The sequence below is a fragment of the Gordionus sp. m RMFG-2023 genome, chromosome 2 (assembly GCF_954871325.1).
Source record: "Gordionus sp. m RMFG-2023 chromosome 2, tfGorSpeb1-WG-v2, whole genome shotgun sequence".
Lineage (NCBI taxonomy): Eukaryota > Metazoa > Nematomorpha > Gordioida > Chordodea > Parachordodidae > Gordionus > Gordionus sp. m RMFG-2023.
The window spans coordinates 9,209,679-9,281,767 of NC_088776.1; the positions used below are offsets into that span (position 1 = coordinate 9,209,679).

General features: G+C 28.0%; 4 protein-coding genes and 1 long non-coding RNA gene across 6 annotated transcripts; 1 reads left to right on the forward strand and 4 right to left on the reverse strand.

Annotated features, from left to right (window-relative positions):
* Window positions 1-12,157: 12,157 nt before the first annotated feature.
* On the reverse strand, window positions 12,158-14,891 carry LOC135924961 (putative uncharacterized protein DDB_G0271606). The gene is made up of 2 exons (XM_065460098.1): window positions 14,751-14,891; window positions 12,158-14,682 (listed from the first exon to the last, which is right to left on the reverse strand). Exons 1-2 carry the CDS (start codon window positions 14,794-14,796, stop codon window positions 12,290-12,292), a joined length of 2,439 nt encoding a protein of 812 aa, XP_065316170.1. The 5' UTR covers window positions 14,797-14,891; the 3' UTR covers window positions 12,158-12,289.
* A 10,909-nt stretch (window positions 14,892-25,800) lies between these two features.
* On the reverse strand, window positions 25,801-27,531 carry LOC135924056 (chymotrypsin B-like; the record flags this gene model as incomplete). The annotated part of the gene is made up of 6 exons (XM_065459104.1): window positions 25,801-25,947; window positions 26,107-26,264; window positions 26,485-26,759; window positions 26,838-26,929; window positions 26,989-27,137; window positions 27,459-27,531. Coding segments are annotated over 6 exons (894 nt in total), but the record flags the coding sequence as incomplete, so codon positions are not given.
* A 3,151-nt stretch (window positions 27,532-30,682) lies between these two features.
* LOC135923413 (beta-1-syntrophin-like) lies at window positions 30,683-46,980 on the reverse strand. Its single transcript, XM_065458141.1, has 7 exons — window positions 46,476-46,980; window positions 45,961-46,421; window positions 40,291-40,433; window positions 35,390-35,530; window positions 34,762-35,051; window positions 32,458-32,864; window positions 30,683-31,829 (listed from the first exon to the last, which is right to left on the reverse strand). Exons 1-7 carry the CDS (start codon window positions 46,975-46,977, stop codon window positions 31,731-31,733), a joined length of 2,043 nt encoding a protein of 680 aa, XP_065314213.1. The 5' UTR covers window positions 46,978-46,980; the 3' UTR covers window positions 30,683-31,730.
* Window positions 46,981-52,022: 5,042 nt separating this feature from the next.
* Window positions 52,023-56,027, reverse strand: LOC135925258 (aspartate aminotransferase, mitochondrial-like). Its single transcript, XM_065460489.1, has 10 exons — window positions 55,873-56,027; window positions 55,674-55,830; window positions 55,506-55,634; window positions 55,411-55,470; window positions 55,197-55,361; window positions 55,078-55,146; window positions 54,850-55,039; window positions 54,625-54,790; window positions 53,177-53,327; window positions 52,023-52,420 (listed from the first exon to the last, which is right to left on the reverse strand). Exons 1-10 carry the CDS (start codon window positions 55,905-55,907, stop codon window positions 52,295-52,297), a joined length of 1,248 nt encoding a protein of 415 aa, XP_065316561.1. The 5' UTR covers window positions 55,908-56,027; the 3' UTR covers window positions 52,023-52,294.
* Window positions 55,202-57,363, forward strand: LOC135925259 (uncharacterized). Of its 2 annotated transcripts, XR_010571594.1 has the most exons (7): window positions 55,202-56,500; window positions 56,546-56,632; window positions 56,683-56,707; window positions 56,749-56,924; window positions 56,967-57,071; window positions 57,116-57,225; window positions 57,273-57,363. It is a non-coding gene; the product is annotated as an uncharacterized LOC135925259 (long non-coding RNA). The 2 variants fall into 2 exon arrangements; XR_010571593.1 differs by having other exon boundaries at window positions 56,546-56,707.
* Window positions 57,364-72,089: the final 14,726 nt, after the last annotated feature.

Here is a 72,089-nt window from a genome sequence, read left to right on the forward strand (position 1 = left end):
GGATGTTTCCAAATCAAAAGCAATAGGTTTGTTAGTAAGTTATATTGAAAATGGTAACATGACTGGTCTTGATATTAAATATGCAAATAGTTCCGTGAATCTACCTCTCGAATTCTTAATTGGGCAAAGTTCTGATGGTGCTTTAGACATGAGTGGAAAAAGATCATAGGAGTAGAGACTTTAATCAGATCTGAGATCTCAAAGGCAGCTTTTATTTGGTGCTATCCTCATCGATTAAATCTAATAATTGATTATGCCAATTGATAAAGGAACTAGGAAATGTTTTAGGGACCTTAGACCTGATTCATGTGTATTTCAATGGTGTTAATATATATGCAGGGCTCATAGCATGTCATAGGGATGTACTGACAAAATCGGAACGATTTTTACATATCAAGAATATCACTCGGTAATATTTTCTTTTTTGTTTAGATTTAAAATGTTTATTTTATATTTATAGAAGCTGGCTATCATCATATAAATGTAATACTTTGTAATACCTGAGGGCTGCTTTAAAAAAATTAAAGGATACTGTAGATTCTGCCATTTCTACCATGTTTTAGAATAGAAAAATTTTATTTTATTTTGTCACTTTGTGTTTTGGATAATATTGTTGATAACAAGATTGGTTTGTACAAAATCGCAAACCATTTCGAAGGGGGTTTGCAGTAAATCAAATTCAATTGGCAAAAGATTGCCTGATTAATTTGAGAAGTATCATTTAAATTATTGTCTTGTATTATTCATTAATTCTAATAGATAATAACAGAGAATTTATGAAAGTTTTTTCAAAGCACACGATTTTATGAAGGGGAGAAATTTGGGAAAATAGAACCTTCATAATAAAAAGGCAAATGGGCCATACCATGTCAAATCGATCAAAAAAGGCACTTTTTCGGCGACCCCTTTTAAAATTGTTAAAAATTTCTGGAATTATTTAGATAGGTAAAAAAATGAGAAAGCCATTTATTTGAGCTCGCTAGCACACCTGGTTCTCGAGATATATGGGCTCAAAGGTACAAAAAAGAGCCACTTTGGAATCTGTAAAATTTTTAAAATGCTTATATCTCAAAAACTATTTATAGTTAAAAATATTATAATATATCAATTTGTAGGTAAATAAATTATCTAATGGGCTAACAAAGAATAATAAATATTGGCGCCATTATAGACTTTTAACATCCGGTTTACCTAAATTGCTTTACCTGTATTTTTAAGCAAAATAGTGAGTTTGTTTTCGAATTTTTTTTATTGCTTTTTATTTAGACACCGTTTATAAATATATATACGATGTCAAAACCTTGACGACGCTATCGACTTTTCCATAATATACATTTTTACCAAAAATTGAAGAAAAAAGTAGTTGGCGCTAGTTGAAAAATATTATTCTTAAGGAAAATGAAAATATTAATACGTTTATAAGAATTGTGATAAAATTTTCCATTTCTTCCCCCCCCCTCCCACTATCATTAAAATGTTTTACATTTTTTAGATCTCTACTTTGCTTCTATAGCGAGCGAATGACTTATTAGCTCGATAATATATAACAGCTGCAGTAAAAATATTAGGCATATATTCGATTATATTTTACAAAATTAATTGTTTAAAACGATCTCTCTTTCTGAGAAATAATTTTAACCTGTCCGTTCAGATTAATTTTATCGTCTGTCTACCAATAACAATCTGGATTTGGAGAGTGCAAAAACATGTATTCTAGGTGTAGATCAAATTTTATTCTATATCACAGATGGACGTACCAAATATTAAAATGTTGCAACCCATTTAATCTACAGAGACATGCTTATTATCGCGAGAATCTAAGAAAGATTCTACCCTGGATGACCCAAAAAAATTTATCATTCAATTTAGATAAGTTAATATGCTCTTCATGGCGACAAAAATTATCAAACATTTCTTATACTTCAAATGACAATGTAGATATTGATTCTCCCCTTCATATAATTAATCAAGAGGCTATTGTTAACATTAATATATCCCTACAATCAAATTGGGAATCTCTCATTAAAAGAAAACGCTTATGTGAAAAGAAATCTCCGAAGAAAAAAATACCTAGAGTAAAAAAAAGTTTTAACGACTGAAATTATACTATTATCTTTCTTCATCAAATGATGAAAAATTTGATGAAATTGTAGATACCTTAAAAATTAAAAAAATTATATGAAAGATAATTATTATTGGAAATTTGTTACATTATTAAGTGTCTAATGGGCATATTCCCACTCTGCTCCTCAGTTAATTAGTATATTTAATAGAAAATAAAAAATTTTTAATATAAAAAGTGAAAATATCTGGTTATTGATAAGTTAGCAGCAAAATTTTAACCATAATCCCTAATTTCATAAAGCGCCATCTATATTTTTTGTCAATTTTTGGAGTCAATAGCGTCGCCAAGGTTTTGATATAGTATATATATTTAGCAAAGGTGTCTAAATAAAAAACAATAAAAAAAAATCGAAAACAAACTCACTATTTTGCTTAAAAATACAGGTAAAGCAATTTAGGTAAACCGGATGTTAAAAGTCTATAATGGCGCCAATATTTATTATTCTTTGTTAGCCCATTAGATAATTTATTTACCTACAAATTGATATATTATAATATTTTTAACTATAAATAGTTTTTGAGATATAAGCATTTTAAAAATTTTACAGATTCCAAAGTGGTTCTTTTTTGTACCTTTGAGCCCATATATCTCGAGAACCAGGTGTGCTAGCGAGCTCAAATAAATGGCTTATCTAAATAATTCCAGAAATTTTTAACAATTTTAAAAGGGGTCGCCGAAAAAGTGCCTTTTTTGATCGATTTGACATGGTATGGCCCATTTGCCTTTTTATTATGAAGGTTCTATTTTCCCAAATTTCTCCCCTTCATAAAATCGTGTGCTTTGAAAAAACTTTCATAAATTCTCTGTTATTATCTATTAGAATTAATGAATAATACAAGACAATAATTTAAATGATACTTCTCAAATTAATCAGGCAATCTTTTGCCAATTGAATTTGATTTACTGCAAACCCCATTCGATACCCATCGGTTTGCGATTTTGTACAAACCAATCTTGTTATCAACAATATTATCCAAAACACAAAGTGACAAAATAAAATAAAATTTTTCTATTCTAAAACATGGTAGAAATGGCAGAATCTACAGTATCCTTTAATTTTTTTAAAGCAGCCCTCAGGTATTACAAAGTATTACATTTATATGATGATAGCCAGCTTCTATAAATATAAAATAAACATTTTAAATCTAAACAAAAAAGAAAATATTACCGAGTGATATTCTTGATATGTAAAAATCGTTCCGATTTTGTCAGTACATCCCTATGACATGCTATGAGCCCTGCATATATATTAACACCATTGAAATACACATGAATCAGGTCTAAGGTCCCTAAAACATTTCCTAGTTCCTTTATCAATTGGCATAATCAATTATTAGATTTAATCGATGAGGATAGCACCAAATAAAAGCTGCCTTTGAGATCTCAGATCTGATTAAAGTCTCTACTCCTATGATCTTTTTCCACTCATGTCTAAAGCACCATCAGAACTTTGCCCAATTAAGAATTCGAGAGGTAGATTCACGGAACTATTTGCATATTTAATATCAAGACCAGTCATGTTACCATTTTCAATATAACTTACTAACAAACCTATTGCTTTTGATTTGGAAACATCCATCAATTATAATTGAAAAACATTTATTAAATTTGTTGAATATGTTGATCGATGTTATTTTATTATTTATTTTGGCAATTGATTTATTTTTTTTATATATCAATTTGTATTTAAATTTAATAGGTGAAAATTTAATATTAACATTTTTTTATACATCAATTTGTATTAGTTATTTTTTTTATTGTTTAAAAAAAAAGATATATAAAGAGAAATTGTTTTTGTTAAAAAAGAGATAAAAAAAAATGTAATTTATCTTTGGAAAAATAAATTGTAAATTATTATAATAAAAAAAAATAAAATGATAATCAATGAAAAATGTGATGAATTAATTATCTATGATAAAACGTGGAAATAACACAATTCCAACATGGAGGCCAATCTACGTCTGAACTCTGCGTAAGTATTATCTCAAAATTTGAACTTGATTTTGCAATGTACATTTATTCTATTTTACACCTTTATCGATTATTATTCTCTTACGATGGATGCTTTGAAGAATTCCACATATATGACTGAATTTGTCAAGCTGGATTTCCTTAAATTTAGTAGCGGTGACAGCGCCTACATAGGGAAATTGCAGAATTTCTTCAACACCAGCAAGATCTTCAACGGAGAAAAGGCCGCTTTATTTCTCCGAAGTCTTCCTGATGACGAATTTAATAATATTGGGGCAATTTGCAGTGAGGCAGACTTCCAGGACCCAATCGCTCTGCTTAGCAAATTCAAGTTACAACATCCATTGAAGACTGAGAACGTTAAACTATCATTATTTTATGCTGCAACTCAAGGCAAGGATGAGACGTTCTCGGCTTGGGTCACGCGCATATAACGACTCAATAAAGAATGTAAATTCAATGGCATTCAGAGAATTATTAAGAAAGTTAGAGTATCTTCGAATTCCAAAGATGTCAGGAAAGCGGTCAAGGCTCTATGACTATAGAAGACCAAGGATCCAAACCGAAACGAATATCGGTTCAGGTTCGGATAAAAATAATGGTTTAAGGTTCAGGTTCGGTTCGCAAAAAATAAAAATATCGGTTCGGTTCGAACCTCTAAAAACCGGTTTGAACACATTTGTATTCAAACCTTCATTAAGATTATGTATCAGGAAAATTTTTTTTTATTTCATAATTAAAATAAAAACCATCATTTTTATTAATTGCACATTATAAAATAATATTTAATTTATAAATATAACAAATAAATATATCAATGATTAATTTAAATATGAACAATTACTTAAATTTTTTTTATTAAGCTGCACAATTAATATATTTTCAAAATTCGTCTCACTCATATTACATCTATAAGGAGATAATATAAATTTAACACACTAACTTGGGTAGCTGGCATTGCCAGTATGATATCAGATTTGATGTGTCATTTATAATACTATATGTAAATAATTTATATATTAGATTTAATTTTTTCATTATAATTTATAAGCTTAAAATATTTAAAAAATATTGCAAAATGGCAATACACTAAAGTTTATAAAAATTATGACTGACGTTTATCAATCAAATGTGATTGATAATAATTTTTAAAACAATTTGAATATAATTAAAATATTTGCGATATATACTACTAGTAATAACTTACACATTATTTTATAAGCATAAAATTATGAGACTCGAACCGTTTCAGAGGCATTTTAGCGGTTCGGTTCAGGTTCGGTTAGTAATTTTTTAGAGGTTTAGGTTCGATAAAAAATACAGGTTTTTAGCGGTTTAACGGTTCGGTTCAGGTTCGGTTTGGATCCCTGTAAAAGACATTTACAATCTAGGTCTAGAGGAAGACACCGCGGAGCCAAGTGGCATCAAGGGCGAGATGAAATTGTTTCATTTGAATGAATCACCTGGTGTTCAAGAGGTTAATCACATGGGCAGAGTCAAAAATAGTTACGTAACAACAAAACCCATTCAGGACTCTCACGCACATGGTAAATCTCTTATCAAGCAACCCCAGTTCATCAATGACAATCGCTCCGCACAGCATTTCGATGAACGTTACGATTTAAGCTCACGACCGCGACAAACGATTCAACGGACGCTACAACAACGACAGGGACAAACGATTCAACGGACGGCACAGAAACTTCCACGACAATCGTTTTGATCAAAGTTACGATAATTGTCACTATAACCGCAACCGTTTCGATAATCGCAACGTTAACTACTACGACGATCGATACAACAATAGCGGGTACAACGTCCATAGCAATCGTCACGTCTATCATTGTGACCATTATCAAAGCCATGATCGACGGGATGACTGCTATAGAGGTGATAACCTAACCAACTCTTCCCGTCGTGGTCAGCACAGACACAACCCTCAAAATATTAATGGTTTTCCGAAATATTCGTTGAGGCCCAACCAGTACAAAAAAGACAATAATACTTACAATTGATCTTCTGATTACAAAGATCGTGATTGTCAATTGAATACGAACCATGCTACGAATATTGAAGTAATAGATGATGCCGACGACTCAAACACAGACCTTAAAGAATATAATCTGCAGAATTTGGAAGTGTACAATATGGGGGTCAAGGATACCACATATGACGCGTACAACGTGACAGTGAGCATCAACAACATACCCACGTTGATGCAAGTTGACACTAGTGTTGTTAAACAGCTCGTTTTGAGCCGTTTTTAAAAACGGCTAACTCAATATTTCACCCAGAAAAATGTTACATAAGCCTGAAGATTTTGCTCAGAGAAGGAACAAAGGTCCAGACATATATTATCGAAATCTCGAGGTTTAGGAAATATAATTCTGGCTAAAATATTGAGTTAGCCTTTTTTAAAATCGGCTCGAAACGAGCCGTTTAACAACACTAGTTGACACCGGTACTGGTACAGTATACTTCCGAAGCTGACAGCTAAGACTGTAGGCATAACCGCGATACGTAAGACGGACATGAGACTCACTGGTTATGACGGCAGCGCTATCAAAAATATTAGGTCTTGCCAATGTGAACGTTAAGTATTAAGGAAACTCACATACACTGGAGGCCATTGTAGTGGATTGTGATAAGATCCCCTGCTAGGACGTATGTGGCTCCACACCTTCAACAACATTTTAAAAACGTTCTTAGTGGGTAATGTATAGAATGATCTCGAGAAGATAATCTCGACAACAAAAAAAAGACCTCGAATCAACTTACTCCTACAAACTTAAAATGGTCAGACAAGAGAAAGTTCACTTGAAGCCCGATGCTGTGCCTAAGATCATACCTTCAAGGAGAATTCTGTGCGCTAAGATCGATGCAACGACTCAGAAATTGGATTGCTGGCTGAAACACGACAAAATAAACCCTGCTCGAAAGGAATCTAGATGTCCGATGCCATGCACAAGCGATCCGGTTAGGAAATTAGCTAGAGGTTGTCTTTACTTTACCAAGCCATCGTTCGTTTGAAAAGAAGACTGCACCATGAACATGGGTGGCGTATTGCGTGGTGATCATGAATGTTAATGACGTTACCACTCAACATATCCAAGGAAATCATAAGCCGAATTTCTTTGGAGGGTGGAATGTTGAATATGTTGATCGATGTTATTTTATTATTTATTTTGGCAATTGATTTATTTTTTTTATATATCAATTTGTAAAATTTGATCGGTGAAAATTTTATATTAACATTTTTTTATACATCAATTTGTATTAGTTATTTTTTTTATTGTTTAAAAAAAAGATATATAAAGAGAATGGTTTTTGTTAAAAAAGAGATAAAAAAAAATGTAATTTATCTTTGAAAATAAAAATGTAATATATCATATAATAAAATTTAAATTCTGATTAAAAATAAAATGATAATCAATGAAAAATGTGAATTAATTATCTATGATAAAACGTGGAAATAACACAATTCCAACAAAATTCAATCTCTTTTCTAATTTTTTTTATAACCATATTTATGATGGTTTCAATGAGAATATTTATATTATTAAACGACACTAGATAGATATAATTTGTTATAAAAACCCTTTTGTTTTTTCTCATTTCTTTTTTCTTCATTTTTTTGAATATACAATTTGAGGACAGGTTCCGAATCTGCAATTAGTTTAATAATTGTCTTTAAAGGCTATTATTTCAAAGATTTTCTTTATATCGTTTAAAGCCATGTCTCTTCTATTATTTTTAAGATATTCGGACTGATTTTATTATTTCTTTTATTTTACATTATACTAACTTTATATTTATCTTACGGACTGATTTTATTATTTCTTTCACTTTATATAATATTAATTTTAATAGTTTCTTTAATACCTTGTTTGTTTAAATGATTGTTATTTTATATTAACCGATTAAGTAAATTGTTAAATTGAATATTGTAAAGTATATATATAGATATAAAATTTATTAGATTTTTAGTTAGTTATATTTTTGAATTAATAAAATCAAAATAAATATCATTTTGCTTTGCTTTCCTATTTTTATTTAACTCTCTACCTCATCATCAATTATGGTCTGCCATTTATCATCTCTTATATTATGCCATGTGCAATTATTATTAAAGCATTTGTATTTTTTGATTAGTATTTTTGGGCATATTATTGTAAAAATAATTTTATAAGACAAGAAATCTTTTGGTTTTGGATGGGTGAGGTAAAAAAAATGGAAATTATTTTTTCTATTAAAGTCCCCCCCCCCTTCCCCCATTTAAATTTTAAGAAGCAGTTGCTTCGAACACCCCCTCTCCGATGTAGTGACCACTGTATGATTATAAAATTTTAGTTGTATTCTAGTTGCAATTGCCATAAATAAAAATCTGTGTGAACAGAGGGGAGAGATCAGGGTGGAAAATTCTACGAAATAATTAGGCAAAATTGCGTTTTTATAATAGTTCTATACAATATCTAATTAGATTTATCCCTTCCTTAAATCATTTCAAAAATTTCTTCCATTTAAAATAGTGCGTAAAAAAAATTTTCAAATATGCAATAACAAAATGAACATTTCATTTTATAATCAAATTTTCCCATAAAAAAACATTTGTTATAAATTACAGAAAATAATTAAAAAATGGGAAGCATTTCAAAGAAGCTATAGTAGTTCTTATGGAATCACTTTGACCGACCTTCTCTATTTCTATTCACAATCTATCTTAGCCCTTGAGGTTAAATTATTCTATTGTAGACTTTTTCAATTTCAACCGTAATAAATATTTCTTATTTTGGTCTACTTTTTTTTTATACTATCTCTAAAAGTTTCAAGGCTACAGTTAGAGATATTTAATACATATTTTTAAAATACGATAAAACAGCTTATTTTTTTATAATAATGAGAATGACAGTAATTTTTTAAGATTTAAAAATTTTTTTCTTATAATTGTTTTAGTGCTTCCATTTCTCTTTTATTCTAAATTTCGATATCATTTTATTAATAATCTCTACATTTATTCGAGGAATTTTACTCACCAAGTTAAATCGCTAAAATATATTAAAATTGAATAACACCTATTGAATCAATTCCGTTATGCCACAGTACAGTTATAATATAATGTAAAATTATTGAATTATAAAATAATATTTGGAAAAATCAACAACATATATATAATCTTTTTTTTAAATTTTGCATCGGGCATAAAATGTCTTCCTGAGTTTGCAAACTAAGTAATCTAGAATATAGAAAATATGTCTCATTGAAAAAAAACATTTATTATCTATAAAATCGTGGTCCCTGTTTAAAAAAAAAAATTTGCTCTTGGATTTCGATCCATATTTTTGATGAAAGTTCTTGATTCGACCCTTTTAAAGGATCTACTAACAAATCGAAATTTTTCATATTATTTTCCTAAATAAGAAAATTATTTTCAATTACCTAATATATTCCTAAATAATTTAATTTTTTTAAAATATCATTCAATATCCTGATAGTCTAGTCTTGAGACAATAGTTAATTTTTTTTTTCTATCCTTTAAGTTAAAATCTCGATAGAGATTAAGATGACAGTTTCGCAAAAATTTGGTTTAGCATTTTTTAGAGTCAGCTCAAAACCTGCAAAATGGAAATTATTTTAAGTTTATTTTCTGCGCAAATTGAGAAGAATCTACTAAATCAAAGATGGTGGTATCACATTTTAATTGACTGATATATATTAATACCCCAGTATTCCCGGATGTAGTGTTGTTTAAAAGGCATGATTCAGGTCGATTTTTATAAACGGCTCTCATTATGATCATAAAAATATATATTATGCTTTAAGCCTAGAAATTGTTGTTCACTAGACTGGCAGAAAGGTTTAGAAATCTATCTGCCAAATCTCGAAGGCGTTACGATAATATTATTTTGGCTAAAACCTTAATCGGGACGTTATGTAAAAATTGACCGGACTTTGTTTTACCATACTAGCCGGTTAGGTCTAATGATCAATTTCTTGTCATCTATGAAGCATAATTATATATATTTAAAAAATGAAAACAGTCACCATATTATTTAATTATAATCATATGTCTTATTAGGATTTGGAATATCTCAATTTGAAGTCATTCTCAGGGTGATTTTTTACACTTTAAAAATCTGATTTGATTGGAAATATAATTAAGCATGTATAGAATTACCACAATGTGAATTTCGGACATTTTTATTTTCCGGGAACCTAATTATATACTCAAAAGTTGATAACGAAATTGTGAGAAATTAACAGGGTCTCTACTCGTGTTGTTAAAAAAGCCCTATTCAGTTCGATTTTTTTAAAAACGATCAGATTAAGATTATAACCAAATATCATTGTAAGCCTAGAAATTTAGTTCATAGTTGGCAGAAAGGTTTGGGCATCTATTTGCCAAAATCTCGAGGCTTATATATAATATTATTTTGGCTAAAATCAATCGGGTCGCTTTTAAAAATCCAATCCAAATCGGGCTTTTTAATAACACTAATCTCTATACCATAAAATAAAGATGTAATATATTATATAATTAGAAATAATATGATGCGTTAAAATTATGAATGAAAGATGAAGTAATATATTTTTTTATTTGCTGAAATACATTTTCTCGGTAATTAGATATTTACAATTAAAATAAATGCTCTTCAATGAATGATTTTTGAAATGTTAGAACAAAAAATTAAATCAGAATTGTTCTTTTACTATCTTTTCTTATAAAAATAGGGATTCCAAAGTGTTTCTCTATTTATTTTTTTTAAAGGGTCTCTTCTTAAGTTCTAGTAGGTTCCAAGATTTAAGTTTATGTTAGAAGAAGGTATATTTTTTTTAGAATCTATTTCAAATTAGAAATAAAGAAAGAAAGAAAGAAAGAAAGAAAAAAGAAAATGATGAATCACTATATATGAATATTTTATATTTTAAAATTTTATCATAAAATTTTGAAACATAAACAACAAATTATAAATTATTTTAACAGTAGTCAAATCCCTCAAAAAAAATAAATAGGTGTAGCCTTTTGCCTATAATACTTTAGGAGCTATGATAAATTATGTAAAGTGTGCCATTTTACCTTACCCAGGGTAAAGTGGCTAAATCACGTTAAAGTGGTTAAAATAGATTTGAAAATAACGAATAGTTGCAATTTTGACATCTATTCATCACTTTTAATATAAACTAATCAATACAATACAAGAATGTGAAAAAATATATCAAAAATAGCACATTTGAATATGCCCATTTTAGGTATAGCGAACATTTCAATTATTCATTCCCTTAGCGAACTATACTTAAAGTTTTATTTCAAATTACACAAGCTATAAATTAATTTTCCTTTTTGCTCAAAATTAACTTTTTATACGGTGTAGACGTTTAAATTTGAAAATGACCTTTTTGCTTAAATCAAACTGAACCGCCTTCTTACCCATAACTACCCCAAGGGGATATATATTGTAAAAATAGTTATTGCGTGATTTCTAGTTGAGCCATAAACTTCCGATAAATTATTTCATAGCTATGGCTTTAAGGAACTCTACAAAATTTTAAATTTTGAGGCATAATATATTATGCCCAAAATAAAATAATTAGGAAAGCAAATTTTTAGATATAAAAATAGGTCTTTTGGCAAAATATGTCAAATCAGGATAGTATTTCAAATGAACATAGGTAAGAAATTAGATATAAAAATATTCACACCAAATTGGTATTTATACTTAAGGGTTAGAAAGTTATTCGCGTAAACATTGTTACCCCGTCAATCATTTTACCCCGGTCTCCCCTTTATGAAATCGAATTCAAAAATCTTTATATGAATAATATAAGAATGGATATGACAGGAATAAGAACATGATTTATTAAATATACGATTATTTTATTATCTAAAAAAACTAAATCGGATCAGTTTTCAAATGATATCGGGCCGATCAAATTTTAATATTAGTATGTACTCGTCATTATCATATCTCTGCTATATCTTGTTTAATTTCATTTATTAAAAGAAAACTTGATGTTTAATTGTGGTTGAGAAGGTTAAGTATGACAATTGACAATTTTTTTAAAATCATTTATATGGTCACTTATAATAAGCAAATCATTATAAAAAGAAATCATTAGAAAGACATAGTAAGTGTAATATAATTTTTTTGTTTTTTAATTATGTCATGTTTACTTAGAATGATATGAAATATTGACCTAATAGATCGTAGGCCGTTTACACAATGGACACATAGTCGGCCCCCCTGAATCTAAAGGCCTCATACAGCCTGGACATAAGGCAGGCCCTGTGCTAAACAAATTTTGCTGCGACATAGAAGGAATCAAAGGTAGGTTACTTACATAGTTTACTGGTTTATTTGACCACAAAGTATTTCTTCTACACTCTGGGCATTGTGTAAATGTTCCCCCAGTATCTCCTCCAGAATACATGTTACTATCCAGCGGTTGCATACATGTCTCACAATATGTCTTTTTGATAGGTTGAATTTGTTGTTGCATTAGCATTTGTTGCTGCCTTTGTTGTTCCATTTGTTGTTGCAATTGTTGTTGTCTTTGTTGTTCCATTTGCTGTTGCAATTGTTGTTGTCTTTGTTGTTCCATTTGCTGTTGCAATTGTTGTTGTCTCTGTTGTTCCATTTGCTGTTGCAATTGTTGTTGTCTTTGTAGTTCCATTTGTTGTTGTCTTTGTTGTTCCATTTGTTGTTGCAATTGTTGTTGTCTTTGTTGTTCCATTTGTTGTTGCAATTGTTGTTGTCTTTGTTGTTCCATTTGCTGTTGCAATTGTTGTTGCCTTTGTTGTTCCATCAATTGCTGCTGCCTTTGTTGTTCCATCATTTGTTGTTGCCTTTGTTGTTCCATTTGTTGTTGCCTTTGTTGTTCCATCATTTGTTGTTGCCTTTGTTGTTCCAGTTGTTGTTGTCTTTGTTGTTCCATCATTTGTTGTTGTCTTTGTTGTTCCATCATTTGTTGTTCCAGTTGTTGTTGTCTTTGTTGTTCCATTATTTGTTGTTGTCTTTGTTGTTCCATTATTTGTTGTTGTCTTTGTTGTTCCATTATTTGTTGTTGTCTTTGTTGCTCCATTTGTTGTTGCCTCTGTTGTTCCATTATTTGTTGTTGCCTTTGTTGTTCCATTAATTGTTGTTGCCTTTGTTGTTCCATTATTTGTTGTTGCCTTTGTTGTTCCACTTGTTGTTGCCTTTGTTGCTCCATTTGTTGTCTTTGGTGTTCCATTTGTACTTGTCTTTGTTGTTCCATTTGCTGTTGTCTTATTTGTTCTTGTTGTTGCCTTAGTTGTTCCATTTGTTGTTGTTTTAATTGTTCCATGTGTTGCCTTTCTTGTTCCATTTGTTGTTGCCTTAGTTGTTCCAATTGTTGCCTCTGCTGTTCCAATTGTTGCTGCCTTTGTTGTTCCATTTGTTGTCCTAACTGTTGTTGCATTTGCTGTTCCATTTGTTGCTGCATCATTATTTGGGGCATTGTATTCTGGGGTGTTGCATTCATCTCTTTATTAACCAAAAGTGTCATTCTTCTACAAGTAGGGCATTCTACTAGTTGTTGATACATATTTCCCGCCATAGTGGGCATTTGTGAAGATTGAAAAGAATCTTGATCAAGCATTCCTTGATTTTGATAGGTCATAAGAGTGTTCCTTTTACATTGTGGGCATTGGGTCAACGTGGGAATGGAAGCCATGGTAGACTGAGTAGTTAGTTGACTCTGAATAGGCATATTGACCCCGGGAACGACCATATCATTAACCAATAATGTGTTTCTTCGACATTCAGGACATTGAGTTAACTTTTGTTGAGTCATCATTGATGGTACTGATTGTATTTGAGGCTGAGTTGATAAATTAATATTTTCATATGACATCAAAGTTTGTCCACATGTGCCACAATTTGTAATTTTGGGAACTAGCATAGAATCATTAATAAAACTCTCTGATTTTAAAGGAATTTGTTGAGAATAAGGTTGTATATTATTCATCGTAATAGGTTGCTTGCAGGTATTACATATTGACATGGTTGGCTGAGATTGGGGCATGTTCATGACTTCTTGAGACATTAAAGTATTCCTACCACAGCTAGGGCATTGTTTCAATTTGGGAACGACCATAGAGTTGCCCATTCCTAAATTTGAATTTGTCATCATTTCCGCTTGACATGTTGGACATCTTGTAATCGTTGAAGCCATGGCATCTGGGTCTGGAACTTCTATATTTTCACTAGTCATCAAAGTATTTCTTCTACATGTTGGACACATAGTTAATTTTTGAACTGTTACACTTTTAGTTTTTCTCCCGCCTTGGTTAAATGGCTGATATGAGATAGGAACCGAATAAGAATCTACCATGTTGTACCAAATCATTACATTCGATATAGGCTTCACATGATTCCTTGCGTTTGATTTACTTGTTAATAGATTTGCAAAATCCTTCACAGACAAGTTATCAATCGTTTTTGAGAATTCTAAATCATCATTAGATTTATCATATTTTTTTGTCGTGTGCTTTTTTCCGTTCGAATCAAAGAGTTCTTGATATAAACTGAAATCGGCCTCAATAAAATTAGCATGTTTGTCATTGCATTCTTCATGAATTTGATGATTTATAATAATTGTAATTGTAATTAATATACATATATAAATAAAAATTTACCGTTTGATGCTCCAACGTGGGTTTGCTTCAATGTATATGGTGCCATTTTATGATTTTACCTTTAAAAAGTTTTTACCGGTAAAGGTTAGAGTGGGTAAAGTTTTATGAAAATTTTCAAATGACCTGACAATAACAGGAAAATAAATAAGATAAAAGCTTTAAGCTTTAAATTAACATTAAAATTTTTATTTGTAATACTCTTCGCATGAAGTAATGTTTATGTAATAAAAAATATTACATATTGCTCAACGTCATTTTAAATTTGAGCTTTATATTTGTTTTTGATAGTCTTATTATTTATCTAAACTAGATGTTTTGCCACTTAGGGTTTAGTGTATAAAAAAATAATTGTTTAACACATTTTGATGATCTTGTTATTACAATTTTGTTCTACCAACATAGTATCTTTAAATCTCTATAATTCTAAAAATACGTTTTTTTAAAAAAATCACATTTCGTATTTTATTAATAAATATTATGCAACTCAATATCTTCAAATTTATTTAAAAATTTGAATTTAAAATTAGGATAAGAAAAAACTAAAATTTGACAAAAAATAACTAAAGATCCTCAATTATTTTATTTTTTTCAAAAATTAGCTAGAAGGGTTTTCCTTATAATTTGATTATGCCGGAATTCTCCCATAGGTTATAATACAAAAACACAAGCATTCTTTTAGATCTTTATTACTTTTCTTGTAATATACAGCTAACAACTCTTCTTTCACTGATCGAATGCGAATATTATTTTTCTCTCACAAAATTTAGAGCCACACTTAAGGATTTTTAAAAAAATTTTTCTTAAAGATCCAAAGGGTTGAAAATTATTTTTAAAAATGAAAGTATTTGATTGTTTACACACCTGATAATACAGTGGATTTAGATCAAGGGCCTTGTTTTTGGGATATAATTCAGTAATTTTGAAGTCACTTTAAAACTCATTCATCTACACGAATATTTCTAAGGGAATTTAGGGATCAAACTTGGTGCCTTTCCAATTTTTCTCCTCGCGGCATATTTTATCAGTCACATTATAAATTGGAAAAAAATATCGTTTGATTTTTCCTTTTAGGCGTAGCCCTTGCAAGGATTAATCTAACTCACAATCCATTTCGAATCGTCACTATAAAATTTGGGATCAGGGAGGCCTGATCCTTGGGAAAAAAGAATATAGGGTTGTGTCAGTATTGAATAGGACAGAGATAAAAAAAGAGGTTTGATGCGGGGATCTATTGAATGTTAGGCGTTTATAAAATTTAAATATTTTATGCTAAAATTTGATTAGGAAAAATTTTATGAAAAAAAAGAAGTGTCCTACCATTGTCCATTCAATAATTCAGGGCCTTGAGTAGTGTTGTAACTCAATATTTTAGCCAGAAATTTATTGTCTAAGCCTCGAGATTTCGTTAATAGATGTTCAAACCTTTGTGCATCCTACGAGCAAAATATTAAGGCTTGCATAGTAATTTTCCTAATATTGGATGTTTTAAAAATCGTTCAAAATGATCCGTTTAACAACACTAGTCTTGAGTTATTTATTTTGTCAAATTGCTTCTTAAAATTATTTTCTAAAAAATGACTCGATCGAATTCTAAGAAAATTTAGGGGATATTAAGTTTCATATATTTTTTAATAAATGAAAAAGATGATTTTTTTTAGAGTTATGAATATTTAAAAACGCGATATTTTATTTTTGAGCCATGGGGTATTTTCTTGCAAAGTAAACTCGGATCTACCATATAATAATAAATAGGTTTCACCCTGAAAAGCTGTTGCAATATCCGAAATATTGATCGATTTAATAGTAAAACATATGGATTTAGTTTAATTTAGGAAACACATATATATATATATAGTCTTTAACATATATAAATTAATATATTCGTTTATTTATATCTTTATAAGATTCTTTAATATTCAAATATCGTATGTTGTTTTATAAAGCTTTATTTTTGACATTTTCTTTAATTTCGTTTAAGATATATAAACCTTAAATTTAAGTTGTAACTCCTTTTTTCAGCTCGAATTCCCGGAGGATTTTACAAAATACATTATATTTTTATATTCCCCACCGCGAAAGGGTATAAGCTATATAATATAACCAATGGCATATAATAACACCTATACTGACGATGTATTCATTAAATTGGTACATCAATGAAAAACAGCCGAGGACGCCATTATGATACCATTTTGATTACGCATAAGCATATATAAAAAATTTAAAATTTTAATGTAAACAAAGTAAAATGGTATCCTACTTCACAATTATTCCAAAGCCATTCTCACAAGAAAATATGTATTTAGTAGACCAAATTCAAATAATTGAAACATATTCTGGATCCTATATAGGTTACCAAAATGGCGTGTCACATGGTCTCCAGCTGATTTGCATTCAACAACGCTTTAGAAGAATGAATTCTTAGTCTAGCGATTATTATAATGTCATTGATTGAATATTATATGTTAAATATTTTGATCAATCTTAAATCCCTGCTCATCAAGCTTTTCCAACAAAAGCATTGCAAATTCAAGGTGAACCCTTTTTTAAAAAATATTCTTGGTTTCTTTAAATTTTGAAAGAAATATGTTAGCTTCCCAGCATATTCGATTCGTAGTTCGATTCTCAAAAAAATATAAATCGTAGCAGCTGATAATTTAATTTTTATTATGTAAAAAGGCTATATTGGTGAAATCGCATTTTTTAGTTTATATCGGGTCTTAATATCGAATTTTGAATCGCGATTAGAAATAAGTTGCATCTAATTACACTTTAAAGCGTCTTTTTACGCGATTCCAAATATTTTTGCATCTTACCCTTTTAAAATGTGTAAACTACCTTTTGAATTGCGATTTAAAATCCGATACAAATCTAACTGGCGTGTTGGTGGCTAGCCTAAAATTAGAAAGTTAGGATATTTAAAAAAAAATAGCGGAATTATCTCAATTTAATAAAAATTTAGTTAATGAAGGTATCGCAATTAAATCTGTTATAAATTTCACAGTTAGTAAATTTTTATCCTTTGTTTGTTCATTTATTGAACTGAAACCTCCTTCCATTTTTAATTCAAATTATTGAAATTTTCTTTGCCTTTTCAATGGCGAAGAAGAGGGGCTACATGGGTCTATAAAATTCTTCATGAAATCTCGGAAATGGAATTAGCAAATTTTTTAGGGAAATCAGGGATGGTTGGGACACATTTCGTTTACTGATTAAATGCAATAATACTCGACTAATCTGAATAAATAAAACATTTTCTGAATCCTAAGATCGTTGCTCCACATATAACACAGAAATCAATATAAAATTAATTTTTTTTGATAATTATGTTACAAGAGACTTTAAAGTGTGTTAATTTATGGATTATATCAAAATAAGCAATAATTAAGCAATTTAAATTGAATTTAGAGATTATAAGAAATTTTTATAACAAAAAATTAAAAAAAAAATATTATTAAAAATTAAAATTTTACAACGATAAATATTAATATTTATAATTATTTGCATTTGTTTTAATCGAAATAAAAAATAATTATGAAATAATTAAGAGGACCAACTGTCATATGACCAACCATGGCCTATCTCAATATATATAAATATCATTCTAATCATATTAATTCATGTTTCATGATATTCTGAAAAATTGTCAGTTACTTTTTGTATTTATTAAAATATATATAATTGGGATTGCAATATTTCATAAGTTCTTAAGAAAAGAAGAAATTTTAGGCATAAATTTTAAAGTAGCTACTTAAGTAACTGTCGTATTTGTAAATACGTGAACGTTTTATATTTTTTTTTTACGCGAAATGCCAATCAACCAATTAAAATAAGGTTGATTGGATAGAAAGATTAGATGTAATATATTATATGTGGATTATTATTATATTTTGAATTAATTAATTTTTATAAAAATTACGGATATTTTTTTTATAAAGAAATGAATTTTCTTTTGAATAAAATTGTTGGATTTATATTGTAGTTTTATTTGTCTTTTGATTTGATAATTTCCTATAATTCTTGACGATTCGTTTTTTAGAAAGTTTGGTTAAGTTTCTAGGATTTGTTTGGGTAGATTTTAGATTTGTTTTAGTTTGTGTTTGTAGGTTTTTTTTAGTGGTGTCTTGTGACGCTGATAGTTTCCTAGGAGTTATTCGGTTTAGAAGGTAAAACAAAAAAGTTTTTAATTATATAATTTTTTTAAAAATTTTTGACTGCGCATTTGTACTAACCATTATACGATTCTGATAGAGAAGTTTTTATTTAAGGTGCTGTATTAATATTTTCTACAAATATTTAAATTTTTGTAATTGATTATTAGTATTAATTAAGAAATTTATGAGCAAATGGTTTATTTTTTTAGGCCTAGTGGGGAGCATAGTTTTGGGGATAAGGTTCTCTTTTATAAGGATTTGGGTTATAAAGTTATGTATAAGAACTTTAATGAATTGGATTTAGGTAAACAATTGATTACTGTGGGAATATTATTAATGATGTATTTATTGATTATTATATTGAAATTGTTGGTAAAAAGGGGTACTGCGGTACTGGCAGGCATGTATTGCAATTGGAAGAAGGACACTGGGGTGTCAGATGTTTATAAGAAGAAAATGGAGGAAACCTATTTTAATTTAATATCGGATATTTATGGGAAGAAAATAGCAGACTTGGAAAGTAATCTAAAAGATGTTTTAGAGGAAATCAAGGCTGGAAATGTTGGGGAGAGGTCAGATAGGATCCTCCTGGAAATAAAAGAAATGAAAGAAGCCATCAATGCGTTGATGAAGGAGAGCAAAGGTCCGGTTAAGAGCCAGGTGGGTGATATAAATATGAATAAGAAATTTAATGATTACGAGGAGAATAAAGGAGTGTCAGGAAATAAAAGATTTGTTGAAATGATCATTTGCCATCGTTGCGGATGGCGAGGACATAAAAGGGATACCTGCGTGGTCCCAGAGCAAAGGTTTAAAGATGGATTTCCGTTAAAGAGATCGGAAATAGGAAATGCTAGTGTAAAGGTGGTTCGGGTGAATGAATCTCGAATATGTTTTAAATGTAAAAGACTGGGACATGTAGCTGTGGACTGCATGGAAGTATCACGAAATTCGTGTTGACTATATGATTGCAAGGTGAATCATATAGGAGTCGGGGCTCCGAGAGTTCGGAAAAATGTGTATAATAAAACATTTAATATTATTAGTCGAAATGAGGGAAATGATAGAATTAAAATAAGAAATCATTCTCGTAATTTCCGTCGATTTAGGTGGGAACAATATCCGAGGAATATTGTTCGTTATTCTTTTAGAAGGGATGTTAAGAATTTTATTTGGGAAAGATGTCCCACAAATCTTGTTAAAAGAAATGTAATTGTCAGTAATAAAAATTTAAATTCCGAGTTGAATTTAAGGGGCAATGAGAATGCCAATGAAATTATTATTTTAGATAAAATAAACGCTGATTCTCCGATTAAAACATATGATATTTTAATGACGGAAAAATTAGATGGACCATGTTTGTGTCCGAGGGTTAGTTTGAAGGTTGATCATAGGAATATAGTAATGCTATTTGACACCGGGGCTAGTATTTCTCTAATGTCGCAGGAGAATTTTTATAAGTATTGGCCTGGGGGTAAACTGGAAAAAGAGGCTATGTGTGTCAGGCAGTTTGATGGGTCGGAAGTCGCTGTGTTGGGAAAGGCTAAATTGGGGGTTAATCTTAATGATACTATATTTTTCCTTGATTTATGGGTAGTAAAGGAAAATGTTGAGACTATTATGGGTTGGGATTGGATTACCAAGCTTGGTCCTCCCAATAATTATTGGAATATTTTTAATACTAGTGATAATGTAATAGTGGATGTTGGAGAGAGTGAAAATTTGGATAATACCGATAATAAAATTTGTGAAATTTCGGAGGAGATGATGGAGAAATCGAGCAAGTTGGATTTTAATGATGAGGGGAATGAGAAGCAAATTGTGGCCGGGGGAAAAGAGGATTGGAATAAGGTTAATCAAGCTATTCCTATTCTAGTAAGGCAGTATGGCATTATTTTTGATGAAAAATTAGGTTGTTTAAATGATTATCAAGTTGATGTTCAACTGAGGGAGGGGTTTTCACCGATCTTTTTGGCTTGTCGGCGAGTTCCTTTCGAATGGAGGAAGGAGATCGGTGAGGAATTAGATAGATGGGTGAAGGACGGCATTATTATTCCTGTGGGATATAGCGATTGGCCAACTCCGTTAGTGCCTGTTAAAAAGGCAAATGGTAAATTGAGACTTTGTGCCGATTTCAGGGTCACGGTAAATCGATGGGTGGTGGAGGTTAAATATCCATTGCCTAGGATTGAGGAGATTTTGGCTCAGTTGAAGGGTGCGAAATATTTTTCCAAGGTGGATTTTTCGTCGGCGTATTTGCAGTTACCTTTGAGAAAGGAAATCCGTAAATTATTGACGATAACGACTCCAAAGGGGTTGTTTGCGTTTTGTAGATTACCATTTGGATTGAGCGTATCTGCTCCCATTTTTCAACGGACCATGGCGTCAGTTTTTCAAGGATTGGAAGGAGTATTTTATTATATGGATGATGTGTTAATTACTGGCGTGACGCCGGAGCAGCATAATCAACGTTTGGAGGAAGTGTTTAGGAGAATTCGTGATAAAGGCTTGAGAGCTAGTAAGGAGAAAAGTGTTCTGGGGGTAATGGAGGTTGAATATTTGGGTCATCGGATTAATGGAATTGAAGTGAAACCTTTGGATAAAAATTTGAAGAATATATCGAACATGAAACGGCCTGACACTAAGGCTGAGTTGCAGTCTTTTTTGGGTATGGTCAATTATTACCATAGGTTCGTGGAAGATTTTGCAAAGGTGGCGGCGCCGTTGTATGATTTATTGAAAAAAGGAATTCATTATGAGTGGAAGGATGTACAGCAGATTGCTTTTGAAATTTTAAAGGAAAAAATTGGAAAAGAGCCAGTTCTGGTGTGTTTTGATAATGACTTGGAAATTGTTTTGGCGGTAGATGCCTCAAATAAAGGAGTTGGTGATGCGTTATTACAGGTAATAGAAGGCTTGGAGAGACCCGTATTGTTTTTCTCGCGTGTTTTTCGTGAGGTGGAAACCAGGTATTCTGTGATTGAACAGGAGGCCCTGGCTGTGATTTTCGGGTTGACAAAATGTCGTGAATATTTGATTGGTAAAAAATTTGTAATTTTTACTGATCACAAACCGTTAATTCACTTATTTCGGAAAAACAATCGGGAGTTAATGATGTCTCCCCGGTTACAACGTTGGTTGTTGTTGGTGGGCAGCTTTAATGTGGAGATCCGATATCGTTGCGGTAAAGAGAATTGTTTGCCTGATAGTTTGTCCCGATTAGGATTAAATGAAGGAAATGATGAAGGGAACAAGGATAAGGTTCGAAACAGTGAAAAAGCCCTGGTTTGTTCGCTTTCGCATATGCTCAAAGGGGGTCCTACCAATTGGGAGGATCTTAAGTTGAGTACATTGAGAGATAGAGAAATGACTAGGATAAAGTTATGTGTAATGGGGAAAGAGACTTGGGAGGAGGATTGTAAAGTTTTTAAAAAGGTGAAGGAGGAGTTGTCTGTGGTAGATGATTGTTTAATGAGGGGTAATCGTGCCGTAATTCCGTTCAAATTAAGGGGTAAAATTTTAAATTTGTTACATGCTGGACATCAGGGTCAGGGGAAGATGAAATCGTGGGCCCGTGAATATGTTTGGTGGCCGGGTATGGGAAAAGATATTGAAAATATAACAAGGAAATGTGAGCCGTGTAATTCGTGCGCGACGATGCCCCGGAAGGAGGTGGGTCAGATATGGCCCAGGTCGAGAAAACCGTGGGAACGCTTACATGTTGATTTTTTCGATTTAGATAAAAGGTCGTATTTTTTAGTAGTAGATTCGTATTCGAAATGGATAGAGTACGAGGAGGTACATGGATATACCACGAAAATTGTTGTAAGGAAATTGAGGGCATTAATGGCCAGGTTCGGATTGCCGGATACCATTGTATCTGATGGAGGACCTGCCTTTGTTAGCGAAAATTTCAAGCAGTTTTGTAAAGAGTCTAGGATTCGACACATTTTGACCCCGCCCTATCATCCCAGCTCAAATGGTCAAGCTGAGAGGATGGTAGCAATTGTTAAGAATTGGATAAGAAAGGCCGGCAATCAGGGGAATGGGGTGTATTTGGCCCAGTTGTATTACCTCAATTCTAGGAATAAGGAGGGAGTGACACCTGCTGAATTGTTTTTGGGTCGGAGGACTAGGGTTCCCCTAGATTTTCTAAGGGCCGAGAGTCACGAGAAGGGAGTTTTGGAGGACCGAAAGATTAGGTTTGAAGTTGGAGAAAAAGTATGGACTCGTTTGTTTGACGGGAGGGGCAAGAAATGGGCCAAGGGCATTGTTGGGGTAAACAGAGGTTCAAAGTTGAATTTGATTCAATTAGAAATGGGCGGCACAGTTATGCGCCACAATGATCATATACGACCGCGGGAGTAAATCTGAGGTACCTCATATGATAATATAAATATGAAAATATATATATAAATAAAATGAAGGTGCATCCCGAAGGATTAGACTCGTTTCCGAGCAAATATATAATGTGTAAATGAAGGTTTAGGTAACATATTGTATGTGAGAATGGGAAGTTAAAGGATCAAATAGGAGATGGGCTCATCTTAAAGTGGTAAATATATATATTTATGCCAAGTTAAAGCATGAAGGAGTAAAATGTACGTGAACGGTCGGTAACCTTTTTGTTTGAGTTTATGTATTATTATATGATGGTATTAGAATTTATTGATAGATGTTTATGTAAAAAAGTGAAATTGAATAAGGAGGTTATCTCGGTAATATTACGAGAAATTGAAGTATATGTATGTATATGTAATGTTAAGTTAAACTGGTTTAATGTTCCGGCTGTCGGTAATAAACAAGGAAAAAAGATTGAAATTGTGGTAATATATGTATTGTAAATGAATAAAAGTGTAAAAAAATAAAAGGAATAGAAAAGTTGTAATTCATTTTGTGAATACATTTTTGTTCATAGCCTTATAGGATTTTTGTTCATAGCCTTATAGGATAAATCACGGTTGTTGAACATTGGTATTGGTACTGGGAAAATATTTTTTTTTTAAACAAAAAAAGATATAATTAATTAAAAAGTTTTTTTTTAAAAAAATTTGTTTTTTTGGTTAGCACGTGCGGCGTGTTTGAGTTATTTGGTATTAGGAATACATTTGTAAAAGAGGAATTAAAATTAAAAAGTTTTGTTTTATTTTTTTTCTCCCCCCTTTTTTCTCTTGTTTATAATTTAATGGTCCGTGTATGTGTGGAATGCCGTAAAAGGAAGTATGAAAAGTTTAAAATGTGTTTATGTTTCGGAATGCAATCATGAATTGGTTTTGTTTTTGTGTATGAAGTGTTAATTTTTTTTATGAAAATTAAATTATAAAAGTGTTTATTTAATTTAATTTTTTTTGTAAAAGATTTTTTTTTTTAAATTATAAAATTGTTTATTTTTTTTAAATTCCCCAAAAAACTCGTATTAACCGATTACAGTCTTAACAAACTCGTGTCAAGTTAATTATCAAGCCAATGCTCATGAATTATCGTTTAATCAACTAATCGGAGCAATGACAACCACCCGGCTATATTTCTCTGCGTCGTTGATTTGAGCAGTACACGAAGGAATATCACAGTTCCATCAATGATTAGTCAATGAACATTCTTTATTATGAATGGATATCGCAAAAGAAAAAAAGGAAGCAGGAAACGTAGCAGATGATTTGACAAGGATTTTATTATCACCGGCAAAACAACTTAATGTTAATGTGTAAAATAATATTAATGACGATTCTGAAATTGAATACTTTAGGAAATATCCATTGTTCCTTTCGGATTGGTGTTTCTCATAGCTATATCCACTATCACAATGGATCATTCACATTGAAATTAGCTATTTTTTTGAAATATTCAAGGTAATCATGATATTATTGAATTAATTATATAAAATTGAAGGACTTTATAAAATTTTATAAATTTGTTATAGCAATTTGATTGATCATGCAACACCGTTATATATCGATTATTTTTTTAATAAAAATATATATATGCCGACATGCCATGAGCCCATAAAGGGGTGGCATGTCGTATTGGTAAATACGTGAACGTTTTATATTTTTTTTTACGCGAAATGCCAATCAACCAATTAAAATAAGGTTGATTTGGATAGAAAGATTAGATGTAATATATTATATGTGGATTATTATTATATTTTGAATTAATTAATTTTTATAAAAATTACGGATATTTTTTTTATAAAGAAATGAATTTTCTTTTGAATAAAATTGTTGGATTTATATTGTAGTTTTATTTGTCTTTTGATTTGATAATTTCCTATAATTCTTGACGATTCGTTTTTTAGAAAGTTTGGTTAAGTTTCTAGGATTTGTTTGGGTAGATTTTAGATTTGTTTTAGTTTGTGTTTGTAGGTTTTTTTTAGTAACGACGCTACATTTAAAAACGAGTTATTTTTTCGAGAAATTAGCTATAATGTAGCGAAGTCACTTTTTGGGGAAAGTAGTTATAGTTATAGCGCGTTACTAAAAGTCTAACATGACACTTAATAAACTCATCTACATTTTTATTTTATTAAATTTATTTAAGGCATTTCTATTGTTTGTCTACACTTCGAATGCGTGTTTTTCTCAAATAAATTTTGAATGTTTTTTAACCGCCTAGCAATGTACAGGATAGTTGAATATTAAAACGAATGATTAAAGACAATAAAATATAACAGTACAAGGTTAAAAATTAAAATTGATGAGATAGAAAATGAAAGTAAAAGACAATTTATATATAATAAAATAATATATACTACATTAATATAAACCTGTAATTTTACAATCTGAAAAAGTAAGTAATATAAAAAGATCATGGATAAGGATAATCAATACAAAGGGTTTTATGTATAATTATATTATATGGTACAAAATGGGCTAATTATGCTAGACTAATCTCTAATATTATATAATGTTTCTTTGAATCCAGTCATGATGTTCAACGATGCTGGATAAAAAAATTTGTCCTCTGCTGAGAGAATTGGCACATAGAACACCAAATAATTTCCAAACTCCATTTTTTCGACATACATATGGACCTCCCGAATCACCCTTCAAAATAAATATCAGATTATTATTAAAATCTTTTAAAAAAAATTAAAATGGCGTATTTTTATTAGAATCAGAGCAACCAGGCCTGGCCCAAAATCTCAAATATTGCCAGGGCTGGAAAAAATGTTTAGGGGATAAATTATATTTTGATAACCTTACCTTACCAACTCTGTATCTTCCGTTAGTAGTATCGGCACAAATAAGACCATTATTAAAAAAATCATCACCAAGGATTCTATTTTTGTTAATACAATCGAGCTGCTGTAAATAAGGTAGGCAGATTTCTTGCAATATTTGAGCAGCATTTTTTGCACCATCTTGCCAAAAAAAATTTTTTTTTATAAAAGAACATCTACCGATATGTATATAAAAGTAATAAAAAGTGTGTAACTAAAGCTTATCATATTTTATTTTATTAAGAATGGAAAGCAGTTAAAAACAGAGACTGCTATAGCCCATGCCAAATCTTATTGAAAAAAAGGAAAATTAAATTAAAATAGTTAAAAAAAATTCAAGTTATAAAATATGGTGTGATACTCTCGGTATCTCCCCATCCAGTGACATAACAAGAGTCTTCAACCCTCAGGGTGTCTCCATTTTCAGGCAAGCAAACTAGGTTTAATCTCTCGTTAAGAGGTAGACGTGTTTCCAGCTCCATTAAACTTATGTCATGAGCGCATTTACCGCGAATATAATTTGGATGATTTGTTATCCTTTTAACAGGTGATTCCCACCATGTTTTGCCTTTATTTGTTGTATTATGTCTTTCGCTTAAAGCTAATAAACCTCCGTAAACGTGGTGCTGCACTGTCCTATTTTAGTTTTTTAAAATATAAACTATTAATATTCAATTTTGGAAGTATTTATTTAAATATAAAAATATATTTTACCCTTCTTCTATGCAATGAGCAGCCGTTATAGCATATTTCGGGTGAATAAGTATGCCTCCACAGGTATCGGTATTATTGGTGGTGATATGTAGCTATATATATATATTAATATTATGAGTTATTAATAATACTTTATATAGTTATTCTAAACCTGCCATGGCCAAGCTTTAGGATTAGCATCTTGACCATTTATTATAGCTTGTGAGGCCAAACGACAATCAGGAGTATTTGTTCTTGCAAATGCCTTACCGCAAACATGGACTTCTGGGGTTGGTGTTGCTGATAATATTCCAATTCCATCTTATACATATTAATATATTTATGTAGAATGGAGGTGTATAATAATTATTGTAGCAATATATACTACTAATATGATGCATTTAATTTAAGTTTAATACTTACGCATAAGTTCCACTAGCTTTATACTCAAATAACAGAAGAAATTTGCTAACATTTAATAAAAAATATATATCTAAAAAAAATTTTTCCCAAAAAATAAATAATTTAAAATGTTTTAATAGACACTTCTAAAGTATTAAAAAGAAAAACTTAAACAAAGGCCAAACTAGGTCGTGAAAAGTAAATGTTTGCAAATGATAAATATATAAAGGTGGTTTTTACCAGATTTAAAATTGAATACAAGGGTAGGATATTTTTTATTATTTTGTATATTATATTTTTTGTTCAGGTAAATAATATTTTATATCACGATGATATTTTAATAAATTATTTCTTTTAAAAAACATATAAACTCTGTGCTGCCAAATTTCTTAACCGTTTACAAAAAAACTAAAAATAAATCGTAAATCATAATTAGATTAATGTAAAATATTAACATACAAATAATATATTACTATAATACGATTATGGTCCAACTCTAGTAAACTGTAGTTACAACAGCTGATTTATTTCAATTTCTATTGGCCAAAAATAATCACATTACCTGTCAGATTTGACATATTAATAAAAATGATAGATTTTATTAAAATAAACTTTAATCTATCTTAATCCTTATCCATATTTCAAACTTTAACCTTACTCTTCACTTCAGATACTTGTTTAACTTCAAATACATTACATCCAATTGATAAATCGCCTTCAGTTGATGAGTTGCACTATTATCCTATACTAAATAGTATTTTCTATAATAAAATATTCAATTTTTTTTTATATATAAAATTTCATCTAACAAAATCCCAAATTATATAGTTGAATATTAGATTCATATTTTTTTATCCGTTTTCCTAAGGCTGTGCCTTAAGATCGGATTTTGGATCGCAAAATGAATTATATCTAAATACATTAAGGTGCACAATATTTTTGCATATTAAGAATCGTGATTCTAAATCCGCTATTAAGAATCAGCATAACCCTACGTTCACAGGTAAAATATACAAAATATGATATAAATATAATTTTATTTTACATATATTTTTGTATCTTCTACGCGAATTCGTGGAAACTGTGAATGCTGGGTAACTCTCGTATTTGGCGGTGAGCCTAAAATCATTTAGTCAGGGTATTAAAGAGCCATCCAAATTTTTATAAATATTTAGTTCAAAAAAGGTATCGTCATTAAATCGGCAATATGTTTTCAATTAGTGAATTTTTATCTTTTGCTTGTTTCATCTGAATTGGAATTTTCTTCTGCATTTATAATTCAAATTATATTTGTGAATTTCTTTGCTTTTTCAATGGCGTTAGGAATAATAGGTCGCAGTCTCTATAATTATCCACGAATACTCGGAGATCATATTAGTCTATTTTTAAATAAATGTGCAAATTTTTGTTTCCCTTAATAAAATGGATTATAATAAACTAAAATGACTATTTAAATTCTCAAAACTCATATTCACTCGTATTGTTAACAAATTAAAAATATTTTGTTGCCAAGAGTCTAGTAAAGGGTATGGGCTGGTGGATTACAAAATTTTATCCATTGGGGCGATAAATATTTTTTGAAACTACAAGCGAAGGGCTAAACTTGAAATATTTTCGGAAAAAAAATTTCATAAGCTAAGCTCATACCAAATATCAAAAGAAAGCAAGCCAGAAATCGAGCGTTGTGAAATATTATTTTCAATAATTTGGACACTCTGTTATAAATAGAATATAGTTTTTATTTTGTTCCCAACCTCTCAATTTCTCAACAGCTTTGGTATGGCCTTGGCCATAATTTTTATTAAATGGCGTGTGAGGGTAGGGGTAAATAAGTTTTTATAAATAAATGAACGCTGGGCGGGTTAATTTTTTTTAAAGACGATTGGCGAACAGGTTCAATATTTCTTAAACCTCTATAGCATTCTATTAAATTAATTTGGCAAGTTATATGAGTAATTATTTTATTAGATCAAATTGAAATGGGACCCATTGATATGCTTCCCTTTCGATTCAAAGCAGCATCTCAAAAAAGCCCCAAATTATATTTTTGAATTTCCGATTTACATTTACGATCAATTTTCAATAAGTAAATTATGTTAGAAACCACAATGCCTTTGACAAAAGGGAAATATCTTCAATATATGATGCATTTCAGACATGTAATACCGGGCAAGTCTGGGCCGTGAAATAATATAATCTTAAAAATACCTAACTTACCTTGTACAATACCAGACCCGGACCCGCTTTTAGAAATTAATAGATAAAAATAATCAGTTGGAAAATCATTACTGATTTATTGCTTTTATTTAAACCGGCTAGTAAATTAAAATATTTTAACAACTGTTTTTAATTGAGTCGGCTTCAGTTCTGCCTAACACCCTACATAATCATGCATTGTTGAGTGTCTGAGGTTATTTATAATTTTACCTTTTTAAATACCTAATATGACATAACACGATTCTACAAAAACATTATAAACTCTGGCCAGTTTATAACAACTTTTTATGTATTCCTTTGTCTCAAAATTTTCAGTGTATTTTTTTAAATCTCTGCTAGTTTAGACATTCATCGACAGGGTCGAGACCAATCTATCTACGAATTAAAAATGCGGCTTAAGATCATATCGTTATTGTAAATAATTTTTTTTTCAATAACTTGAAAAAAGGGCCTATTTTTCTTCTTCCTTCATATAAAACAAGGCTTTGTTAATAATGCTCATACAATTTCATGTAATATATATATTCAAACCATATCGAATCTTCGACAAACCTTTACATAAAGATGTATTTTTAAAATAAAAAATAAAATAATTTTTGACTTGTTCTCAATAATTTAAGAACTTTTTTATCTTCCAGAACTTCTCAATAAAAGGTTAACAACTAAAGCCTACTACGTGAAAAAAAATGTCGATGTTCGTAACAAAACATTCAATCTTACCAACATAACGAGTTTACATTTAGTGAAATAATTTTGAATTAGGCCATCCATAATATATGATAACTTGATAATGAAATTTTATTTTAATATAAAATAAATATTTATTTGCATGATATTTTATAATTACATTAACTATAATTATGGAGTATGTTAGTAAAATTGCTTCTTTTTAAATAAAGAGAGCGATGTGGGGGGGGGGGCAAATGTTACAACATTGAAAGGTTTTCCAGGGGATTCAACATTCCCATTCCCATTCCATCCTTGCACTAGAGATACTCAGTTAAATGTATTTTACCGCATAATATAAACAAACCATATATATTTTTCGACCAACAAATCTGGAGATAGATTATCAACTAATTCCAGTATATATATAAATTTTTTATTATTATTTAAATAGGATTTCAAGTCATAATATGGAAAATATTTTATAATACAAATATGAATGTAGATTTTTTTAAAAAAATATATAAACAATTCACTAGATTTAATCTTGACTATTAAAAAAAAACATCTTTGATTGGTACAATGAATGACTTTTTGAAAAGATTTATAAAAAAAATATATATGACGACGTCTAAATTTTTAAATATATTACAATGATATAAACGAAATATTATTTAAGATTAGTCATGGCATTAAATAAACTTTCTCCAATAAGGTGCTAATGCCTTCAAACGTATAAATATCATTTTTTTTATTGCAAAATTGTTAAGTATTGACTTAGGCCTTGTGTATAGTCAGCAAGATATCGCGTCAAGAGATTCTTAATTCTCTCTAAAGGATACCATAGCTATAGTATTTAAAATTATGCACCTTGTAAATTAGGCTAAATTCATGGTGGGATCCGACATGATTTAACAGCTGATCGGCTTTCAAAATCAATTTAAGAGATCAATTCTTCTTTAATAATATTTACAATTCTTAAATTATTATTATCATGAATAAAAATAAAAACAAAATTAATATTAAAGAAAATTAATCTAGAAAGCAGATTTAAAAATCGACTAGCTGTTAAATCGTGTCGGATCATACTAATATGAATTCAACCTTACGCATCGTTTGAGTGACATCACTACATTTCATTACTATAAACGGGCCTTAGTTAAAAATTGCTCTTACAAAATAAATAATTATAATATTGATTTAAAACTTTACAATTATATAATATAAAAAGTGATTAAAAAAAATTTATTAATAATATTTAGATATGTAGAATTATTTAGATAGATTCTCTTATCGAAAGTACCTTAAAATTTGTGAATTTTGATATTAAATTTTAAAATATACTATATAATTACTATATTTCTTCAATAATAATAAATAGTATATTAAATATAATAAATCTTTGGTGTTAAAGGGTCGGGTCAATAAAAAAAGAGGAGATAATACAATGTTATAACAACTACAAGATACATTGCTAAATCTGTCAATGAGTATTTATAATTTTTTTTATCTAATAGATAGAACTTAGAAGCAGGAGAGGAATGATGATATAAAATCAAGCTCTTGTTTTTTACAAAAAAAAACATAAATTATAATTCAGGAAATTTTAAGTGGATATTTTTTTATTTTTTATTCAATGTCATTTTCATTCATACTCAACAGCTTGGCGTACAAGAAATTATGTAGAATAAATACTATTGGCTTTGGATTGGACTTGAGATTGATGTCCTATATATAGTATTGAGAGTAATAATTTTATTTTATAGTAAATAATTATCCAATTTTTTTTTTAAATAACAAAGATATACTTCCTACTAGTCCGATTAGGGTGGATTTAAAAAAATGGCCCGTTTAAGATTATAACCAAAATCATTATGTAAGCCTAAAGATTTTGCTCATAGCTAGTAGAAATGCTTCGACATCTATTCGCAAAATCTTGATGCTTACTCATTATTTTAGCTAAAATCTTAATCGGGCCATTTTAAGAATAGACCCAAATCGGGCCTTTTAACAACACTTCTTCCTACTAAGGCCGTGTTAAGTGTTTAGCAGCCATTCTGCGTCAACCCAAAATTTAACTAAACTCTAAGAAAAGGAGATCCAAATCAAAATTAACAACAAAAAAAGGGAAGTGAAAAAAAAAGAGAATCAATAGTCCCATTTGCTTTATAAATGCAAATTTTTCTTTCTTTCTTTTTAATAAGAATATTTTTGGTTTAACGATCTTATCCCCATATATACCCCCCCCCCCGTAATGTTATCGAATCGTTAATATTGGATAGGCTTTAAAAACCGGTATCTCTTACGAATTAAGCTTTAAATTTAAAAAAAAACTAATGAAAAAGAAAAAACTCACGCAAAGAGTAACATTCTCGGCTTTACTGGAACAATCGATAAGGAGGCCATTTGCCTTATTAGTACTATTATTACAGTCTTTTTGAAGTTCGTCGAAACGCAAGCTTAAGGTGTCCACCCCGTTATCGCTAGACGCTATCAGGGCCTGGAACGGGTAATGCCAAATTAACTTTCCGTTTCCTAAGATATCAGAAGTACTATTTCGCGCTTCGTCTTTGGTGTGATTGACTTTTCCGTGGATATTCTTATCGTCATAAGGATGATTGGCTTCGATAATTTTGGAAAGATCACTGTTAAAATTGGAAACTGGTGTGGAAGGTGGGGACAATGGAAGTTTGAGTTGGTAAAGAGAAAATCCGGTAGCGCAATTTATGACTAGCTTGCAATCGACGTTTCGCCAGGTGCAAACTTAACATAGGAAAAAAAATTATATAATTTTTTTTTTAAAAAAAGAAATGGAAATTGGAATTTTATAAAATCTAAGGTTTCGATTTTTTACTATCGAATCGGCCTGACAATTCCTATTTATAAGAACTGGCCGATCCGAAATATTAAAATGGCGGATAAAAAATTATTCATGATACAATGCTAATAATTTGTATCATATATTTGTTTTTAGGGGGAAAAAATGTGGTATAATATAGTTATTAATATTAAATCAAAATAGCCCATTTTTTTTCTAGTATATTAAAAATTTTTATTGATATATTTTTGGTGTATTTTCCCTTATGGAGATTTTTTTACCATATAATGTTATTATCAAAAATCATATGGGTTGGTTCTTTTTTCTATAACCTCGTCCTAACTCGACTAAAAATTTTTTTTAGTGTTATTAAACGTATGCGTTCAAGTAAATAAAATTGGCTAAGAATTTTCGCGACCTAAATTTCGCAATCATGTTTTTCGTAAACTAGTTAGAAATGAATGTTTGAGTTTAATGATGTCGCTCAATATTTACTATGGGGCCCAAAAAAAATGCAGACCATAAAGAATATAAGATAGATGAGGCATGGAATGTGATAAGCACATAACGTAATTTAACAGGTTCAAATGATTGTTTTCGTAAGTATTATTATTTTAAAGGAGATATAGCCAACGGCAAATTTTTTCACATAAAACAAGAAAGAAAAAAAGAATGTATTACTGAGTAGAAAATTAAAAAATTTGAGAGTGCAGCACTCAAGCCTTATATATAGTGAGTTACTAACCTTCTTAGATCCGTTAATAGTATGTGGTATAGCATATTTCAATGTTAGGAAAAGATAAAATAAGATATCCTTACTTATAATTGCAAGGCAGTGGTGTAGATAGGAATTTTCATTAGGGGGAGTCCATGTTATTAATATATCAAATGAGCTGTGTGCTTGTCGTTTCAGTATAGCTAATATTTAAATTTTGCCAGAATTCGCTTTTCGAAAAAAATGTTAAAGAAATTAACATAACAGTTATATTGTAATAATCTTTCACATGATTGAGCAAGATAAAAGTACTGACAAAAATCACATTGTCTATATATAGAGGTTTTGCATGACATTGACTAATTAATTTTTGAGTCCATTCACTAATAAAATTAAAATATTTAAATCCCTGAATATGGTACAATTTCGGTAGAGTGGTTGTATCATCCAGTAAATAGGTAATTTTATCGGATTCAAGGGTCAAAATAAATATCATTATTGTTATATCAAATGAGCTTATTTTTACATTTTGTATTCAAATTAATGAAGTAAAATATACTATACATATAATAATAAAAAAGATATTATTATATTTAAAAATTTGTCAAATAAAAATAGATTACTGAAATAGAAATAATGAAATATGATTCAGTGCAAAATAAAAGATAATATAATTGCACAGGCCAAGCTTACCAATATCTCTAAAAAAATTTCAAAAGCTTTAGCAATAAATTATAACTGCACATTTTATATTTATTTTTAAGTAATAATTTTATCAATAAAATCAGAGACCTGCAGCCAGGGCCGGGCCTAAAATTTTTAAAAAAATTATACAAAACCAAATATTTTAGTCGCCATAATTAGCTATAAAAATTAAAAATAAATTAAATATATTTTTATAAAGTCCGGGCCGGGCCTGAAAATATAAAACCCAGGGGCCCATACAAATAATAATGAATAAATGAGACAACTTGAAAAATATAGAGATGTTTCCATAAACATATCAATTTTAGCAAATTAAAATGCGAATTTCGTTTAAAATTCCTGTAAAATTATGTGAATTTAAGGGGGAGAAATTAAAATAAAAAATCGGATCATTTTCATGAGTATTAAATTATTTTTTTTACCGCAAACGATCTCCCTCACTTCTTTTATAGCGTGAAGCGTTGCCGCTTTAACCGTGCGACACCACTCAAGGCTATCTTCGCCACCAAGGGGAGCGGATTCGTAACGGATGGCGTGAGTGCCCCTCTGGGTACCAACACGACAAGTGAAGCGAATATTTTCGTGACGCGCATAAAACTCCCGTTTTTTCCCGTCGAGAACAGACGCCATGCCGGACGCCATAGGAGGAATCTTTTCGGCTATATGGGATTCAGAACTTTTATTTTCGGGGGGCGGCCGATGGTCCTCATCCCTTTTTGATTTAATGTTTAGTAAATATAAATATTATAATGAAGAAAAATAAATAGTGGGCTGTTAATAAATCTGACATTCTGATCAGAAGACATGAATATTGTCGTATTGGAATTAAAAGGGATTGATAAGTGCGAGACCAATTAACTCTCAATTAAAGATTATTTAAACTGCGTTTAAGAAAGTGATTATAAAATAATTGGGAAATGGAATTATGTATTATCTTAAAATTTGCTTATGGTTTGATTTCTCAAATTAAAATTCATTTTCACTATGAGCGTTTGTGTTTTGTTTAGAGTAAAACAATTGCATTATAAATTTATTAAGGGGGGGGAGTACCTAATATCGGAAGGAGCATTTTCAAGGATGGGTGAATCATCATTGATAACGACGTTGGGCACGGACGAATTTCGATGATTGGGAGTAGTTCTTATAGTTTGCGATTCGGGGAATGACTTAGAGTAATTTTCCATATAGGTTCTAATCATGGTGATAAAAAAATTTAAATAGGGTTTTATTAATTAATCGTCATTATCCGTATATTGGGCAATTTATATTTATTTTAAATTCCAATTATTATGAGGCTAAAGAGCCAGTATTGTTCATATTTTTATCTAGGAGAGACCGAAGGTAGTGTTATCCCTGGGCAGGTAACTTCATCTCATAATTTTAAAACTAAAACTTTGAGATTTGAAATTTTAACCAAATAAAGAGGCTTGAATGGTTCTAAAAATGTTTCACGCAAAATTGCTCATGAAAATTTTTAAATACAAATTTAAATTTTAACCTACCAAAAGAAACTTTACAAAATTTTCCATTTTCCTAATAATTTATTTTTATATAAAAGTTGCACAACTAAATATCAAAAGTAAATGATAAAATTTTCCATTATATAACAATAATGTCTAATTATCAATCCCGACCACAACTCAAAAGAAGCGAAATATAAAAATTTCATTTGCCAATTCAAGACTAAATATTATTGCAAATAATTGAGATTCTTATCATTTATTCGTGATCTCAATCTGGCATTTATATCGCACCATCTCAGTAGATTTATTAACATCCTTGTCTCTATTCATACCTTCATCCCTCCCCCTCCCCGTTATTATAAAACTCTTTAAAATTAAAGAGAATAAATAATTTACCAAACTCCATTTTCTATCTTAAAAATAATGAATTCAAGTGGTAAAGCGTAAATGATTTTTTTTTTGCGTGAAAAAAACGCAAAAAAAGATTATGTTTAAAAATATCCCTTCAATTTGAACATCGTAGATGTTCGTTAGAAAAAATAAAAAGCTACTGCTAAATTTCTACGCAAGAACGCATTTATAAGAGCTCTAGCCAAACCGCCAAGGAATTATGATGAATTTATTTTCATTTTTTCTCATACCCGACGGCTCAACCATTCAAAAATACTTGAAACTCGATTTAGATCAATGTTAACTTAACTACAAAATCTGTTGTCTAACAAAATGACTAGAATATATTTCGTTTTTAAATTTCGATCTAAATGCAGCTAATTACTTAATTTTTTTTTTTAGAATTATGGAAAGATCTGAGCAGGTCTGGTTGACCTTCACAACTTTTAAGGAAATAATTTTTTAAAAAATATTATATTAACAAGCCATAACGCCAAGAGAAAATACTTAAATCGATATGAAAACTTTAATTCATTCATTCATCAGTCCTTGAAAAAAAAGAAGAAATTCACATATTTTGTTATAATGATTATTATATATAAAATCTTTTTAACAAAATAAAAGGAAAAATAAGCATAATATCGAAAAAAAAAATAGCCTGGTCCGTTATACATTTCGCAATCACACATATTTAACATTGTCTAAGAGAATTTTTAAAATTTAATTGATTGACTTTAATAATTAGTTGTTTTTTTTAAAAAAAAAGGATTCATTCATTCATTTAGCACGTTTTCTTTAAAGAGTGAATTTTGATCTTTCAAAAAAAAGGTAAGTGATTAAATTATTGATTTTGTGTTCCCTCTTCTTATTTTGCAAATCAGTATCTTCAATATATGATTTAATTATAATCATTTTTGTTCTTTGATTTTTATATTTCTCTTTTCCTTTTTTTCTTCTTCTACCTAATTTACGCGAATATTGGATTTATTTTCAATTAAGGAAATTCTTAAAAATTTATTTCCGATAAATATTTATGAATCCACGGTAAAATGAGAAAATTAGCGAAAAATAATTCTGCTTGCTTGAACATCATCGGACGGGGAATATCGTAGTTACATTATTTTGGACACCGGCTAGCTCAGATGTTTCATGAGTCGACCAGAGATATGCGGATATATAAGGTGCCCGAAATAATACATTGGTACACTAATTAATAATTTCTAGATTATAATAGTCTTTGGAATAATATAGATTACGTATAAATAAAATTTAAGTTTTAGAAAATAATTTAAAAAAAAGCAAAATACAGAGCCAACTGAATCGGAATGACTTACCTGAGTTGTTAAACCCAATTATTATAAACCACACACGAAACCGAGACGGATTTATGGGCTCACAGAACACGGGTTCGGGCTTCTTTCTGAAAATTGGTTTCGATTAAGTTCTTGTTATCAAAATTCACATAATAGAGTTTTATGTTATTGAACCATAATTCGGGTTTCATATCCCTGCGACTTACTAGGGTCTAATTGGCGGGAGGCTTAAAAATTTTGGTAAAAATATTGTAGTTTCCCCAAAACGACAAAAGTTTAACTTGTATTATAAAAAAAACTTATTTACTATTCCTTTTAAATCTCTCCCAATCCAAATAAATAACGAATGATTTATCGATTTTGTATATTTTATAATAAGAAGGAATAATAAAAAAAAGGAAAATTCGTAATTTCAATTTATAGGCGTTTTAAAAGCTTTTCCATAAACGGATTCATAAATCATACCTAGAAAGAATAATTGGTCATTTATCATTTTCGCCATTTGGGAGTTATTTTTCATTAGGACGGTAACCTAGGGAAAAAAAGACGATTTGTTAAAAGAATTTTGTTCCACTTCCCCATCAAGTTATAACAGATATTGTAATAACTTAAAAAGGTTAATATGGACATGAAAATTTAATATGCCAATTAAAAATTGCCAATAAGGGATCCCTATATTATAACCATTTTTTTCAAAATAAAAAGAAGAAAAAATATAATGAGGTAGGAGTTAGATATAACTTTTGGAAAAATTTGGTAGAACACGCTAAGCGGAAATTCGGAGATCTATTTAAAATATCTCTTATAATAGATAAATACTTCATTATTTTTTTTTCGAAATTATAAAAGAATTAATACCCTTACACGATTATATAATTATTATTCTTCTTTTTTTAAAAACCAAAATTTTTCATTAAATTTTAGATAATTTGGAGGGATGTTTAAAATATTTCCCCTTGATTTTAATTCTCTTTAGTCTGTTAAAGATAGAGAAATAATTAAATAGTTACCCCCAATAGCGCTATCATTTAAAAAAAAAAATCTATAATCTAATTAGTTGTATTATAAATATAAAAAAAAATATGGTTAATTTTTTTGTTAGAAAAACTGAAATGAAATAAGGTATAAAATAAATGTAATTAAAAATTACACAAAAATAACGATTTTGAAAATTGGTGATTGGCCAACTTTGATTGGTAGTTAGAACTCTGTAAAGCCCGGCTCGTTAAGAATTTTTGTTTGCACAAGTTACCCGCTTTTTTTTAAAATTTACCCAATATTTTACAAATAATTAAATCAGGACCGTCAGAATTTTACGAAAAATCTTCCGGCCACCCATTTTAATACCTATATCTAATTCTTTCCCAATGTCAATTAAGGATTCTAATCTCTCCTCTAAGGCTATCTTTTTTTTTAAACAACCATTTTATAAATCAATCGTATTTGATATCTGTATTGTGTATTTGTTAATGGATCATATCATATATAACTTGAGGAAGGCCGGGCTTTGCAGATCTTTGTAAATTAAGTAAACATAAAAATTTTATAAAAGAATTTTTTCTTGCGCGAGTCCGACAAGAGCAAGATTTTTTAAAAAAATTGGAATTGAGTTGAAATATTATAATATCTATGGAAAAATTAAAAAATTACGCGTATTTATTCACAAGATATTGTCTCCTTAAATAAAAATATATTTAACTAGGCTATCAATTGTCATAAAGTTGCAAATCCAAGTATAACATTTTTTTAAATTTAATAATGAATAGAATCACAATATGAAAAATTTAAATAATGATGAATCAAGTTTATCAGGGCTTCAAGCAATGATGTGGTTAATTTTGGAAATGGAAATTATGAAAATGAATAAGTGAAATGCGTTAAATGAAAAATGATGTAATTCTGATTGACATTTCGATTAATCAAAATAATAATCGAGGATATTTCTAATATTTAATTTTCGGGCCTGAGTCGGGCCCCCGAGAAAAAGTTTTCAATACCAGAGTTCCAACCTGAGTCGGGCTTCGGGAATAATATATATCCTAAGTTAGGTTATAAAAACGAGAACGTGACTCATTAGTAGGCATATCTCGTAAAGAGTTAATATATAGAAAAATATTATTATAGACAGAATAACTAATCTCATATTTTATAGAATAAGATACAAGAGATTGCTTAAAATAACATTTTTAAAAGGTATTTAAAATTAAATAAAGAAAGTCATCTAGATATTTTCTTAAATTTCACCAATAAAGTCTTAATTAAAACCTATTGGTCGCTATAAACGTCCATATATTTAATTTATTTAATTTTATCAAATAAAATAATTTTTTAAATTTTTTTTAAAAGAGCTATATTTTTATAAAAAATTTAATTCTATTTTAATATGCTAGGATAGTATCGCTTCTTTATGATTTATTTTATATAAAATAGTTTATATTGATAAAATAAATATATGTAATGTTAAATGTTTTGATTTTGATATTAATGAATATTTTAGTATTTCCGACCCGGCCAGTAATGTACAAGTTGCCTGGCCTAATTTTTTGAGAAGTAAAAATAATAAATCTTTATTAAAATAATTATAAAATATTCCGGCTGAGCCTGTAGAATATTTTATACAGATCAAACGGCCTGAAAAATTTCACAAGTTAACCGATTTGAAGGATGGGCTCGGACAATGCCGATCTAGGCACATATTAACTCCCAATTTCGTAGTAAGTTACTTAAATGAGATAAGTGATGATAAGAAAAGGGTAGAGTTTAAGATTATAGCATATAAGAAAACCTGGAAGATAGCAATGGAATGGTGTAAATAGGTCGAGCCCAATCTTCTTCAACCCAAGGAACCTTATCATAAGCGTTTATATCTTTCTCGTTTAGGGTTAGGAACACGGGTTTCCATATCAAAGAACCGCTGCTTGTTTTGACCTATAATAAAAAAAATAATTAAAAGTGAGAGCAAAAAAAGGAAGAGAATAAATGAATGATTTTGAAAGATAATTTTATTTCAGGGTTGTGTACCCGAATTAGGGGTCAGGGGAATTTTAAACTTTATTCAGAAAAAATTATGAACAGGAACTTAAACGATAACCGATTTTCTGAAATAGGTCTGAACCTGCCCCGCAATTACCCCGGATTCGATTCGCTCATAAATCGGTATGTTTGGTCAGTGATCTCAAACTGTCCAATCAAAAAATTAAATTTAGGAACCGAACTTTAAAATTTTTTTATAAAAATGATATTAATAAAAATCAGCTTTGGACACCTTGCATCGAATTAAGGCGATAAAATTTTGGCGTTCGCGTTTTGCTTTGAAAAAAAAATGATATAAATATATATTCAACCTTTTCTTTTATAACAACTTATATCGGTAAGGGGAGAGAAAAAAACATATTGTCATGTTAAAGCGAATCAGAGTTTGAAAAAATTCTTAAAAAAATTTTGAACAATCTTTGAAGATTTATTTTTGATCAAATTTTACCTAAAAATGCCAAGATCTTTTGTAACTTTCATGCATAAAAAATTTTTCTAAATGAAATCACTTTAAAAAAAAATTTGATAGAAAATTTTTTAGAATTCTGGAATCAACTATTTTGATAGTTTTTGGAAACAAAAATAAGATTATATCAGAATTTGCTAGATGCTAATTTATATTTTCATGTCTAGACATTTTTTTATTAGGACGAAATACATAATTATATTTGATCAACAGCATGGAATATATTTTTATATATCACCATATGTATCGTAAAATTTTAAAACGGAATTATCTCAATTTAAAGGTTAGATATTTTAACAATCTGCAAATCCCGGCCTGGCCAGTATTTTTTAATAATATTTCGGATTCGAACTGGGCTGGGTTGTGCTTAAAATTTCAAATACGCTATCGCTATATTTTGTGGAATAAAAATGTTTTATAAAATTCCTGCAAGAAACAAGGAGCATTTTTTGTTGTAGGATATATATTTTTTATATTAAAAAAAATAGTAATTTTTTCTATACTTAAATAAATTCGGGGTGAGCCGCATGGCTAAATAATTTTTTATTGAGGGTGGGCTTTTAGGAACAAATAAAATTCGGGGCCGGGCTTGAAAAATTAGGCCCGTGCAGATGATCATGAATTTATCATACCCAATTTATAACTTTATTTAAAATGTTATAGCACCCTTCAAATAAGTAACGCCATTTCGTGATCCATCTTTTTTTTTGTTCAATATTTGATTTAATTATAATAATTTTTATTCTTCGATTTTTATATTTCTCTTTTCGTTTTTTTTTCTTTTCTTTCCTGATTTACGTAAATATTGGATTTATTTTCAGGAAATTCATAAAAGAAAATTTATTTTCGATAAAAATTTATGAATCCATGGTAAGATGAGATAATTTTTTAAAAGTAATAACAATATTCGTTTTTATTATTGTTACAGGTAAAGTGGAAAAGAATTCTGTAGAGTAAAAAAAGGTCAGATTCTTTTTGAGGGGTAGAACTATTTTGCTATTTTTAAAAAAATATTTAATAGGGGAGACGATGAATATCATAGTTATATTATTTTGGACGCCGGCTAGCTCATATGTGAGTGGACTAGAGATATAGAGGAATCATCGATGGACGAATAGTATTGGCATGTTGATCACGGAATTGTGATCCCTACACGTAGTTCTTATCATAAAGATTCAATTTAATTTAAGCGTCGGATTATGATTAGAATAGACAACAATGAAAAGAGTTCCGTAATACCACCCTGAGGTAAGTTGAGTCGGAGCGTTAGGTTATTCTCCAAACAGGAATTAAGTATAAGAGCATGCCAATAAGGTCATACAGATTTATAAAATCTTTATTTAAATACGGGTATCCAAAATAAAATATTGTGTATATAAATTAACAATTATTTTATGAGTAAGTTTAAAACAGCCAATCAGATCAAAAACGGCATTAACACTCAACCATGTTACAATGAAAATAATGAGTCGCGTGCACACTAAATTTGATTCTTTACCAAAAAAAATTGGAAATCTAATGAGGTTCTTCATTAAAATTTATAATAATAAAAGTTTTAATACATATGAAAAAAAAAATAAAAAAAAAATTCTCTTTCAATATTATATCGAAAATAACTAGTATTTCCAAAGTTACGAGGAGCGTATAGTTAGATCACTATTTTACTAATGAAACGCCTGACTTCGAAAACGTGAATGTTGGTTCAAATCTTGTCAGGCCATAGGCTAACTATTACTAGTTACTTTCGAATTAGATAAAATGTACATGCACACTATAATTATTTGCATACGAGGAGCGTATAGTTAGATCACTATTTTACTAATGAAACGCCTGACTTCGAAAACGTGAATGTTGGTTCAAATCTTGTCAGGCCATAGGCTAACTATTACTAGTTACTTTCGAATTAGATAAAATGTACATGCACACTATAATTATTTGCATTTTAAAAAAAAATATAACGACCGAATTAACTCGCAATTATTAAATATATTTCATTCATGATATTTATGATATCAAAAATTAATAATTACACTCAATTATATAGACTTCAAATATATTTTTTGTGAGCACATCTTATAGTTAAGGTCAAGTAAAATTTTTTATATACAATTTAAATAAATATTTTTTACAAAGACACTTGATATGGCACATCCTTGTCTATCCTGATTGTAACTTTTCCAACCCAATTATTTTTTTGTTTAAATTTTTTCTCAATAATATACTTAATTTTTATTTATATATTCATTCAAATTTTAAAAAAATTTTATATTGAAAATTGGAAAAAGATAGATTAAACTTAGTATCAACTTAATGGCCATTAATGTGGTTAAACGGCTCATTTTGAGCCTATTTTTTAAAACGGCGCCAGAAAAATATTGTCCAAGCCTCGAGATCGATAATATATGCCGAGACCTTTGTTCCTTCTATGAGCAAGATCTTCAGGCTTAAGTAATATTTTTCTGGATGAAATATTGAGTTAGCCGTTTTTAAAAATCGACTCAAAACGAGCCGTTTAACAGCACTAATGGCCATACCAGATCGTTCGAGTTCATAAGGTTAAAAGATATCAATAAAAAAAATCAAGGGTTGCTAAATAATTATTATATATTTCTTGTTCACATTATAAATTCTATGTCTGCTTTATCTTAATTTAATATATTTTTGTTTATTAATAACTAATAAATTCTCAATTTCTCGAACTTTATCGTCATTTAGGGTTACCTGACGTCCTCTTTTTAGAGGGCATGCCTTCTTTTGTTATATCTATAAATATATTTGATCTAAAAATATGTCCGGTATCTATTTTAATTTTACTTAATTTATCCTTCTTTTTGAAAATAAATAATTTTTTTTCATATTATAGGAAAAGTATCTTTGCAATTACTTCATAAGTTTTGTTATTTAAGAATTATTTATCAGTACCTGCAATGGAATTCATTTTTATAGGTTTCACATTTTATATATTATATTATATGATATTTTTTAATAGAAATTCCTCAATTTTATAAGGCAAAGAAATTAAGCCTTTTTTAGCATGTGCAAAAGCAAAAAAAAGACTCAAATAAATGGAAGAACATCATAATCCTGGAATGAATTCAAATGGATGCTTATAATTTCCAGTGATAAAAACAGATTTCGATTGATTATTCAATTATAAAGAATTATATAGTATGAACCCCAGAGGAGACCTAAATCTCAATATTTTAAAAGGTTCCATAAGCGCTATGTGATAAGGATGTAAAGAGAAAAGGTCTAGGTAAAAGTGTTTTGCTGAATCAGTTATTTATTAATCTAAATATCAAGATATTTTTTCGAAGGAGCTCATTTGACGAATGTATGGTTTGCTGCCATACATCAAAATTGGCCAAAAATTTTTATATGGTTTAACTTTACTGTATGTCTGCATAGCTCCAATTTTAATGCAATAGAAAACTGGGTTTTTATTTTAAAATCATAAGGAAACAGTGGATTTTTCCCAAAAGAAAGTTTGAAACTTTATCCCAATTCTGCCTATGAATTAATGCCCTCTATCATTAAAGACCACATGCCAAGAATTAGAGCTATGGCGACCATTTTGATTTTTTGGAATTCATTTTGATTAAATAATATATATTTTTTTAAATAAATTCATATCTATAAAATTGCTCAATAATAAAAAGGCTAATATTTTAGAATAGTTTATTACATCTATTATGAAGTGATAAATTTTGCATCAAAAATTATTTAAGTAATTTTTTTAGTCAGGAGTTTTAATATGATTTAAAGTATGGCTTTAATTTTGAAGCAAATAAAATCAAGCCAATTGTATTATATTAAGTAAAATATTAAAAAATAAAATAGCCTATGCATGTACCCCATTAAAAATATATAGATTAATTGATATTTTCTTAAATTTGTTTTTATAAAATTTTTCTTTAAAATTTAAAAAAAATCACAAAGAGAATAACCATTAGATATATCTCAAGAATTTATGGAAAGGACACACTAAATTTTTTCCACATTTTCAAGGAGATTGTGTTCCCTCCCGACTAAACAATGATGCCAACACAAAAATTTAGTTTCAGATTTTGATAAAATAGAATATTATATAAAATCAGGCAAATATAATTGTCCTAAATTTCCCTTAATAAATTTATATTAATTCTCATGGGCATAATAACAATACTATCAGAGATGCATTGATTCCATCTTTTTAATTAATATAACATTCTAACATAGTGTATGAAGATATGATTAAGATTGATAACAAAATAAGTATTTATCAGAGACCTGCAGAGGTAAAAATTTTAGAGTCTGGATTTGATAAAATAAAATTAATTTCAAGTCTAGCCTGAATTTTAATGTTTTTTTATTTTTAAGCCCCACCTTGGATATTTTTTGGACTGGCCAAAAATTCTAAAAATTTAATTATTTTAGAAAATTTTGGTTGTTTTGCAAATTGGGGAAATAAAAAATATGAGCAGTAAATGCATATTAAAAGCTTCAACATATGATTTTCCAACTGATTAATTGATATAATTTAAATTTATTTTGTAAATTGACCTGGATTTTAAAATTTTTCCTAATTCTAATTTTGAACTTTTAAGCCTAATCCAGTTTTATAATAATACCATTTATGCTGGTTCAGTTAAGGCCGGGTTCCAGGTATGCAGGTCTTTAATATCTTTTTTTATATCAGTTTATAAATTTGTAAATGATTTTTCTTCCATAGCAGAGTGAGTATTGATGTATCTCTAGTTATGAACGTTTTGGAAAAAACTGAGAATATTAGGTAATTTAAATATAACATCATGATATATTCATGATAGAAATATTAGCAAGGCATATCCCCTTAAAATTATTAAGCTGAAATTTTAGGTGGCATCAAAACTAATTATCTAAAACTTATAACACAACTTTTTCTTTTTAATAATTAAGTAATAAATTAATTTCTAAATAGATAACATTTAATTTTACCTGTTGCAAAAACCAATTCATAAATATTATCGGTAAATCTGTAGCTAATGCTGGGTAATTATCATTGGCATAAATTATACAATTGTAAAGTAAATTTTTTTGGGTATAATGAATGTCATACATCCATTCAAAGGCTTGGAATGAGTTATCAAAACGAATTATGATAGAATTTAATAAATCTGGTGATAAAACTTCAATAATATTATAATCATTGTTATATTTATTTGAATATTTAGCATTATTTTGACTGGCACTATTAATGTTTGTTTTACTGAAAGTGTTATGAAGAAAAACAAAACTAAGCAATAAAGGAATTGCTTTGCAATCCAAATTACAGGTAATATCAGCCATGGGAATATTTGGATTTAGAAATTCACAAGGCATGTCATAAGTGGTCCAGCCAATTGAATTTATTATGGAGGATTTAATAAAGTATGGTGTAAATTCTTTCAAATACTGTACTATACATAAAAATAGAAAGAATTAAAATATTAATGCTATTTTGTAAAATTTACCTTCTAAATCAACAACATCGCCAGAGTTTTTAAGAATATGAGCTGCTTCATCATGAGTAAAGCCCGTTATATCTGTTCCATTCACACTTATTATAGCGTCTCCTATCAAAAGTGTGCCTGTTTTATCAGCAGCCATACCTTTGAAAATTTTGCTTATTAAAATGGGCATTTTATTTTCTTTTCCTCCTTTAATACTTAAACCCAAACCTAAATCAGATGATTCTTTTATAATTCTTATTTTACGTTTAGAATAATTTAAATTGAAATTATTGTAATTTAGAAATGGCAATGTCTCAGAAGTTGGATTTTCTTTTGATTTTAATAGGCAATTCTGTTGAGTATCAGCATTGTTAACCGTGAATAATTTATTATAATCATTATATAAGTTAGAGTCATCAGGCAAGCGAACAATTAAAGCATTGTCTCGGAGATTCAATATAGCTTTGATCCATGCGTCCTGCTTGATGTAAATCTCAGCTGTTCCCGATTTTTCATCAGACATAAAGGAACGAATGCAAAAAATGTTTCGACCGAACTGAACCTTCCTTTCAAAAATTAATTTTTTATTTAATGTAATTCAATTTAAAGACTTTATAATTATCTTAAAATATTATTCATATTTGATAAAAAAGGATTAGAATATCATTATTATATAGTGCAAATTAATTATGGATAGTATTTTTATTTGATGGAATATGAATGTATTCTTTTAATAAAAAACAATCGAACTCCTATAACATCTTTGAATACTATATAATATAATTATCATTTATAAATGATTGTTGTAAATTTCATCGATTAATAGATATTTAACACAAATTATTTTAAATGTTATCATGAATTCTATTAATATTGAATATATTTGAATATCAAATTCCAGGGGCGTCGTTAGCCTTCACAATCTCAGGGGCTCAACTAAAAAATATTTTATGGGGGGCTTCGACCCCCCCCCCCTTCATACCCTTCATTTTGCTCGATTTTGCCCGGCCTTTGGCCAGGTTTTATATTAGTATATTATACTTTTTTTAAATTTGCTAACTCTAAACAATTATTCTGAATTTCATATATTGTCATTTATTATATTTTGCATATAAAAAAAATATAAATAATTAAAACATACAAAACATTTTTAAAAATAATCTTTTTTAATGCAAAATCTATTTATCAGTATAAAATATTTTAGATTGCTGATATAAAAAAAAATTGCATCTAAAGAATTACAAGTGATAAAAAAGATTTTTTAATTCATATATATAACTCAATTGATAATGACTTTTAAAAACCCCATAATAAAATAATATAATTCTTAGCAACTTACAATGACAAAAGGTTATCAAACTAATATAACTCTCTGTTACCATTTTAGACAATGTTTTATAGAATGGACTAATAAGGAAAAATTTATATGTCTAAAACAAATCAACAATTTTTGAAGAAGAGAGTATAAACGACCAATCCAAATCATAAACTATATGGTGGTTAGAGCTTCCTGACATGATGGAAGCTAGATAAATAATCGAGAAAATTATTGTGAGATATTAAAGTCTAAAAGATTATCTTCCATTTTAAATGATATATAAATGACTACACAGTTGGCCATTATTGTTTATCTAAAATATGCAATCATATGCTCACAGCCGTTGTGGTAATAATCTTAAATTACATAGCAACACAAATAATAGATGCTGGTTAATTCGTAGTAATAGCCATGACACTCACGATGTAAGCCTGGAGTTATTTACACGGCAATGCCATATTAGAAATGAAACATTTTTTAACTATAAAATAAGGACCAGAATTATATTATGAAACAATTAAGATTTTATATATTGTCGCACCACCTTGGTATATTATATCTTAAAATAATATAAAAATTTAATTAATAACAAATTATATACTATTTTTTAAAATAAGATATCTATTTATAAAATAATTATAATATACGATCTTCTTTTATTTTGCTATTGAATATTAGATATTAAATATGAAATAATCGCTGGAAAAAATTTAATATTATTTATTTTAAATATTTTTTTTTGAATTATGAATAAATTCTCCCGCTTTTTGGAAGTAATTAATGAAGTATAAAAATATATAGAAAACACATTGATTTGTATGGAAGTATATAATATCAAAGTGGATGAAAATCTGATTTACCCGTTTCCCCATAAATGCAATGTTTGAATTTGATAGCATCCACAAAATTGGAGAACAAATAGGAGGATGAGGTTGTTACAGATAGTGTAGTTAAACGGCTCATTTTGAGCCGATTTTTAAAGATGGCTAACTCAATATTTTAGCCAGAAAAATTTTGCCTAAGCCTTGAGATTTCGGTTATATATGTCTAGACCTTTGTTCCTTCTATGAGAAAAATCTTCAGGCTTGCGTATTATTTTTCTGGACAAAATATTGAGTTAGCCGTTTTTAAGGCTCAAAACTAATGTTTAACAACACTAGTTACAGAATAGACAACTATACGTAATGAACTATATATTTAATCTTAAAATAACGAGTTTGATTTGTATAATTTAGCAAAAATTTTACGTTACTTAATTTAATAATTTATATACAATTATTTAAATTATTTTTTTTAAATTTACTATTGATGGTTTTACTTTTTATTTAAAGATCTCACTTGAGATTGATGGAAACGACAAGAAAAAAATTTTACCAAAGCTATCAAGATGAGATAGAGTATTAATAATTCCAGCAACTAGTGCTTCTGAAAGAGTATTTAGCATGGTTTTTTGAAACAAAGAAGAATTGAATCCAGAAAATGTGGATTCATATCATCGCATTATAATTATATAGCAATAAATATTAATTTTATATTTTTATGCAAATATTTTATTTGATCAAATAAATTCCTTATCCGTAATTTAAATTGAATATTTTTTTTCTAAATTATAAAACTTTTTTCTAGGGATGTAATGCTGAACTGAGTCATTTTTCTTATTGGATGCTTATTAAAATTGAAAGAATGGGAATATTAAAATTTTATATGAGCGAGCGTATGTTAATATATTGAACCATGGGCGGGTGGGCTTGTGAGTTAAAAATCCAATCATTACAGACCTCGAATCACCATTCTATAATTTTTTTAATTTATAGGATGATTAACACTCATGGTTAGTGTTGTTAAAAGGCTCGATTTTTAAAAACGGCTAACTCAATATTTTAGCAAAAAAAATATTGTCTAAGCCTCGAGATTTCGTTAATAGATGTTCAAACCTTTGTGCCACTTATGAACAAAATCTTAAGGCTTGCATAATATTTTTCCTAATAAAATATTGAGTTAGCCGTTTTTAAAAATCGGCTCAAAATGAGCCGTTTGAAGAAGAAGAAAAGAAGGTAGGGTCGTGGATTATGGAGTTAAAATACACTGAATTAAATTGAAATCTTAATATTTTAGACTTATTAAATTATAGTAAAAAAAATATTAAGTAATATAAATGCCTATAGAAGTAAAAAAACCGGTAAAGGGGTTATATTTAATATAATTCCTGGAACATATAATTATAAAAAAATAGCAGAGGCTAATTGCTACAATTACAGATAAGGCCTCCAATTTAGTCATTTCATTTACTGAATAAGGTTTATGTAAAATAATCTTGGCATTCGAGTAAGCGGGGTGTGTGGGCCTCCACAGAAGCTAAAAAAATTTCAAATGCCGACCAAAAGAATTTTTAAATATAATTGTTATATGTTTATTAATTTATATATTATAATCATTCCTGTTTCTTATCTCATATGTATTTCAAATTACATTTATTTATCATATTCTAATAATTTATTCTATAGATTAAAAATTTCCATTGGCATTATATTTATCTACCATTATAAAATTTCCCACCAATTCATTTAAACTTTTTCACCACAAAGCTAAAGTAAAAACATTAGAAAATTAATATTTAGGATTTAAAATTTATTTAAATAATGGATATAATAATTTTTTCTTTTTACCAGTTCTATGAGATTCAAAATCCTTCAAAATCCAAGTTACCTTGAAAAAGTATAACGGATCCCATGCAATGAATGGAGATTTCACTTGACTTCAGGCCTTTTAAAAGAAATGCCTAACGGCTATATGCACACTCTGCTACTCATTCAACTTGGCAATTTCTGATTCATGTTCTCTTTCATTGATATAAATGACTTAGGAAAATTTTTTAAATTCTTTTAAAAAAAAACATCAAAGGAAAAAACAAATTTATTTTGTTCAAAGATCTTCTATGAGCATACTCAAAATATTTTCACAAATAAATTTTCACATTTTTGATCTTCAAAAGGGCAAGGATCTTTGAAGATTTTTGAATTTTGAGCAAATGATAAACTGTGTTCTTGAATAACTCACTTAGAATTTTTTTAGTTATACCCGAGGAATTTTTTTTTCCTCTGAAGAATATAATGAAGAATTTTCGACATCATCACGCCCATATTTTAAGAACTTATGGATTGGGTCTGATACTTTCAAAATATATTAAAATAAGCCATAAATGTAATAGTACATTATCAAACGATAACGCTATTAGATTTAACCATGAATAATCAAGTAAATGAAGATTACTTTATTTTAGTAAAACAGATATTTATGAGTTTAAATACAAAAAACATTGAGCAAGATGTTTTGGATGGTAATAAAAATCGTAGAAACATTTAAATAATATCCTTCCGTTAAGGACTATTTTCAAGGCTATTTAGTTTTGGCACAAGATGTACTACGAATGGCAACTTAATGATAAATTATTAGAAAAATTGATAATTTGATTTAATAAACAGCTGTTCCGATCCAACTATCTGGGGTTTCTCGCATCTCAACGACAGCCTTTTTTTTAAATTTTTTATATGCTATGATGTTAAAATAGCGTGCATGTTATTTTAAATTGAAGATAGTTTCTACATTTAAAAAAGAGATTAACAATTAATTTTAAAATGCTCTTTATTGTAAATTAATATTTCAACTCTATGAAAAAAATACTTGTCTGCCTTGCTTATTTTGTTATGAATGGACACTAAAATTAGTATTAAATTGATTATTAAAGGTCAATTGTCAGATTATTTGTTTTGAGGGCGAACCTTAGGAATCAGGACAAAGAAAAATAGGGAGAATACATATCAGGGTGATAAGAAATAATTTTCTCAATAATCCTACCTAATAAATTGGTGGATTGAAAAAGAGAGTTCTGATCGAAAATTTTAAACTTTTGAAACAAAAGATCAGGCTGCCTCAACTTGTGATCTGCATTAGGCCTATTTTTTTTTATTTGTCACGCCGACCCGAATTGTCTCCCAAGCCCGAATTTACTTAAATATATAAATTACAGTTTTTTTCCAATATAGTTGTATATTTTTTACACTGAACATAATCGAGTTTTTGATCCCTCTAGAAACAAATAAAAAATATTAACGCCTAACATTATAGACCAATTAATATATAAATGTCAAATTTATATACAATTTGCTTAATTATATTTTAATAATTGTTTTATTTTAATTTAAGATTTAAGAATAGTCTAAATAAATATAACATAAAAAAAATTGTAAAAAATTGACCGAACGGCATAATATAAAATATCATATTTTAAATAAATAAAATAAATATTGTGAAATAAAATTAAAATTTACTATAATAATTTTGATTTGGACAAATTAATATATTAAAAAAATGTACTTAAAATATAATAATAATTTCGATTCTTTTATGAATTTAGCAAAAATGGAAATCAAATTTTTCAATGATTTTTATAAAAATTCCAAATTCATATTATAAGAGAAAGAATAAATTGACTAGTTGATCTGAAATCTATTCAAAAGTTGTATTATTTTTTGCATACTGAATGAATTGCATGGGACAGATAATCAATATTTTTAGAATTAATCCCAGCTATTGATATTCGGCCATCGTTGGTCAAATATATCGAAAATTTCTTCTTCAAATTCTCCACCTATACAATTTAAAGAATATAAAATACATTATGTTAGTATAGCTTGCCCCAAGTGCCATACCGAGGAAAAAAATATTCAGACCTGGCTGGGCAAATTGTTCAAAATATTTGTACAGGCCGGGTCAAAATTTTGAAAATTTAAAGTTGTTAATTTAGTAAATTTATGTTGTTTTCCTCCATAAAAAATTATTATGGGTCAGGCTGGAGTACAAAAATATATTTTATGGGCAGAGTTATAAATATGGTGGGTTTGCCAAAAAATTTGATGGAAAATTACAACGGGCGATTCGGGCCCTACTATGTATATATATTAGTAATATGAATCGGGCTTAATTTTTCAAGCCTATCTCGTAATTTAAAAATTTTTTTGTCAGAACCAGCCTAATCTCAGACGATTTTATAATTTGTTCAAAATAGTCCGTCCCAAAATAAAAATTATTTGTCCGTCAAACCTGGCCTGAATCTATTAAAATATATAAATTAATTTTTTTTTAAATATAATTTTACAATTTTACACTGAACTTAATCGAGTATTTTAAATAAGCCAGACCACTAGGATATATTTTATAAGTTTGAAAATTTTAGGGTAAATAGAAAAATTAGTTAAAAAACAAGGTTCATAATTTATATGTTAATTAATATGAATCAAAAATTGTAAATTATCTAAGGTAATTTTTATTAATTAGTACTACAATCGAAGGGCTTACAAAAAACCAATTTATATAATAAAACTAAAATGGAGATAGTAAAACTAACCTCTTCAGGCGTAAGGCCAGAAAAACAAAACATGCCTATTTGTTTCTGTATATGACTCCAGTCTCTTTCTCCCGAGTGCTTCGAGAGGTTATCGACCAAAGTTTTCCTCATATTTATTATCCGTTGTGCCATGCCCTTTACTTCCACGAGCCTAACATTTTTTTTAAAAATAGAAAAAATTCATCAGAAAGTGTTAGGCAAATAGACCAATAATAAGGAAGGCACGTGATTTGATTCATTTTTTATTAATCAAATAGTGACATTTATGTTAATAAAATAATGAGTCACATGTCAATATCCCCTTATTTTAATAACATCATGACCTAGATTATCTCCTGTTTTTTAGAATTTTTTAATATTCAAATTTACATTTACCCCCCAGCCATAATTTTTTAAAATAATTATTTTGCATTTTTCTATATTCAATTATAGATTTTTTTAAATTGATTGTGAATTCCCCTTTTCGGACAGTAATGTAAAAGTAACAACGTTACATTTTTAAAATAACATTTATAACACTGAATTTAAATAGTTGTGCCGATATTAAATATAGGGTCAAGATAATGATGTCAAACAGCTCGATTAGCAGAGTTTAGCCAAAGGTAATCTTATGTAAACCTCCAAATTTCGATTTGATGTCCATTCCAACATATATGAGATAAATCTCCAGGTTTTTGTAATATTTGTAGTCTAAAATATAGGGTGCCATTTTTAAAAATCGAGCCACTTAACAACAGTGGTTAGGTGTCGATATTTGCCGTTTATAAAAATCTAGATATATCCATTGCTTTGATTATTTTATGATTGTATATTATATGATATAATATTTTTTTATTTTTAGAGAATAAATATCCTATTAATAATAAATGAATAAAAGAAAACGAAATTCAATTTATTTGCAATGTTTAAAAAAAATCGAATTATTTTAAAGGAAAAATATAGATGTTTATTTTTTTTTAAATGTTATTTGCAATTGCAACAAAAAAGGATTCAAAAATATATGAGTCAATTTCAGCAAAAAACACTGCTTGCAAGTGTTAAATGAGGTGAATTTACAATAATGTACTAATCACCTGAGCAACTTTTTTTGCCAATGATTATCAGTTAGAAAATATTGATTTTTTTGTGAAATTGGTTCAAAGATGGATGGTAAATATAAAATTAATTTAAATATTGGATCAGTATTAGATAAATTTTGTATGATCATCTGAAAATATCAGAATTGTGGAAATTTTGTGGATTGCCTTTGGCAGAGCCCTGAAAAACTATAGGAAATCGTGCAAAAATATTCACAAGATAAAATTGTGAGTTTTATAAAATCATTTTTAATAGCCACTCTTAATTCAATAATATTTAAAAATGTGTTTTTCTATATTTAACATTATTTTTGCAATTAAATGAAGCCTTAAAAATAGATTTTTAAAATATCAATTTTATTTTTTCAATACCAATGAGAATACAGATCAGGATTGGAAAGAATTTGTTCAACAATCCTAGCTCCATGAATTGGTGGATTAGAATACATAGGTCTGATCAAAATTTTTAATTGTGACATTATTCGAGAACTTTCTTCTTCATCTTTTGCAACAAATGATAAGGCACCAACTCTTTCACCTTTAAATAATAATATATATTTTAAATTATAAAACATATTGATCAATATTTTTTATTACCATATAATCCTATGTTTTTGGCATAAGATTGAGCTAATGCCATATTTGTAAAACCATTTTCCAAAAAAAATCTTACAGCATATGCATCTTTATTTATATCTCCAGTGGCAAAACCTTGATATGCCATGTCAAAAAATACAAATAAATCTCTATCCTTAATAGCTTCCAAGATTTCTTTCCATTCTTTTTCCTTAATTTATTATAAAATATAGAAGAAAATATATAAACATTGGGATCAACCCCGGTAGGATTATGAGCACAAGCATGAAGAAGAATGATAGATTTTTCAGGGATTTTCTAAATGATATAAATAAAAAAGTTACAAAAAGTATATAAAAGATTGTTACTGATATATCTTGAAGAACACCTTTTATATCTAATTGATTAGTCTTATAATCATAATATCTATAATATTTGATTTCATCAAAACCAGCATGTTTGAATATGTTAGGATGATTACTCCAAGTAGGTGATGGCATATATATTGCTTTATTTCCAGGATAAAACTTTTGCTAAAAAAATTTGTATAATACTTTTAAGATGCACTATTTTAAAAATTACCAAAAAAGCTGCCCCTAATCTTAATGCACCTGTACCTGACAAAGTTTGAACTGTTGTGATCTATATAAATTACAAATAAAACTAGAATAAATTACTTTATCATTCTTAAGATATGGGTTGTCTTCACCAAATGCTAATTTCGCAGATAATTTACAGAAATTAGGTATACCACTAATTGTGGTATACTCTTTATCCATATTATTAGCCAGCATCATTTTTTCGGCCTAATTTTATCACTTATATATTTTCATAAAATGAAATACTTTTTTAACAGTTTCCAAAACATATGGCTTCCCATTATCATCCCTATATGTACCAGCACCTAAATTAATTTTTTGTGAATTTGTATCCTTTTTATATGCTTCAGTAATTCCCAAAATGGCATCAGGCGGCCCCATTTCAACATTATGCCACAAAGAACTATAAATTCTTATTACATAGGTTACTGTTTATTTATATTACGTTTGTCGTAAAATTTTCATCGCCTTATAAGCCATATGGTTTATATGGTTAATATAATAAATATATAAAATAAGATGACACCTTCAATCACATTTGAAATCTGGGAATCATGATCAATTAATAACATGCAATCAATAATATGTTTCTATCTGAATATATATAGTTTTTATATTTATAACTTGCTAGTAACTGGCCAGGAATTTTAAATTTATAGGCTAAAAATTATACCTAAATAGGGGCATAATTTATATATTTTTGAAGTAGGGAAGGATTTAATTGGGGAATGGAAGGTTTCTCCCATAGTTTCCATAATTTCTTAATGAGATTGTGTCATATGTAGATCAAAAAATCATCCATTTTAGAATGTCAGCAGCTTAGTGAGTTGGAAACCTTGCTTGTGGTTCACATGTTATAAACAAGAAAGGAAAAGGCAATAAATATTATCCATCATTTTTTTATAATATTTATATTATAATTATAATTGAAAAAAATAAACAAATATTATTTTATTATTATTCCAAGTGGAATTTATTAATGTAGAATTTGAACATATGTTTTTTAATTTTTCCCACCACATCACAAAATAATTGATTTGCAAAAACAAAATTCTAAAGGGCTATATCAGGAAGTAAATGTTACTACTATTTATAATTTTTTTAATCTCTTATTTTAGCCATGGTATAGGAAAAGTGATTATCGAAAATTAAATGGATTTTCATATCCACTTGATCCTTGTCAGTTTGTTTTATGCTTTTATCTGGTTTTAATTATAGTATTTTATATTGGTACATTTTACCCTCTAATTCCTAGAGATATCAAATTTTTGCTTCAAACAGTAATCATTAATCTAGTTTTTATCATATTAATTTTTTTTAGTACACAATTATTATCATAATATCATTTGTAATAATAATATGTACAATAACATCTTATCCCACTAACCATCCCTTGTTAAAATATAGACCAGCTAAAGAGGAAATTATAATATTAGATGTTACCTTATATCCCCTGGTTATTGATAATGACTATTGTAATATATGTAATATACATGTGTAAGTTATTAAATTGATTCTTAGTTTGATATTTTTGTATAGTGATCTAGGCACTAAACACTGTAGAATATGTAACAAATGTGTACCAAAATGGGATCATCATTGCTATTACATTAATAATTGTGTGGCCAGAGATCAAAATTTTTTGTAATTTAATTATTTTAGATATATTATATGATTTATTACAATAGCCTTTATTTAATCTTGTTAATTATCACAATTATGATGTCTGTAACACTTATGGCATATGGCATTTATCTTTTAGTCATTTTTTATAAATTAAGCCTTGATGAAAGGAAAGGTATCAATAATTATATTTATTAAGCAAATAATTTTTTTTAACAATAGAATATGCAATTATTTTTGTTCAAGTGGACAATTATATGTACATTATATATGTAAATGTGATCATATTTATTAATTTTTGCATCCTACTGAAAGTATTTTCCAAGCTTTGTAGAGCTCTCTTTTATAAATAGTGTACTAAAAATTTAATTGATTTATACTAATGTTATTGTATATTTAATTTGTGAATATTTATTGCTGTATAATATATATTTCTATTTTTTTTTTAAAGTATATTATGTAATAAAAAAATAATATATTTGTATATTAATCCTATCACCCGACTAATTATTGAATTAAAAAAAATTTAACTTGTTTTAAAAAAACCTATGATAATACTCTTAAAACCTAAATTTTTATTATAAAAGAAACTTTATAACTGGATTAATTTATGAGGATATCTCATCAATAATTTGAATAATTAAAATAAACAATTTTTATCTATAAGCATACCTCACTTTCAAAAATCTGCCTTCAACCTTTACTTGATGGTAGTAACAATGTCTCTATACCAGTAATGGGGAAATAAACCCAAGAGAAAAATATCCATGATAAGTAATTCTGGGAATAACTTCCATTTAAATAAACAATGGGGAAAACCCTCAATAAAAAAATGAAATTTTTCACCAATCCAATATTTTCCAATATTACTTAAAAACCAATACGATATTTATATTGAATTTTATTTACCATCTATCATTGTATATATTTTCTATTTGAAAAAAAACAAACTAACTTTCACAAATGATTAAGTGTATTTTATTTTTTTTTTATTTTCCAAAAGTTAATGATTAAATTTAAAATATTTGCAATGTTTATAGATGAATGTAGTGTTGTTAAATTAAAGAGCTCCATTTAGCCGATTTAAAAAAAGGGCTTAGTCAATATTTTAACCAAAATATTATTACCAACCTTGAAATTTCGCCAATAGAAGTTCAACCTCTTTCCATCCGGGGGCTAAATCAATAAGCCTCAGTAATTTACTTTTGATCAAAATCTTGAGTTACGGTTTTTTTAAATTGGCTAAATCGAGGCTGAATGCGACTCGTTAGATATTTTAAAATGCTTTTCTTGTTCCGTAAATATAACAAAAAATAGGGTAAAATTTTTAACTATTATTTTAAACATTACAACATATAAATTGTATTTTAGTCTTTCATTAATTCATGATTATGAAATTATTTATAAAACAAAACAAATTATATGATTGTATATACAATCATAAAATAACCAAAAACGATATTAAAAAAAATCCTGTCCGATATTTTTTTGAAACGATAAATATAGGTGCCGATCCGATATTTAATATCGGCACAGCCTGTTATAGTTCATAAACATTCATTTAAAGGGCGTAACTAAAGTAAGAATCACCATAAATTATGCGCTAATTATAATTAAAAATTATAGAATTATGTTTTTCTTTTCAAGATGATGATAAAAATTTTAATTTTAAAAAGGACTTATAAATTAAAAAAATATCGAAAAAAAAACAATTTTAATTTTTGACTAAACTAAGAATCCTAGCTAATTATGCGCTATTTTTCAAAAATAAACATAGAATCATGTTTAGAAAATGTTAATATTGGTTTTTTTTAAAAATTGGTAGATTAATAAAATATCTAAAAAACACTTTTCTTGACTAAATTACAAATCCTTACTTTTCGCTATTTTTAAAAATAAACATAGAATCATGTTTAACTCTTCAATGTTATTCAGAAAAATTTAATATTCATTTTTAAAAAAATTTGCAAATTATTAAAACATCGAAAAAAACATTATTTTTGATTAAACTACGAATTAGAAGAGAGGTGGGTGCAGGAAGTGAAATTAAGCGTGACACGATGGGTCAGGGCGTGTTAAAAAATTTAAATTATTAGGCGAGACGGGTCTTCCCAAGAATTTTGTCGGGCGTGATTGGGCGTGAAAATGAATTAATTTTTTAAAATTGTTTTTTTCATGAATATAAATTTTCAATTTTATAATTATAATAAAAATTAAAAAAAATTGGTCATTTTATAAACAAATTATTTTTCTCCGTCTTATAAAATTTGAATAAATAATTGAAAGTCTTTAACCTCTCGTTTAACAATGGAAATTTGGTAATAAAATTTAATATATTTTAATTTATCTTTACTATATACCAGAGACCTTTGATTTTAACTTTTAAACTCAGTGTTTTGATAATAGTTTTATTTTGTAAACATTAAGACGTATCCATCATAGAAAAAAAAGACCTCACGTAATGCAGGACAGAAAAGATTGCTTAATATTTAAATAATGAGATTATAATTAGCATGAATAAATTTTTTTTTGAAGTATAATGTGAAGAAAAAAAGGAATCTGATTTTAAAAAATTATGAAATGGAAATTATGGATACATTTTGTTAGTGTTTTTAAAAAAAATAGATGAAAATTATGGATTATGTTTAATAAAAATGATGAAATGAAAATTATGGGTGTGAAATATAGAAAATGAAGAATTGACAAATTAAATATAAAAAATAATGTGATGAAATAAAAATTAGCAAATCCCAGCAGATATGAAAGTTAGGATTAAAAATAAGTAAAGTTACATATTGTACATGTGCTAAAAATGGATTGAAAATCAAGAATGGATCATAAATAGTTAGTTTTTAAAAAGAATAATAATTTGAAGAGTTTATATTTATACTATTATATAGATAAGGTAAATTAATAAAAATATTTTGATTTTATATGTGTAAATGTAGATTTATATATAAAGAGGGTAATGGATGGGGCCATTAGATAATATTAAAATATTATTTATTTTTAAAATTTTTGGAGGTTATATAAATAATGGATTGCCAATTTGATATTATTTTAGACCCAAAGAAAGGGGGAAAGTAGTCTATCATATAATAAAAGGCCTCATGTGAATATTGGGATTAGAAATTTAACATCTGAAATTTAGGATTATGAGTATGACTGATAAGGAAGATATATCTAGGATCATGTTAAAAAGAATAAAAAATAAATTTGGATATAATTCTTTAAATAACACATTTGACTGACTTACTTATTGTAAATATTCTGTCCAATCAACCACTATGTTGCTGGTTTAATCACCAACTTAAGATAGAATGATAATGACGGACCAATGATGCTATGGATCAATCAAGCTATGACCCACTAACAATTAAGATTTAATGTCAATCAAGTTATGTCATACTAACTATTAAAATTTGACATTTATATATGGTAAGGAAAAAGAATATGGAGCTTCTTTGAACAGAAAAAGAAATTTAAAAAATTTATAATTTTTAGATCATTTATCGACTTTATATAGACATTTATTTGGATTATATATATAAATTGTGTTGCGTTATAATCTAATTCTTTTTGTTTTTTGCATTTGAATTTTTTGTAATCTAATTTTTATTTTTTTTGGAATTTAATTTTATAATTTTTTAACTTTCGGCGTAACCTTACTTTTTATATTTTATAATATATTTACTTTTTGTTTTTCGTTTGTATTCTAATTTATATTTATGAAAATGTATATATACCTTAAGAAAAGAAAAAGAAATTAGTTAATAAAATATATTTTTACTGACTCGAACCTCGCGCTATATCGTTAAGATCCTTATTCTTTGCATAGTGCCCTGGCTCTGGGTGGTGGACTAGAAAAAGATGACTACCTAATCTTCTGAGATGACTATCTAACCTATGGAGACTGCTTAACCTATGGAGATGACTACCTATTATGACTACCTTATCTATTGTGACTACCTAATCTTCTGAGATGACTATCTAACCTATGGAGACTGCTTAACCTATGGAGATGACTACCTATTATGACTACCTTATCTATTGTGACTACCTAATCTTCTGAGATGACTATCTAACCTATGGAGACTGCTTAACCTATGGAGATGACTACCTATTATGACTACCTTATATATTGTGACTACCTAATCTTCTGAGATGACTATCTAACCTATAGTGACTGCTTAACCTATGGAGATGACTACCTATTATGACTACCTTATCTATTGTGACTGCCTAATCTATTGATATGACCAATGCCTAATCTACTGAGATGACTATCTAACCTATGGAGACTGCTTAACCTATGGAGATGACTACCAATTATGACTACCTTATTTATTGTGACTGCCTAATCTATTGATACCAATGCCTAATCTATGGCGATGACCAAGAATCAAACCTTAGCACGTTCTTTCATGAAAAGCTTCTTTCTTCATGGTGTCCTGGCTCTGGATGTTGGACTGGAATATGATAACCAGCACCTAACCTAATGTGACAACCTAGAAAGAACTGATATGGAAGTTGAACGATAGGTTATGAATTCTATTTTGTGAGACCAATGATGATTACTTATTATTCTAATCCACGTATGAAGAAAAGTTATTAAAAATTAAGATTTTATGCCAGGATAAAGGCATGTTATAAATTTTTAAAATCACTAAAATGTAAAATCATAATGATGATAAAAATGTTTTTGAAATAAAGCTTTTGAAGATTAGATAAATATTTAAATGATGTGATGAGATCATTTTCTAAAAATTATCTTATGAAGAATTTTTTGAATTAAAACTAGGGTGTGAAATTTAAATTTTTTATTTAAAGAGAGGGAAATGTGAATAATATTTTATTTGCATATTTTAACCTCGGAGATTGAAAATAAATAAAAATAAATTAAATACTAAAACGCAAAAATTAATTAAACACTAAAACGCGAAAAAATAAAAGTCATTAAAACGCGAAAAATTAAAACGCTAAAAATATAACAAATCTTATTGATTTATCATTTCTTCACTTAATTTTATATTTTGATGAACTATTATTTCTTATTATTCGCAACTTACTGATGATAATAATGATTTTGAAAAATGATAATAATATCAACGTCATGATTTGTAAAACATTCGATATGGATATCAAGCTCACGATTTAAACAAAAACGAACAAACATCGATTTAAACAAACCAACGATTGGGACAAGCCAACGTTATGATGATTTGTGATACAACTTGATTACCAAAACGATAAACCACTTGGACAACAAACTCTCTATGACTCCGATGAAATTATCAGAAGAGGGAGAATGTTGCGTTATAATCTAATTCTTTTTGTTTTTTGCATTTGAGTTTTTTGTAATCTAATTTTTATTATTTTTTGTAATTTAATTTTATAACTTTTTAACTTTCGGCGTAACCTTACTTTTTATATTTTATAATATATTTACTTTTTGTTTTTCGTTTGTATTCTAATTTATATTTATAGAAAATGTATATATACCTTAAGAAAAGAAAAAGAAATTAGTTAATAAAATATATTTTTACTGACTCGAACCTCGCGCTATATCGTTAAGAACTTTATTCTTTGTAAATTGTATTTCTTTACCCCAGTTTTATTTCTCTAAAAAATGGGGGAGTGTTATATCTGTCTATTTGTAATTGACATTTATGCACGTTTTGTCAATTATATTTTCGAGAATAAATTTGGATTTTTTAATTATTATCGGACATTTTGTTTTTATTATGTTTGTTGGGATTAGCTTGGTGAGCGGTAGTATTGGTTGTAGTGTTAAACGGTTCGATTTGAGCCGATTTTTTGCCTATAGTCGAGATTTTGCCAATAGATGTTCAATCCTATGTGACATCGATGCGCAAAATCTTTAAACTCGCATAATATTTTTCTGGATATAATATTGAGTTAGCCGTTTTTAAAAATCAGCTTAAATCGAGCCGTTTAACAACATTGATTGTGAACGATAAGAATAGATATTAACGAATTTGATATGGTATTGATTGGGAACGATAAGAATACATATGAACGAATTTGATACAATCTAATAATTTAGATTAATATTTAAAAGCAATATTATTAAAGTTCTATAATCACAATATTTTATACATGTATTACATCAGACCGTCAAATTATTAAAATAAATTGAACATAATATCTGGTACTAAATTGACGCCCCAGACATTAAAAAACATTAAAATCATATAACTAAAAAATAAATATTTAAATATTATTTTACAAACATGTAACTAAAATATAAGCAATCAAGTATTATTTTACACTCATATAACTACGTGCACTAATTAAAACAATAAAATAATAATAAAAAACTCGAACATCCAAAAACATTAAAAATTTTGTATAACATAAGTAGATTTATTGGGGAAAGAATAAAATAATCAAAGAAAATGGTTAGGAAAGGGAGGGGTCAATATAGATATACATTATAGTTTTTTTCATATTTATAACCTTAACATTATAAATTACACTTTATATGGGCTAATAGGGATGGGTCAATATAGCTAGTCATAATAGATTTTTCTCGTAATTATACCGTAAACATAAACAATTATAAATTATACTAAATACAGGCTAATTGATATAATATAATAATATTTACCAATAATGGTTTAAATTTAATTATATATTATTACAACAGGTCTTACTATATATTACATTAAAATGTTTAAAATTGTTATTAAAAATTAGGTTTACTAATTTAAATGTTCAACAACAAAAAATTTAAAAGACTTTTTGACTGTAAAAAAAAATTGTGTTATTACAAAATTTTCAGTACCCAACTCTGTCTTAAATACCATACAATTTCGCGCAGGAACAAACCAAAAATCTCTTTTTTATATCAAGTCTATCATCAATCTTTCTTTTAATAAGCGTCTCGTCGTCTTCAGTCCTATACTAGACGCGCGAGAGATGTATCCGGTCTCCCTTCACACAAGCTGGTACCACTATCCTACAGGATGTTGGGATAACGATAAGAATAGATATGAACGAATTTGATATAATAGAATAATTTAGGTTAATATGACGCCTCAGGCAGTAAAATATCTAGGATAATACTTAACACATAAAAATAAGCATTGGAAACAAAAATGAAGAAATTATATGTTCCTTACAAATTTTCTATTATTTTTCGATTCTTAACATACTCCATTAATTAAATGTCAAAGAAACATATCATTTTTTTAATAATTTTTAGGTTTTCCATATGTATTTACACTTATATAAAAAACACGCTAACCAATAATCATTAGGGTTTCCTAAAATGATATTTTTATATTTATACACATTTAACGCCCTCTTATGGATATATATTTGTTAAATTTTAAAATTGAAAAATTCATATTTTTTTTCCCATTAATATTAATTAAAAATAGAATTATATAATATATTATATTTATCTCAATTTTTTATTAAATAAAAAATTAATTTAAGTATATTTAAAAAAATGCTTCTGAAAATTATTTATAAAAAAATATTATATAAAAAAATTTTGATTGATATGATTATGATTAATTGTAATCCTCAAATGGAATTAGGCAATTTTAACAAGGAATCAATAATCGTTTAATTCTATATTTTAAACAATTTAATTTTTATATAGAAAATAATTCATCACTTTATTTATTGTTTATATAATCAAATATCATCAAAAACAATATATCAAAATACAATTTTGCTCAATTAGTTTTTCAATTTAATGTATACCAATGCAATTCATATTTAAATAATGTTAATATTCAAATTTAAATAATAAGTTAATATAAAAATATAATTAAATAGCATTCTAAAAAAAAATCTACGTGCCGAACCGACACCATAAAAAAGAAATAAATAATTAAAAATTTATAAATAAAATATATATTTCTTTTACTTTTTTAAGTAATAATATGTTTATTTATTATTTTTTTATAAACAAATTTCACCTGCTTAAAATTTCCGATTTGATCAATATTATTAATATACTAATAACTAAGATTTTAAAAAATATATAAATAATTCATGAGATATGGCCCTCTTTAGTAACGCGAAAATTCCAAAATACACTATAATTTCGTTTTAAATATCCAAAAAGTAATTAAACTAAAATCATCATTATTACGGTTTGACTAAACTACAAATGCTAAGGTAAACTGCAAATGGCAAGGTAAACTGCAAATGCTTAAGTGAAAATTTTTGTTATATTCTCTCTTAATTGAACGAGGTTCATTTTCTTATTCTATAAATATCTTATAAAAATTATATTCTTAGATTATTCAATAATAAATGAATAGACATTAATAGTTGTGTTTCCTTTTATCTCATAATAAAGAGTTTGAATCCTTTAGTGTAATTAAATTAAAAATAATTATAATTACATTTTAAATTTCATTAATATTGAATCCGCGGATTCAATATTAATGAAATTTAAAATGTAATTATAATACTTTTTTAAGATAATTATATTAATGTCACAATTGATAGATTTTGACATTGGGAATCAGAACCTAATAAAATAAAAAATATATACTAAAATCTGATTATTAATTAAATAAATAACTATATTCAAATACAAAGTTAGCAATCATAATCAAAATAAATGATAAATAAAATTAATATAAGAAAAATATAAGTAAAAAATAAAAAAGTTAAAATTAAAATTTAAGTTAACAAAAAAAAATAATTTTTCTCATAATAATTTCTCCTTTATATATCCTTTTTCTTTAATCAACATTTACATAGTCTCCCAAGCGAAAAATAAAAAGTTCTACATCCCACTTGTTAAAACTCTTAAAGTATGGAAATTAGAGATCTGCAAAAGTAGGCCCGGCCCGAACCCGGCCTGGCCCGAACGGGCTTCGGGCCTACTTTAAAAAAAAAATTAGGGTTCGGGTTGGGTCGGGCCTAATATTTTTTAAAAAAATTCGGGCCGGGTCGGGCCGGGCCTTAAAAAAATTTTTAATATTGGCACTAATATTTTTTGTAAAATAAAAATATTTAATTTTATTTGAAGAAGCTAGACGCCATATGATGGCATGTATCTTTTATTCTTGGTATAAATATATAATTAAACTTTTTTTTTAAGAAACAAGGCGGCAACATTTTTTATTTGTAAAATATAAATATTTAATTTTATTTATTTAGAAAGTAGACGCCATATGTTATATATATTTTATTATGGGTAAAATAATTTAAATGTTTTTTTATAAAACTTAAATTTTAAATATAATTTAAAAATGAATTTAATTTTTTTAAAAAAACAAATACAAAATGGAACATATATTTGTATGCCCCATTTAATAAAAGCAATTATGGGAAAATTTTGAAGACATATTTGATGATAAAAACAAAAAACTTGATTACGTCCAATGTAAAAAATGTAATAGTATATTACAATTTTAAGACGTCACAAGTGCGTTAAGAATGACGATTCCTCTATTCCTAAAATAACTAGGTATATTCAAAAGAAAATAGATCTAAATTCTTCCTTAACTATTAAAAAGAAACTATGTGATACCTTGATCTATTATTGCGCCAAGGACATGCGTGCCTTTGATTCGATAACTGGAGATGGCTTTATAAAAATGGCTCAAAATTTTATTCAAATTGGCTCCATTTACGGTAATATTGACTGTAGCGAGATTATTCCCCATCTAACTACTTTATCGAGAAATGCTATAGTTATGACGGATCAAATTAGAACAAATTTGGTTAATAAAATAAATGTTCAATTATTTGATAAAAAATGCTCTGCTACAACAGACATGTGGACAGATTCTTTTAAAAAGTTTTCCTATTTAACTGTTTCAATTCATTATATCGAAGGTGAAACCTTATATAAACATGTTTTATTTACGAATAAGTTTAAAGAAGAGAAAAAACCGCCGCGAACATACATAAGGAAATGCTACAAAATTTTGCTGCAATTGGAATAATTCCCGATCAAGTGAAAAATATAATATTTATATCTGATCAAGGAGCTAATATAATTAAAGCCCTAGAAAAATACACCAGATTAAATTGCAGCGCACATCTATTAAATACTGTTCTTCGAAATACCTTTAAGGAACAATCTTTGAAAATTATCGCTCCTAATATATATCAAACCCTTATTTCTGCTAAAAAATTAACCATGTATTTTAAACAAACCGGCATGAATCAATATTTAGACAAAACATTACAACAAGATATCGAAACTAGATGGAATTCAAAATTAAATATGTTGAAATCTATTTATAACCAATATGATGACATCGTCAATTTTTTATCATCCAAGGGAGATATTAATAAAATGGAAAACTTGGAGAAATCTATTTTGAAAAATTTGATTGATATTTTATATCCTTTTGATAAAGCTACTAAAGAACTAGAAGGAGATATTATGCCTACTTTACATAAAGTACTGCTATGCTTTAATAATATTCTTCACTAGGATTTAAATGATTCATTTTATCAAAACAATGAAATAAAAGAAATAAAAACCAATTTAAAAAATTTTTTATTATCTAAATTTAAAATCAATATTTTGCATAAAATAGCGACATTTTTATGCCCCAAATATAGAAAATTAAGAATGTTATCATCAATGGAAATATTAGAAGTAGAGAATTCAGTCAAAAATATAATTAAATCTGAAGAATATTGTCCTTCAATTGATATTATAGATTTGGATATTCAAGGCGTTTCTCAAATTGTGGAATCGTCTAAAAGATCTAAAGGTACATTTAAAATTGTTCTATTTATATTATTTTTATATATCAGGCAATGAATATGAAAGATGGGAGGACAATGAGGAAGAATATGAAAAAAAAGAAACAGATGAGCTTGAAATTTATAAGAATTTAAATATAAAAGAGAATAATGAAAATATAGATCCAGAAAAAGATATATTAAAATGGTGGAATAAAAATGAAATTAGATTACAAAAGATGACAATTGGCTAGAAAAATTCTAGCAATTCCTGCAACGTCCACAACTTCAGAGAGAACTTTTTCAAAGACTGGAAGGTTATTAGACGAAAGAAGAAATAGACTGTCACCAGAAAATGTTGATGCTTTGATATTTTTAAATGATAATTATAAATATGAATCTAATATATAGTTGTGTAATTTAACATTATAATTATTGTTTGGTTTATAGGTATTTTTGATAGTAATTTAAATAAATAATTAAATACTAAATAAATTTTCTGTTTACTAAGATATTTTTTGCAAAAACAAAATCTTAAATATAAAAAATAAACTAAAAGCTAAAAAAAATATAATTATTACTTTAGGATGAATTTAAAAAATTCGGGTTCGGGCCGGGCCGGCAAAAGTTTCTAAAAAATTTTGGGCCGGGTCGGGCCTAAAAAATTAGGCCCGTGCAGATCACTAATGGAAATATCTACAATTATCACGCGTTTTTTTCTCATTTACATAGACGGGGATCTAAATAATAACTTAATAATTTTAATAAAACATTATTTTTGTTAACGATTTGAATAATGCAATTTTTTGTATCGCAAAAATGCAACACCCCTTCACTTAAGTTAGACCCACCAATCAGCGAATGACCAACTTCTTTCGATTTCGACTTTACAGATCTTGTATATCCACCAAATCTTTCGTCTTAATATTTGTAACGACGGCGGTTCCTTGTCAAGTATTCTTAGTTTCTAAGACCGTTCGTATCCAATTACAGCTTCATGATTTCTATCTTCTGTTTCTTGTCAACTCTTGGTATAGCTCTTTATCTCTGATCTCTATAGGCAATTGACGAACTCGATTCACGCCTGTTATCACGATTCACGATGAATTCTTCTAGTCTCTTTTTAATTATATTTTGTTTTAATTCCTTTGGTAAATTATCCTAGTCTTTGCTTGTTTCTAACGGTTTCTGTAATTAATAATTAGCATATTATCTGGTAAACGATGACGACTTTTGTTAACGATTGTAGCTTGACAGCATTGACCAGTTGTTCTTGTTAGTCGCCTATTTCTATCGTTCTTCTGTATTAACCGATTGGCTCTTTAACTCTGTAAACGTTTGACAATAATTTGTTTCCAAGAATTCTAATCTCTATGATCATCAACTTTCGTATCTTAGATTAAAGTTTCCGTCAGCAATTGGCGATATTAGTAAGTTATTAACGATTGCAGCATGAATGTCTCGAACATTTGTTCTATCTATTTCTTGTTTAAAATGTTCTCATGTAATTGATTAACGCTTTTTCTCGGTAAATGATTGGCGATAATTTGTCTGCGATTACTATTGTTTCCACGAATTTTTGTCTCTATATCGTAGACTTTCGTATCTTAGACTAGAGTTTCAGTTAACACTAGGCTATATTGGTCAGCGATTAACGATTGCACTCGAACGTCTTGACCCTTTGTTCTATCTAGTCGCTTGTCTTTGAAGTTCTAGGCATCTAATTCTTGTAACCGTATAGATCTTACGACAGTTCCTAGATATCGACTTTGTCTTTATTCTCACCTGATCTTGGTCTCAAGGTTTCAGATCCCAATAATCTGATTCGACCTAAAATAATCTATTTAACCCTTTATAACTTCTGAAATATTTTATCCCTTTTTCTTACATATTTATTCTCAAATTTGAACTACACCGAATATATCATATCTCCACTTCGTCTTAAGGTTATCGCCTCTAATCTAATTCTTCTTTGCCTAATCTATTATATTTCTTAAATTCGAAATATTTGCTCATTTTTTTCTATAATTAAATTTTAAAATTATAATACATCGTCAAAATACGCTAAATTAATTATACTATTATGTCAAATTCTATCACCCCTCTACCCTCAATGTAGCCCAAATCCATATCTTCCTTGAGTCATTTGTAGGTAATATCCACATCCTTTGTCAAACATGTCTATCTACCTTTGAATCTATATCTAAAATTCTCTTGAATATCTTGAATCTAAAAAAGATCTTAGTTCTAAATTTTTAAAAGAAATCTTGTAATCTTGTGGTACACGCCTGTTCTTTAAAGAAAACTAAAATATCTGTTTCTGTTCTTCTTTATGATGTTCACGTCCATTGTTCAAAAACAACTGGAATAAATATCTTTTTTTATTCTTTTTCACCAAATGACTTATCTTCTCGCAAGTCACGTTGTTTCTCAACACACCAAAATTATGATTCTCATAACTCTCGCAGACTTGTTAAAAAACAAATCAATTATGTCTCTCATCAATTTGATTCTATCTGAAAATATGATTTTCATAATTATGTCTCATCAATTTCCTTCCATCTGAAAATATGATTCTCATAATTGTGTATATCATCAATTTCATTCCATATAATTTATGATTCTCACAATTATGTCTATCATCAATTTTAAAACACAAAATTATGATTCTCTAATTCTAGCACAACTTGTTTAAAAAAAACGTACTTTTTATTTCACAATTATATATCAGTATTTTACACTAAAATTTTTCTTTTAAAAACATCCTGAATTCTCCTACTTTTTTTTTATCAAAAAAAAGTCTCTTTTTTCCGAAGTATTTCATATCCATATCATTATTAAAAAAAAATTATTTCTTCATCCTGCACGATATTTTCTTCTATCTAAAACCGATTAAAACAATTTAAAATAAATCTTATCATTTCTTTTTTAGTATTTCTTTATCTTTTTACTATTATTAGAATAACGTTGCCTAATTGCTTAAAATCTTATTTGATTCAAAAAATAAAAATCCGATCCCCAATTGAACTCGATTGCGGCATAAATTTTCTAATGACGAAAGCCGTTTCTCTTTATGAAGATTTTTGGTTAATCTACAACCTAATATTATACTACATTCCAGTGGCGTGTCTACGGGGGTGGTTTTCGGGTTTAGACCCCTCCCAGAGCAAAAATTTATTTTTAGATTATACGTTCAAAAGACTTATAAGTGGGGACTTTATATCAAATAAATACCAATAATATTTATATTTTTCTGGTTTTGATGTTTGTGGAAGGATATTATATTACTATTGAAATTATTCTGGATAGTATTATTATAAAGTCAAAAGAATAATCTACTAAATTATAAAACAAATTATTTATGCATTTAAAAAATATATTTATTATATATTATCGAAGATATGGTTATGATTAGTAAGATAAACCCGGCCGAAGGCCTGTTAAAGGGGGTCTGGGAGGTATCGCCTCCCCCCCCCCAGGATTTTATATGTATGGACCCCCTCTAAGGAAAATTCCTAGCTACGCCACTGCTACATTCACATAGCAAATCCTTAAGGCTGTTTTATCTCTCGCAGCCCTTAAAATAAAAGTTAAACGTGAATCTTCAATAAGAATTTAATTACAACATCAACTATTTTCTAACAATAAATTTATATTCTAATCTTATTCGCCGAATTTTTAAATTATTATATCTTAACAAACTATTAGTTTAATATTAACCTTCGCAATTTATGTTTCTTTTTCTTTGTCATAGTTATTTCTAGTGATCAATTAATAATAATTCTAAAATCTAAAATATCAGTCTCTAAAAATTTCAAAATTCAAATTGTTTTTAGTTTACCAGTATCTTCTAAATATAAAATTCCTAATTATCACCTTTAAATAACTAAACACAAACTTCTTTATATCTTTACTATGAATGCTACCTTTATAATTCTTTGTTTTTAATTTTAGATTTTATATTTCTACAGTAACATAATCTTATCCAAATAATTTTTTTTTTCAACCTACATCTTTAAAAATAAATCTAAATCTTTTTTTATCCAATTTTTATTTTAAAATATAAAATTTCTTCTTTTTAGAATACTTCTCTAAATATTTTTCCTACTTTTAGTTACATATTTTTCTTACGTTCTTCTGGAATTTTTTTTTGTATTAGAATACAGTTTGACACGTCTCCTTGTCCCACCGTATATATTGATTTGCATTAGACTGAAAAGTTGTAATTGCCCTGTCGCCTCCTCTCTCCAACACCATGGTCACAATTGATAGATTTTGACATTGGGAATCAGAACCTAATAAAATATTAAAAAATATATTATATATACTAAAATCTGATTA

Excerpts from the sequence above, each read along its gene's own strand:
- LOC135924961 (XM_065460098.1), bottom strand. The coding sequence starts at position 14,796 with ATGGCACCATATACATTGAAGCAAACCCACGTTGGAGCATCAAACG. Across the intron at positions 14,683-14,750 it reads CCACGTTGGAGCATCAAACG|AATGCAATGACAAACATGCT; the intron begins GTAAATTTTTAT and ends AAATTCATGAAG.
- LOC135923413 (XM_065458141.1), bottom strand. The coding sequence starts at position 46,977 with ATGTCTGATGAAAAATCGGGAACAGCTGAGATTTACATCAAGCAGGAC. Across the intron at positions 46,422-46,475 it reads CGATGTTGTTGATTTAGAAG|TACAGTATTTGAAAGAATTT; the intron begins GTAAATTTTACA and ends TTTTATGTATAG. Across the intron at positions 35,531-40,290 it reads ATTCCATTGCTATCTTCCAG|AACCTATATGGAAAATTACT; the intron begins GTTTTCTTATAT and ends CACCATGATTAG.
- LOC135925258 (XM_065460489.1), bottom strand. The coding sequence starts at position 55,907 with ATGGCTTATAAGGCGATGAAAATTTTACGACAAAC. Across the intron at positions 55,147-55,196 it reads GTGTTCTTCAAGATATATCA|AAAATCCCTGAAAAATCTAT; the intron begins GTAACAATCTTT and ends TATATCATTTAG. Across the intron at positions 55,040-55,077 it reads CTACCGGGGTTGATCCCAAT|GAAAAAGAATGGAAAGAAAT; the intron begins GTTTATATATTT and ends TAATAAATTAAG.